This window comes from Empidonax traillii, unplaced genomic scaffold, assembly GCF_003031625.1.
Source record: "Empidonax traillii isolate 1590-97213 ecotype Southwest subspecies unplaced genomic scaffold, ASM303162v1 scaffold1816:size58385, whole genome shotgun sequence".
Classification (NCBI taxonomy): Eukaryota; Metazoa; Chordata; class Aves; order Passeriformes; family Tyrannidae; genus Empidonax; species Empidonax traillii.
Window position 1 is genome coordinate 1 of NW_020957009.1, and position 58385 is coordinate 58385.

The following is a 58385-nucleotide window of genomic DNA, read 5'->3' on the forward strand; positions in this document are numbered from 1 at the left end:
TACAGAAGTAACCTTTCATAGCTGTAACATTTTCAAAGATACTTGAACTGCAAGGGGTAGAAATAACCATCGACTGTGAATAAGCCTAAACATTTCCACATATGCAATGCTAGCAAACTGCAATATCTACGCTCTGAAACCCCTGTTAGCTCTGGGAAATAACCAAACACTCCCTTATGCTGATGTGCTTCTGCTAAGATGTGACTCACCTGCTCTGGAAATAATCAAGCAGTCAAAGTGTATTCCCTTTTTCAACAAGCAATTGACTGAACCATTTCTGTAATTTTGTTCAACACATCTGCTGCACAGAAAAATAAACCCTTTCCAACACTTGACCTACTTCTTCTGTTGAAAGAGGGCTTAACCTGTGTGCTTGCAGTACCTGCTTTATCACATCACAATATACCATTTAAGCTACAATAACAATTATTCCACTGAGTTTGCTTCAACAGTTTAAGATCAACCTTCAACACTGCTTTCTCTGTCTGCTGGACTCCCTGGACACAGGGCCAATAAACTGGGACCCCAGCTTGGCCTGGACAAACCACACAGAGACACAAATGCCCAGAACAAAATGAGCTCAAGCTATCCAAAGGCTCAGGGGGTCATCTCAGCTGCAATTCCTTCATCATTCTGGGCACAGATTTTGAGTTTATCTTTGTACATTTGCAGGGTCACTGCAATAACTTCTGTGTGGAGTTAGCAAAGAAAACAAGGAAACACGGACTAAAGATGCTACAAATATGTTTCAAAACAAAGAACTTGAACTCAAACAGGTGCTTTGAAGGTAAAAATCAGCTGAGGCCAGAGAGCAGAGATGTGCTTCATGAACAAAGAGTATCCACAGTACCTTCCTAATTTTTCCCTATTTTTGTCTGACATTTCAAAGTAATCACTGACAGGGAGCTGAAGAACCTTTCTCAACTCAATTTTTAGAAGTACCTCAATTCTCTTCTCAGTCTCGTGCAATGCTTGTCCTGAACTCAAAAAGGGGTTCCATTTTCCACTTCCAATTCGGACACAGGACTGAAATACTTCCTACAACTTTCTCAGCAGCTTCGAACCATCTGCACAGTGCTGAAAACCTTCTTTGCTAATGCTCTGTTGAACCTGGGTCAGCATCTCCCCAAAGCCTCAAGTGTGTGCTTGTTTCCGTTATTTTTGTTCCATACATGCACACTGAAGTAGTTTTAAGTCCAGACATAAAGCATTATCAGCTTTGTGCTTGGTTTGTTAAGGCTTGGCTTTTTCAGTGCAAGGGGCACACTCAGACCAAGGCCTTACCTGCAGTTGCACTGCTCACTGGTTCTCTGCAGTTATTTCACTGAGCTCAGACAAAATGAGGGAAGAGGTACCTCCAGTAACAGTGAAGCAGTAACATTCAAGAAGGATCATCTGCAGGAAGGGTATTTGGGATGAAGATAGTCACTATCAGTATGTGGGTCCTCTTACAGAGCAAGGACAGGCATTGAAGAAAGGAGAATTCTATTCCATTCTAGCCATGGAAAGTGGCACTGCCACGTCCTGCAGACATCTGTGTTGAAAACTGGGGGGGGAAGGATGCAAAATCTGACACACAGCATCTGCCTACAGCTCATCTACAAGGGATCTATGACTGTCCAATGTTCCCTGTTCCTGCAGACACCCGTGACAGTTCTGTTATTCCCAGAGCAAGTCAGCACTTCAGTGAGGTAACATTTTAACAACCAGTCCTTGGGGACAGTCTGAAATGCTAATACAAACAGATCTTCTCTCTTTCTGAACCTCCATCCCTTGAAATCTCTTTATAACCACTGCACGAGAAACAGAAATGCTTTATCTATGTCCTAAGTTTCTCTGGTCTTTCTCAAGTTACTGATGAGGGAAAAGATTTCTTCTCTAGCTAGAAAAGAGTCTTACTTACTCTGACTAGTGGTTCTTCCATGTGAGAAATGGAACACATTTCTCCCCTCCTTGGCTTATGCTGGTTTGACTCAGAAAATGTGTGCTGTGGATTGAGCTGACAGGGATATGAAGGCAGCAGCTTAAAGGACATCAAAAGCGTTTGCATGATGAGCTCTGTATAAATAGTCTTACTGATACGAGTCTCCAAGCATCCTTTATCTCCTTGTACACAGAGATTAGGGAAAGGCTCAAATGCTTAATTGTGTGTCAAGTGCACAGTCAGCGCATTAAGGGTTCAGTACAGTCTTTAAAATGGAGACTTCAGCATATTCTTGCCTTGCCAGAGACAATTCAGCTGCTATTTTAAACACAAGGCCTGACTGTCTGTTACTCTTCACTCTACATTGCTCCTCACATCAAGGCAAAACACATAATGGTGATTTTTCCACACTCCCCTTAAAAATACTGGTTCCACCAATTAGTTCATCCCACAGCTTTAGTGACAGACTGATGGGAAAGTTCTCTCTTTTACAAGTACCGTAAAAATAACAGCAAAATTGAACTTCTCAAATTCAGATTATGTACAAAAAGGGAGTCCTTGTAAGTCCTTAAATGCATATAAGCTACCAGCTTGCCAGGCATTTGTATAATGTGCTGGAATTCAACAGTAAGCACATCAGCTCAGTGTGTGCTGTGCTAAACCAGCGACAGCAGGAAAGAACAGACACACATCATGCAGCAAAACAGAACTGGTAATTCCCCCCAACCCCATGACTCCCACCCTCATTTCTGTGAAACGTGGCATTCCACAGCTACTGCATTTAGTTTGGAAAACTAAACTAACAAGAATAGAAGACTTAATTCCTCTTCCTCCTAAAAACTGTGGCTTAATGTCACCTCTAGGATTTCGAAACAACGAGAGATCCAAAGGAGAAAACGAAGTTTTGAGAGGCAGAGTCTGGAATGATTCAGGTCACAACGTATCGAAGATGGTACAGTGATAAAAGTACAGCAACTGGGTCTCACTGGGGCTGTGTGAGTAACTGAGAGTCTGAGAAGAATCCAGCAGGAAAACTGAAATCCATGCACCTGACACATGCAGAGAGAAAGTCCTCCTGCCATTTGCACAGCAGGGAACAACACCCCAGGTGCAGCATGCCAGGCATCACACAGCTCAGGAACTGAAAGATTTCTGCAATCAATTATAATGGACACTAACCTGTTTTAAGAATTCTGGAGACACTAATTCCTGCAGTTACCAGAGCAGGATTAAAACACAATTCTCATAGATCCCATTCAATTATTGGAACTTCTGCTTATGCTAAAAATCTGAACGTATCAGTGTTAGGGAAAAACACCATACTTTTTCAATTATTATTGAAATTATTTCCAAACTTTTCTGCCAGGGTAAAGGAGGACAGGAAGGTGTAAGCACGTTATTTTTGATGCCAACTCAACACATCACTTCTCGTGCTGGAAAGGGAAAAACGTGGCAAGATTTGTTCAATGATCTAAGCAGAAAATTACCATCTCTGCATCAAGTCCTGAAGAAATGGCTGAGAGACAGCCTGCTGCAGTTGCAAAGGTCTCATTTGAGACCCAGGGAAGGAAATAACAGGTATCTGTACCTCGTGAAGAGCAGTGTCAGAGGCACACCTTGCAACAGGCTGAGCAGCTCAGCTCTGGCCTGCATTAAGGGCTTGCACTGATACACACAATGTTTTTGAAAGAGGGGGATGGATTTCTCTACCACCTGCAGCTACACTTGCTCTGGATAAGCAAAGGTCTGCCTGATGGTATCAAGGAATTTGTTTGGAGGAGTGTTGGAACTGACCAAATCAGTTCAGGGTTGGCTGATGAATCAGCCCCTGCAGGAGGGGGGCTGACAGCGCTGTACCTGCCAGCCTGCTGCTGGCACAGGCAAAGCTGCAGACTTGCTGATTCTGGACATTTGTTTTCCAGCTAAAGGTGCTGCTGAGGAGGTACTGGAGTCCCCCATGCCTGGCCGTGTCACCAGGACATCGGGGTTTACCTCCACACCCCTGATTGAAACACGATCTGGTGGAGGATGACACAGCCTGGGCCAGGTCCCAGCAGGGGCTCCTATCAATCTACGTGCCGCTGGGAAATGGGAAACTGCAGTACAGAAACACTGACAAGACATATGCTGAAGGAGGTTTGGAAAACACCTCTCAGAGATGCCCTGGAGGGGTGATGGGAAGAGGTGAAAATGCTTTTCTTCAGTGATAAAAAGTAGCAAGCTTGGTCATTTGTGCCTTTGTCCTGGCTTATTAAAGATTTATTTATTTTTCAATGACAGCACAAGGCACGCAGATCTTTTTTTAAAATTGAGGCCTAAGTAGTACTCTACTAGTATAATTCCTCCATAGTTTTCTTGGATTCTGTTTCTTTTTGGGGTTCCAACTCCTTTTCAGACTTACACATATTAGCAAGCTATAAATTTCATTTCACTTTCAGGCAAAATGAGTGTGAAATTATCTAGTATTAAGAATTGCTGCTAATCAAAAATTTACAAAAAAATAAAATAAGATGCCCTAAGCAGCAAGAAAAATCCCTCTTTCATTTAGTCAAATCAATTTGGTAACATTCATTTTCTCTCAGCACAAATAAGCTGTAACAACCTCTAAAGTTTTTTCCTGCAATTCAGGCAATACGAAAAGTAACAATTAACTGGAAATACTCAGACTCAGCAAGGAGAACTGAAAGCTGATGAATCAAGGAAAGTTTATGAGAATTATACACACAAAAAAGCACATTAGCAACGAACAGACATTCCAAGTCTGATGTTAAAATAGCACATCCTGATTTTTGAGAACTTCTGAACATTCTGACATTAACTGACATTCAGCACCTCGAAGAAGTAGAGCATTAGTTCTAATCGTCACTGGCATCATTATTACAGTCTATGACAAGCAGGACATGGAATTAAATATCAGTGTACAAACCAGGAAATTCAGGAAGCCAGAAAAAAAAAAAATGGAAACTGCCATTGAATGTAAAATAAGCCTGGGGGGAGGGGAATAAAACCCTTCACCACACTGAGAATTCACGTCTGCAGGCAACAGCTGAAGAAAATAACAGAGCCTGCATTTTTAAAAAACTTATGTCCAAATTCACATATGAAAACAGCACCTGTAAACAAAATGAAGAACAAGCTCTTCTGAAGCAAACAGCTCACCATGGACAGCCAGACAGGAAAAAGAGGGGAAAACACAAAAGAATTCGCAGTCTCCTTGAGCCTTAGTTGACAAATGTGATGACAACATCACTCTAAAGAATTAGACCATGTTTTGTAGAGCTTACTGCAAGCTTCAGCATATAAATATCTGTTCATTTAATCTGCTGCAGAGAGAAACGTTGACATATTTTTAAACATCTCAAACACGTGACTTCAGAAATACCTGTATTTTTCTCTGCTTTTTTTAACAAACAGCTGGGAAAGTAGATTGTTTAAAAAAAAAAAATTCCTTTAAGCTATTCAAAGAGACAGTATCTTGTACACATCTATTTTTTTTTTTTTTTGGTCCTTATTTTAAAGACATTGATCAAATTCCTCTGCTTTGCTGCTGCTCAGAAGCTCAATGTATAGAAGAGCTGATTGGGAGTTGTTGCCAACTGTTTTTAGGAACAATGTTTTAGCACTTTGGGCAATACAAACTGCCAATTTATTAGAGTTTTTTTCAAAGACATAAGGCAGAAAACTGCTCTGTCTGACCAGCAGGTCTGCTCGTGAGCCAGAAAGGCCAAGAACAAAGAAAAAACCCTGTTACTGTTGGTTCAGAATAAAAAGTTGTGGATATGGAGCAGGAATGATTTCATCCAAGATCCCTGACTTCGGCTAGGTTTGATATGAAATACAAATGGCTGGGTGGAGGAGTGGGAAGGACAAAATTATTATCTGATGGGGGGAGCTGGTCCCACAGCAGATCAGTGTTCGGTAAGACAGATGCTCAACAGACAGGCAAGGCTATAAACCACCCAAAAGGAAGAAAGACAAAAAACACCCAGCAGAAACCCCAAAAAAGAGTTTGCTTGAAACCCAAAAAAGAGTTTGCTTGAAACCCAAAAAAGAGTTTGCTTGAAACCCTGTTCTTCCATCACCTGCAAAAGAGCAGCCAAGTGAGCTGATCAGAATGGTGGCTTAAGGGATGACCAACCCCAGGGCAAGACACAGGAAACAGGGATACTCTCATGGCCCTGTTTTGCAGAATCTGACGTGAAAAAAGGAGGGGTTTGTTTTTGATGTCAGTCACTGCACTGAATCAGTCAGTCTGCCTGGTGCAGTAAGCATAAGCATGATAACAAAAGCATCTCTACCATCATCCCCGTGTTCAGCCCCATTCCAGCCACTGGGAAGAAAATTAACTCCACCCCAGCCAAAACCAGCAGATGTGCAAATTCACTCATTTGAGTCAGCTCTTCTCTTATTTACATATGCTTTGGAAAAAACTCTTGCTTTTCCCTTTGCTGAACCAGCCAATTAACCAGCAGCATTTTAGACTCCATGGCAGACAGAATGAGCTCATCTCTTGGAGCTGCAGTCAGGAGACACTGAAAAGCAAACCATCTATGGGGAGTTCATAATATTTGAAAATGTGAAAAGGTACAAGCTGAACTTTATCCAGATGATAATAATTTGGTTTTTCAAGCACTAGCTTCAAAGTAAAAGAGATGATGTCAGGAAAAGAAGGTCACTATCATCAGCTAGTCAAATATTTGAACATGGATCAGAACCAAGCTCGTGCCATCAGTATTTTTGTTTTAATTAGGATAAAAATGGATCTGCTTATGTACAACATAATATATGCAACTCAGAAACTAAACAGCAGCTACTATTTTTTTTATGTACATCAATGTTTTCTATGATGATAATCTCTAAACACTAGAGGCTTTAACTAAAAAGAAGAAAAAATAAACCACTTTCATAAACAGATTTCATCCAAAAGGGATTTGGTTGCAAAGAACTTCTCAGGCAACTTCAAACAATCCTGAATCTGACCTGTGAATTTTTACACAGCTTATGTGACCAAATATCTACTCCAGACATACAAATCCACATCTGCTCGATGAAATTAGACTGTCAGTCTCCTGAAGAAAAGCCATAGCCAAAAGGCCCAAAATTACATAAACAACCTCCAGCAGGAGGTTGAAAATCTGGGTCTTCACTTTCTCTGTAATTCAAATGATAGAATGTAAGCTCTCAAAGACATTCAGAAAATTCATATTACAATTGCCATTGCTGCTTACAGATAAGCACTGAACTTTCCCATCATACTTCACCTCTTGAAAGTCAGCCACTGAACAGAATGTCAGCCCAGCCAGAGTCCCCACCAAAAGCTGACCAGTATTCCTGCACAGTGTTCCTTAAAAACAGCACTGTGGTTGTGAAAGCGAGGAGTAAAGTTAATTACAAGAGCCCATCAGAAGCTGAACTAACAAGCATAAGCATGATAAGCAACATACAGTCCCTGTGATCTTCCAAATTTACAAACAGCTCCAACATTTCTCAGAAATAGAAGGCAGATCTCAGTGCTGAAGGTGCAGATGTCTTCAGTTTTGTCTGGACCCATCTGTCTACCTTTAGTTAATAACAACACACAAATACCAGCTTTGAAGCACATCTATGAATCCACAGAATCAAGAAATCAATTCCACATGTAGCAAACTTAGCTGGAAAATCCTCTCAGCCTCGCAGGAAATTCTTCTGCAAGCAGAAGAAAGAGGGAAGCCTCATTTTGTTTGGATTTCTGTCCTTTAATACCCTACACTTCTGCAGCCAGCAGCACATCCCAAGGTTAGTCCAGACCCTGCACTGTGCAGGCATCTGCTGCCAAACAGTTCAGAAAACAAGTACTGTTCTAGTTTCAGGGGTTTTTTTCCTCCACCAGACAAAATTTCACAGATTTTATAAGAATCGTATAACCTTGGATAATTCTAACTATTTTCTAATTATACAGTGGTTTCAGTGGAAGTGGGAAGGAGGATACATGGACAGATGGGAATAAGTCTCACTAGAGAGACTTGGGGAAACAGGCTAGAAATGCCTTCCCTTGTCTGTGCCACGTGGGGTCAGTCCCAGACTGCATGCCTTGTAGAATGGTATTACCCAGCTAGGTCTGACTCCAAATCTGCATTTCCAGCTCAGCACAACCCTGACCTGTGGATCCCCATGCTAGAGCTGAAGGTTTCCCACCCAATCAGCCTTTCTTCTTACCAAGAGGTGAAAAACAGAGTGCAAGAATGTCAGAATCCTGGGTGTGTAGCCAAGCCCACCTGCAAGGGGAGAGCTGGAGGTGTCCCTGCACAGTTAACAGGAGGGGACAGGCTCTGCTCAGGTGCTTGAGTTGTGCTTTGGAGTCTCTGGGATTCTAGATTTCTAATTCCAGGAAGATGGTTAAAGGCTTATCATATAAACCCTTTGCTATATATATTGCTTAAAAGTAGCAATCAATTTTGTCAACATTTTGGATTAATTCAGACATTACAAGAAATGTTTCCATAGTATTTAAATATCTGTACCAACAATTAAATACTAAATATACATATATTAGTGTTTCCTTATTCTGTAGGACAGGGACATACCATTTTATTTTTTGTCCTGGGAAGCAGGAATATTATCATCACTTTTCTTTCTTTGAAGAATCTGTTATTTATGCAAGAGAAAGAAATAGGAGATTTTCTGGTTCAAGAACATGGCCTGGAAATTACCAGCCACAGTGCATCTCAGTTTTCACTACAATACTGTGTACCAAACCATTTTAATCACTTATAATCCTTTTTTTTTTTAACTGCTGGGCTTTTAAAAGCCGAACTTCTGGGAAGAATAAAGTTATTTTGCATAAAGCTCTACTTAGCTCCAGCTTTCAAATAAAAGTCATCTGCATAAATACTGGAATGTGTTACACCCTTTTTTCTTTCTAATTAAAAAAAAGAGATATTTTTCTGTTATTTTTAAAGGCACCCTGGGAATTCCCACACTGCTTGTACTTCTTATACTGCAAAGGATTTGGTACATCAGACAAAATAACTGGAGAGCCACTGACTTTGTTTTTTGTGCCACTCTCAGGAGCAGTTCCCAGCTCAGCACCCAGAGCACCCCACGGTAGCTAAGTCAGCTGGCATTCAAGAACAAGGAGCATCCCTTAGCATTTTTAAGGTCCTGTAATGTCCTGTTACAAAAGCTGTTCTTGATGACCAAGGGCAGAGACAAGTGTGGCTTCAGCAATGGCATCACACAGAAGGGACAAGTGGCTGCCTCCTGGGTGGCATCTCCCCTTAGTGATGCTTTAATCAGCACAAGAATCAGAACTGTATTTGACAAACTGCCTTGTTTCATCACAGTATCAAGCAATTCAGCAGCTGCTTTCAGAATCAGTGAAAAAAATACTGAAGTGATTTCTTGTGCCCATTAGAATCTCTGCTGAGAACAGTCATCAAAAAGAGTGTAAATCTTTCTTAATTTCTGCATGAAGGGAAAGATCATTCCCTCACAAAATAAAATACCTCACCATAAAAATTTATCCAATTACTTACACTACTTTTTCACATCCTGCCTGTTTAATAAGACAAATAAGACATTTGTTAGTTTATTACACCACCAGTGCACAATTCATTTTTATGACACAGCTACAATAAATAACACAAATGAAACAGCCAAATCTCACAGCCTCCAGTGAAACAATATTTGGAACTTAATTACATGCAGTACACACTTTGCAAAGGATGTAGACTCAGTTCCAAATTTAGCAAAATGTGATCAGGAAATAAGTGTCTGGAACTTAACCACAGTGTTTGTTTGACCCTTTTCAGTCTGGAAACCTACTATTTGCCAAACATCATTTCAGCTTTATAAGAGTGTTAAAGCTCCTCCTCTAGTCCTCTGTAAAGAATTAACTGTTCCATGAAGAGATGTTTTTAGAATCTTACTGGTCTAATTTACACTGTAACTTAAAGTTACTCTAAGGGTAAAGTCTCCAAAGATTTTTAATAACTGTGTTTAACAAACGACATCAGTTTTTCTGGCATTCTTTTTGTCTTTTCAAGAGGGGTAACTCAAAACTGCCTGAATTCACTCACAAGTGTGTGACTGGATGAACTTAGGCTGGGCTAGAGTTCAGTTCTGAAATGCTGAAACTGCTCCAGAGCCCAGGCAGCATCCAGAGCAGATGGACATACTTACCTGGAACTGTTCTGATTGTAAAGGTGTAACACATTCTGATCACCTTACCTAAAACAGGAATACCTCAAGAGAGATACAGATCATGTTTTCATCACGTGGCCACTGCCCATAGCTCAGACTGTGCTCATCTGCACATCATGTTACTGACAGTAAAAACCATGGGGCACAAATTCTCATGGGTTTCATGCTAAATAATAAAAAAGGAGTGTTAGAGTACTACAAAAGTATCCTGCATGAAATATTCCAGCTGTATCCTTCTACTGCTCTATATTGGTGATTTTCATGTTATAAAATATTAAGGCCTTCTTAGGTTAAGGTGTATTTCTTTAGAATGACAGACTTGCTCTAAACTGAACCAGTGAATATTTTTTTCTTAAATTACATCCTAATGATTAGACTGTCCAGTGAGAACCTTTTTATTAAAGGATACATTTAATTCTTTTCACCCATCTCTTGAACTACCTACCTTGGAAAAACAGTTTTGCAGAGACATGGATTCAGTTACAGCAAAAAACATGATTTATACAGTTTGTGCAAAAGAGAATCAATCTCATTTCTCGCTGTGGAAAGTGAGATTTTACAGAAGTATTTTAATCTGTTTCTGGTAATTAGCAAAAGTATTTCGACTGCATGAGGACTAAGTAAGCTAGTCTAGTGCACGCTGACAAAATAAGTGATGATCCCTGGGAAGGCAGAGACCAGAGCTAAAGGGCATGAACTGGAGTGTTTGTTTTCTATGTTTGAAAAAGCAAAGCTCTGTGTTTGCACTCACTGGCAGTATGTACCTCATGCAATAACAATATTGTTGCTATTATGTAATAAAATTGTCTCATAATAGACAGTTATTAAAATAATCAACCCAACTAGCAATTAAATCTCAAAATGACAGAGCATTGCCTGTAATTAAAACACACTTTACTTCCACCCACGTTAGGCAGAGCAGCCCGAGTATCCTAATACAGCAGTTAGTCTTTATTAATTGCACCTTAATGAGGAGTCCTAGGACAAATTCAGTATTGAAATTCAGAGTACCATCAAATGGTACATCATCTTAAATTAGCCTAAAACGAACAGTAACTGCCAAATGATGAATTCTAGAGTCAGCTGCCCACAGTGACAGGTAATGTGTCCCAGTTATTTGCAAACCACATGTCCCTGCTCTGTCATAACCCAATGTACTTGTGTAAAATACTACCACAGCTACAGCCAAGAGGACATTCAAATAAAACAGAGTAACCTTTCTGTCTTATCACTCTGACTACAGGTTATAGTGACTGCATCAGAAAATCAAAGGTGAGCTTTGATTGCTATGGGTAACCCCCTCCTCACCACAAAGTTTGGGACACTGCCTGCATCCCAAGGGGGGCAGTTCCCTAGGAACTAGAAGGTAGTCTTTGTTGTGCTCTGGGTGCAAACAGCAGATGCCTGATGTCTGATGCAGATGTGTAGAGCAAACCAGAATCTGGAAGATTCCTGTGCCGAGGATGAGCCCAGAGCAGGCACCAGGAAGGAGGGGGAGAGACCCTTGGGCTCATTTCCACCCCAGAACCCCACCTTGTTAAAGCAGACGTGGAGCTCTGCAGGACCTGAACAGTTACCCAGAACAAGCTACAGCAGCAACACACCAGCACCTCTGGCCTGGAGCTTTGGCCATCCACGCCAGGGCTTGCTTTCCCAAGCTGGGCACCAGGGAGCACACCAAGAAGTAAGTTCTGTAAAGTTGGTAAAACGAATATCCAAGAATGATCTGGTTTTTTGCAACAAATAAATAAAAGCTTAGAAGTGATTTTTGTCATCAAAAAAATTTTTGATGCAAGGTGGAATAACAGATTATTTCATTTCCTCCTTTCTCTTCAGTTCTGCAGGTTCCCTGGTCTACTCTGATTTTCTGCTTTTCTAGACCTTGAGAAACAAAATCTAACTAAAGTAGCCAGGAGAATTAGACAGGACAATTAGACACTTCAGATGCACAAACAAGACACATTGGATAGGTCTGGTTTGGATGAGATACATAAGAGTTAACAGTGCATACAGTGCTAGCCAGTATTACCTGAAAGCAAGGTAGGAGAAGATAAACATACAATGTTAAGACTCTTAAATACCAAGTTTAGAAGTTTTTTCAGTTCAATTAGGCACAAAATGATGAGAGATTAGAGTCTAACTTGTCTTATGCAGGCACCGCTTATCTCTGTTTGACCACTCTCACCAACAGGAGATTGGAACTGGCTGGAGTCACTGCCCCAAATAAAATAATTACTTTTATAAGATTAAAGAAGCCATTACCATGGACTGACTTTGCCCCAGCAGAACAGAGCAATGCAATTGTTCAGTGCTGGGGACCTGGCAAGGCCAGACAAAGTTAGGCTCACACTCGAGCAGAGAGGCAGAGACTGCAGGGCCCAAACTCACAAGGACTTGGGAAGTGACAGTGGATCCAAAGGAAAAATCCTGTATGCAACACCTGACACAGCTTCTTCTCCTGATTGAAGTGGATACTTCTAAAATTCTCAGCAAGACTCCCAAAGCTTTTACTAACACTGTTCTTAATCCTCAACAGCTTAAATAAAAACTAGTGCCCACTGGAAGCTTTTGAACCCTTAAAGGGAGGTTCAGGAGTCTTCTTTTTCCTTCTGTGCTCATCTGTTCAGTACACACACGTCTCACAAGAACATGAATGAGCTTAGTTAAGAATGTGCCAACGAGGAATACAATTAGACTATTTTAAAAACACAGTCAAGGAGGACATATTAGAGTGTTTAGCAAGTCAAAATTAAAAATATAGTTCCCATGTTCTTAATTTTAGTGTAATATTCAAGACACATGCTGTGGTGTCCAATCAAAACTACAGAACACGGTTACTCATCGTTTTTTTGTGTACATGGCAGAGAGTAATTATTTTCAGCTCCATGTAGTTTGCTGCTTTAATTTGCTGAAGGTCCCCTCAAACACTTCAGTGGATCTCATGTGGCAGGGGAGGAAAAAGCAGGAGAGAAGAATGTCTCAATCCAGCACTGCTGCCAAGGAAGTGTTCTGTGTAACAAACTTCCAGGGAAGAGAGAAGAGACTTCTGTGTGAAAAGTTTGGTTTAAGCAATGTATGTAGCATCACTGAGAAATTCCAGAGCAGAAGCAGGGACAAAATCTGACTTACCATGATAGGTTCTACTTGCAGAAATCTCCCTTCTCTCCTGCATGCCCTAACTCATTTTGGTGAAGCAAATGAGGCAGGCATCCACCACTGGTAAACCCACCTTCTCCCTGGAGAGTGGACAGAGAAATCAGCAAGTAAATGGCAATTCCCAGCAGCTGATATCAGCTAAACACCAGTTATTAAACATGTTGTTCTGTTCACTGTCCTGCCCAAGGCTGTTACTCTGGGGATCTTCCATCTAAGTCACACTGTGGGTTAGACCATGTTATTATACAACAAACTTTATTATACATTTACAACATACATTTACATACAACTATTATACAAACATAAAAGCAAAGAACCAGGCCCAAAGCAGAACTGCTGCAGCAGTTTAACAAGGCACTGGTATGGGTGGGTTTAGGAACTTACCCAACCAGCACAGATAAAGGTTCATTTAATGAGTAACACTGCATCATTCATCAGCTCTGTGCTGCCACAGGCAGTAGGCATGCTGGTAGCCTGTTAATAATTTCAGTTGGTTTCTTTGGTTGGCTACACTTAATTGTTGTCAAGCAGAAAACAAATTAACATTTTCCTTTTCTTTGCCACGTCCTTGTGCTCAGCATTTCCCCACAGCTCAGGGACAGATGTTGATTTGGGGGGTGGAGGGATGTGTGTAGATACTTACAGGAATGAGGTAGGTAGGCCCCCTTTTCTGTTCCTAATGTGTTTGCCTATTTAGGACGACAGGAGGCAACTGTCCAGCTGATTTACTTCTGATTTTGGAGCTCTGCAGTGTCATGTGCCTGTGAGGATGGAGAAAAGACCAGAACATGCTTTACTGTTTTGCTCCAGAAGTGACTCTGTGAAGTGCTGCTCTGCATCCCTTTGGCACACCCAAAGCACACCCTGACCCTGGAACACTAATCTGTACCTCTATCATGGGAAAAGAATTTCTTCCCTTCTTCCAGCTTTGACCATTCCCAAGACTGCTACAAGACTTCAGTATCTCACTGTGGAGATGACAACAGCTTTTCTATCAAGAACCTGAGCCAGAACCCAATCCAATTCAGATTAAGCAGAGTTCAGGATCCAGCAGAGAGACAGAAAGGAAACTTTCTGGAGGGAAACCACCTGATCATTGGCACACATGAGCCCAGACAGGAGCGTTCTAAAAGGGAACTCAACAAACCCACTTGGTCTGCCATGAGAGGGGCACTGCTTTGTCCCTGCAGAGCTGATGCTTCTGGTAAGTCCAGCCCTCTTCCTGTTTGGTTCTGAGAAACAAAGGCAATTTACCTCAAACCTCAGTTTAGAGGTGCCAGTTTTGACCAGTTCTGCCAGTGACAGAACTGAGTAAATTATTCCAGCTGATCCAATATGTTTAGCCTCTTTCTACTTATGAAAAATTCATCTGTAAGTTGAGATTTATTGATTTTTTTTTTTCAAAAAAAGTGGTGTGATTTTAAAAAACCCAACAAACCCCAAACCAACAAAGCACTTCAGCCTGATCTAAAAGAATCCTCAATATTAAGTAAATTAGCCATGAAGCACAGAACCGAGTGGTTTAATGAGCTTTATCTTAAATGTTTTGCTTCCTGACTGGATTTGCAATCACATCGTAGTTTATCTAGTTTTAACCTGCTTTACTTGCTAAGAGAGCAATAATGATCTGCACATGCTCTTCTTTTACAGCCTGTTTAGTGATACTGGGACCAAATATCATCATTTCTGACAGTGCTAGATTCTGCTCCTCTATTAGTCTATGTGTCATTAATCAAGGTCTTAAAAGATACTTCTGTAAAGTTTTTAGGGTTATCATTCCTATAATTTTTAAATACTAAGAATAATTGCTTTCTGGCAATTCCTTTAATTTTTATCCCTCCTAGGTGTAACATATTTCACTTTCTCCTCCATATACAACTTGCTTTTTCTTTTGTATTTATGTCAGCAAATGCACATATTTGTGAAATATATTTCTTTCACAAAGACAAACTGGCAGCCTCTCTTTTCTACTTCCCTTTCTCACTCTCTCAGCTGTATTTTTTCCAAGTATGCGCTGTCACACAAATTTATTTCAATGCAACATACCTTCACTGGTCATTTTTAAAGCCATCAGACACTACAGGTTCAGATGAGCTTTCACCTGGTGAACCCACGGCAGCCACCCAGAGTACTGTCTGAGTTCACCGTTCTGTGGAATGCCACTGGAAAGGGAAAACACCTACTGGAGCCTGAGCAGAAAGAACCAAGCAGCCTCTGTGCTCAAACACAGGGTATTTCCAAGGGGTGGTGGGCACAAACACAGCATATTTAAGATTTAGAAAAGGAACCTCCAACTCCACGCAGTTGGGAACTTACGTGCACAATTTCACAAATATCTACTGAATTTCACACGCAAAGTGTTACTCAGATTGGTGACCAAAGGTAACACACATTGGCTTCCCAACATTTTAAGAAACAAGCCAAAATGCCAAACCAAGAGGCTTTTAAGAGATTGCCCAGATACTTCTTTGACTCTTGCAGAGGTCTTTATTTCAGACTTCTACACCTGCTGGACACTCACAAAACTCAATCAGCACTTCCAGAACCAGCACACATGGAAGAACCACCCAGAGCATCAGTGGCCATCAGAGGGCCCCTCTGTCTCTCTGAATTTCCACTAAAACCAGCTGTTTTAATTGCAGAGGTAAAACACCAGCCAGGACAAAGCTCTCTCCAGACAGCAAAACAGTGAAGTAAAACAATGAGTGCAGAAGGGACTGCAGAGAAAAGTCTCTCCTGGTTTCTCTACCCCCTGCTAACACCATCCCTGGATCCCTGCATGCACCACACAATAAATCAGAGGGTAGGAGAAGCAGAGGAAGCAGACTGGTCTCATCCTGACTGGGGGAAGTTCATACAACAGCACAAGCCCCGGCCAAGGAGACGCCAAACGTGTCTGTGAGTGCAAAAGCCAGGAGGGTACCTGTGATGGTAAATCACAGACTGGAACACAGCTGTAAGTGCCAACACAAGCAGTGAATCTGACCTCAGTGTTCAAGTCTGCATTCAGCTGTTCGGTTACTCTGTCACAGTGATTCACATATCACGAAGGAAAAACAAACGACACGAGTCAAACTGAAACAATTACAAGAAAATTCTTCTGGAAAGAACACGAAACATTTGCAGTCAGTTCTTATAAAGGTAATTAATACTCTCCAAACTCCATCTGTGTCTTGTTTATGGCATAACCAAAATGTGACAATCTCTCACTAATGACTCATGAAGGTTTGATGTAGTAATCTCTTGGCATGATTAAACTCTAATAAGCACTGTATGTTAATGCATTTATTAATCAATATATCAATATATTGATCAAATTACTGTTTAAGATCAGATTTAAAATTAATCTTTGCAAATCAAAGCAGACCCTTCCAGTCATGCAGGTGATGGCCACAGCTGTTTTTTTATTCCCTGTAGCTCAGGTAGGGGGGCTTCAGCTGGGTGTGAATGGCTGGCATTCACAGACATTGCCAAATGCCTGCACGTTTCTTCACCATTTCACTGATAAAATCAGTGGGAAGAGCATCACTCCTACCTGTCCTATGAATTAACTGAAACATCTTCCTGCTCTTCAACAGCCAAGGAACATTTTACCAAGAGTAAGAAAGACTAAATTATTTCCCTGCCTAGTTACACATCATTAAATTAATCTGACTCCTCTGTGCTGGCAGGACTGCAGCCAGCTGCTCCCATCAAGTCTGTGTAAACAGGACTGAGAAATAAATACAAGATCCTAAAACTTGTTTTTATCTCCCCAGCACTGTGAACACCTACACTTCATTGAACAAACTCTTTTTTTTTTTTAAATGCTATCAAATAAGTAGCTCTTTTTTTTTCCCCCGAGCCATTGAAAGCTCAAAATTCTTAATTTATTGAGTTCTAAGGGGCTTTGTTAAAGTTAAAAATGGAATGGATCTAAATTGAACTCCAGAAGCTGATCTTGACTACATATCTACCTGTGCACTTGCATTAAAACATCTCAGAAATTAGGAACCACAGGAAGTCCAATACTGAGAAAATACTTTGAAAAATATTGGTTACATTTTACACTCACAGTGCCTCTCCTGATAAACTCATACCACTTCTGTTTAACTTCATGAAGAAAATGGTTTTTGTTTTGGCTTTTAAATAAAAAGTTACCTGATTTCACCTATCAGCTCAACAAATGCTCATTTTGTCGCTTTACTTTCATTAAAGGATTAAGTTTCAGGGAATACAAATTATGTCACATTTCCACACATGCAAAAGCCCCAAGACAAGTAATTCAAATCCTAATTATTTTTTCCAATATATAAGCCAGTTACAGGATTTTTCCCCTTTTATAGTCAGAAAATTGAAGAAAAATCCACATAAAAAGATCAAATAAAGTTTATCTGTAAGCTAAAACACACATCTTGTAAAGAATATTTAGTGTGGTGTGCCCCAGCTTTTTGTTCACATTTGAGTTCACTGTTTTCACACAGACTCTCAAGAACTGTGCTGTACCCTAAATCACAGACGTTAAATTACAATTTTAACATTTTTTCTCTCGCAGGTTGCCATCATTATTAAGATAAAATATTGGAGTAAAAATTTCTTTGCAGATAATACAAAGCCAGCAAGTGCATTGGTGTAGGTTTCAAAATAATTATCATTTGGCTTAACAGTTGAAAAAGTTCTTTTTTAAGTCATGTTTTCACTTATTTTGTCTTGAATTTGGCAGAGCTTAAACCCATACAAATCTATTTGCATGATTAGTTTCACTGTTTAGACTGGTCACATAAAGGCAAACACGTAGTCATCAACATGACAGTGTGTCTGAGATCTTTTGGAACACACAGAAAGAAATCCTAATTTCACTGAGGTCAGAGAAGGCTGTCCAGGAGCTTCACCTGTTAAATACCCTCTGAATATTGTGAGCTCTCTAACTAAGCAATACACCCAAATCTCGGGGGAAGATCATCAGTGCATCTCAACAGTAACTGACTTGAACCTGGGGATTCTCCTTTTTTTTTTTTTTCCTGTAGTTTGAAAATTTTGATATTAAAATGTGTTTCAGTTTAAAAAAATATATATAAATGTATGCCAAATATGCATGAGCATATACATATATACATATATACATATAAAAATTTGCCTTGCTCATTCATTGTCATTTCCCATCAGCCTCTCAGACTTTGCTTCAAGACAGACCTTGAATTACCACTAATCACCAGTTCTTTTCACTAATCAAAGTTTCTAATCACAACTCCTCTATCATACTCCATTACAGGCATACAAAGTTACTCCTTTTACTAATCTCACAGTATGTCCTTCATCCCTTCTGCCATTCCTGGGCAGAAGATGAATGACTTCTTAATTTCTGACGATTTCTAACTAACTTATCTTCCATAAATTTCCGATAAAAAGCTATTTTTAAATTTTATACACGTGCAGAACCCCCCAACAGTTACTGATCCAAGCTGCACGGAGAACTGTGTTGGAAAGTCGGGAGCAGAGCAAGTTCCAAGGCCTGCAGACACTTCAGGGGGGTTGCACGAGGAAAACCTGTGGCTGGAGGGCTGTACAAACATCAGCAATGCAGTGGAGTGCACCGCTGCAAACACAGGCATCCTCTTCCAAAACAACACCAGAGCACGCAATTCCAGTTACTCTTTCACATCTGCACCAACCACCTGGTTTGCTGACTTGACAGCAACAACACAGCCACAGTTCCACCCCCCAAAAACATCTTTACAACACCTCAGCAACTGCATAGGGGACAGTTTCACCTTTACAAACAACAAAAGCAATTTTACTTCTAAAAGAACCATACTTTATTAACTATAAAACACATCTCTAGATACAAAACCTCTGAAGCCCACTAAAGAAGAGTAGCACTAGGTCATATTCCAAAGTATCTGATCAGCTGTGACAGGACCTCTCTGGTCACTCCTGGATGACAAAACATAACCCAAAAGTAGAGCACGCAGCGTGTGCAGATGTCTAAAGGCTCACAGTGTTAAGTGCACTCTCCAATTCATTTTAGCTTCACCTCATGAGACCTCTAAATCCTGTTTCACCCAATAAAGCCATTTTCTAGTTGTCACTCTCCTGATAATGCAAAAAGGAAAAAAAAAAAAAAAAGGATTGACTTGAGGTTAGTGAGAGGTTTCCTGTAAAAACTGAGAACCTGCCACTGGTTTATGTGATGGTGGAACCAGTTTCTCCTCAGCACTGAGGACTGAGAGCAGAGGAAGGGGGACTGTAGTCAGGCAGGTCCCCAGCTGTGGCTGAGCCATGGCAGGGTCAGTGGCTGCGTGTCCTCCTGTGCTGCTTCCCTGCAGGGCTCAGGGGTGGCTGGGAGAAGAATGGACAGCAAAGACACCGGAACAGGCAAAGCCTGAGCTGTGCTGAGTGATTATCTGCATCGTGAAATGCCAGCAGAGCAAGCCTGACCTCTGGACAAGAGGAGAGTAAGGAAAAAGAAAAATGACTAAGGGAAATTCTCCCTCTGATTTAATGAGGTATGTGGGGGAGAAAATATTGTGAACCACAGGCAATAACTCTCCTATCACTCAAAATAAGCATCTACAGCTCAGATGTCAATGAACGTTTTCCAGGAAAACAATTACTCAAAATCTCTTGTTAGAGGAAGACCAGAAAGAATTAAACCATCTTTCTTGTTTTTCAGAGATGCTCCAAGTGGAAAACATGATGATTACATGATGAGCTGTCACTCGGCTACAACCCACTCAGTTCTATTACTGCTTGCTACAGCTACTTCAGCATCCACTCAGCTCAGTTACCTTTTATATTCATCACATGCAGCAACTCTCAGATGCCCCTCATGACACAGGGCAGTCCTTGCCCTCAGAGTCCAAACTGATGTGATCTCTTTTTGCTTTATTGCAATTTAGGGCTGAACTGAGAAAGAGAGCAGGAACCCTGTTTCCATATCCCTGGGATTCCTGCACCACACGCATTTTTCTCTGCCCTTCCTTTTGCTTTCTAGAAGACTGAGGTTACAGGGTACAGTGCACCATTTGCATACCAAAAGCAGCAGCACTTTACATAAAAATGAAAAGCAGGCACTTTTCTGGTTTCTGTGACTAAGAGCTCAAGATTTCCTTCCTCTGAATCTGTAACTCCAAAGTCAGGTGTTACTCAGTTCACCAAGACTGGTTCAGATAAACATCTTAAAGGTGAAGAAGCTCCCCCACCACCCAGTGTTACCTGGTACATATTTGCCAGAGACATTTTCTTCCCAGACACTCTTCTGGAGCAGTTAAAGACCTCACTGTCTTACCTGAAAGAACATAAGAAAAACATGCAGTCAAGTACAAAGATCGTAAAGAAACAATTCTTATGTATCTCAAGTTACATTCTCATTATCTGAGAATGCTGAACGGCACTACCTCACTTACTGGGGCACTTCAATGTCTTTTTTCAGCTGGCCACCACAGTCTCAGATGTGTCAGATTCTGTCATTAAAATAAGCAGGAGACTTTCTGCTCTACTTTACCCAATCTAACAAAAGGACATCTATACAGAACCCTGTGCAGGTTCCTGTAAATTCATGCTGAGGTAGGACCTTGCCCCAAGTTTGTACCAGGAGGGGCCTTTTCTGAAGCGCAGTGTCCCAGCCTGGTGACGAGGCACGCAGCAGCTCTCGCTGGTGGTCACAGACATCAGGTAGGTAAGTGCAAAAAGGCTTTAGAAGGGCTAAGAGAGGGATGCAAGCGTGTCCCTTCTCCCCCAGAGCACGACTGTGATACGTGACATCAACTTTAATGACTTCCCTGCCTAGAAACGTACCTGGCCACCCACACACCCAGACAGAGCACTGAGGTGGGAACAGCAAAATGAGTGACTCAGAAATACCAGCTGTTTACCACAGCGTCTCACTACTCCAACAGTGGGTAGTGTTTGAGCTGTCCTTGACCTGCCAAATCCCTCTTCGACTCCTTCCCACCATTAGAAATGTTGGTGTGTTTCCAAGCCCTACCATGAATGCACTACCAATTGCACGAGGAAGATCTATCTCCTTCAGATGGTTTAAAAGAAAAACAGGTAGCAGACAATTCTTCTGCTCAGGAGAATCATGGAATACTGGCAGTCCAGAGGGATCACACACTCCCTGGACCTGTGCCAGCCAATCAAGGTGGTTTATCATTCACAACTCCTCAACCCCTTGCTGTGCCCTCAGAGACAGCTGATCTGTTTCCCTCTATGTCTTCAATGACAGTCAGATCATTTAAAGAAATTCCACTGGATCAGAAACAAGAACCACTGTTTAAAATCAGGCAGTCTCAACAAACTTCCATCCATTTTCCATCTATTTTTACTTAATAAAGCACACAATGCAATGGGGCAAGCTCAGGAAACAAAATGTGTTTATGAGGACATTGCTATTGGCATAGGAATCTTCATATTAATCCACTTCCCTTTTAAAATAAATTTTCCCAGATTCTCAAACACATTTCTGTACCAATGCTCTGTGCAAGCACAAAGCCAACAGTCATTCCACAACCACGTTAGTACAGAGAAGGAACAGAGGAGTGGCTGCACAGAAGACACTACTGCCATCAGCACTCATCTGAAATGCTGGGTCTTTTCACTGCCCTTTGAGTGGCCAAAGGGAGAACCTTCTCCAACTGTAAGTTGGCCTTGGCTGCTGAAGTCTTACATCTTACAGTGAATAAATCGTTTTCTCTTTAATGGCTGCCAAAGTAGGCACTGAGTTTAAATATTTGGAGAAAACTGCACCCATCTTCCTACAAGCGCTTGTTTTCGTGGATTCTAGATCTGTGCTGATTCTTCCAAGACACTGGAAAGCCAATCCTACACACAAAGTGTTCAAGAGCCCGAGTTCCCACGGGCTGACTGGACTTGTTTGGTTGGAAACAAGTGTGAGAAAAGCAGCCACGTTTCAGTACGTGTGGTCCTACTCTCTGGCAGTCCACACCAAACACAAAGGAAGGAAAAGGATCTTTCTGTTGAACTTCATAAACTGGTAAGAGATGAAAGGCACACAGAACATAAGAAAGCACTGACACCTGACCAGTGTGATCTAAGGTAGCCTGGATAACCACTGACAGCTCCACAGGGATAATCCCATTCAAAGCAAGGCTGACTGGATATGCATGTGAGTGTTTTTCACTGCTCTTGTGTTGTGAAACACGGAGAAGAAACTTAAAATTCCCCGTGTCAACAGCATATACATTTTTTGGGGGAAAATAAATCACAATTCAGCTGTCAAAACTATCTCTTATGTCCAGCACAACCTTCAGTCCAATCCTGCCTTTCTGCCTGCCTGATGTATTCAGAGGTTGTTGCTGGAGTCGCTTCCTCTTGCCTGTCCTATTTAACGAGTGTAATTCAAGAGAATAAAATCAACTATTTCTGCAATAGCAGGAAGGCACATAGTGAACCGTGGAATACCAAATCTACCAATTCACTTGATTCAGTGGATACAAATTTTACCCATAATACTTCTCTGTAACTGACTGACACCAAAACAGAACAAATAATTCAGTAATCACACCTGCACCCGGAACAGGCTGTCTTGTTCAGGACTGAGGTCATCCAGAGAGGGGAGTTTGCAGTGCAGCTGCTGCACTTTACATAAACACAGAGCTTCCATGCAAATGGCAATGCTTGCTTCTCACCCCTCCTCCCTTTTTATTTTTTTTTTTTAAATATAATTTTCCTATATATTTTGGAAAACTGTAAATTTTGTGGGCAGCTGTGTTTTTTTCTAATTTGAGAATGAAGTACATCTTGAAATTATTTCCTATTGTAAACAACAGAGCTGTCTGATGATTTTAGCATGATATTAACAGAAGGTTGTTAACTATTTTTATAGCATAAGAAACAAAAATTTTTAACTGTCTAACCCTACTCTTTAAAAGCTGGTAAGACAGAGTTTTAAAGGAGAAATGCCCAGCAATCCACATTAAGTGTGCCAAAGTGATGTTTTATGCTGCCATGGGTACAGACTCTCAGTGGCAAAATAACCCAGCGTGTACTCCCTCCTCACGATGCTGCTACTCCAAAAATGACCCTCCTCCTCCTCCACAGCCTTCATTATGCTAAACAAATAGCTCATCATGAGGGAATAGCTACTGGCACTTCTCGTGTGCTAAATCTATATCCTCCTCAGAACACTCCCAGTGGGTCACTTTTATTGAGAGCATTACTCAGTGTACACCTTCTCAGGACTTGCCAAAACCACATTCTAAACATGTCTCAAGCCATGCTGGTAAAAAGTATGAATGCACAGGATAACCCAAGTTATGTTGGTAGCCACCATCTAACAGAGACAGGCAAAAAATCCTGCAACACCAAGACACGCTCAGCAAACCCCAAGATAACTCAGTTACAGTATCTGCATGTTCACGTTATATTGACCAACATCAAAACAGAGTCAAGCTTTTATTCTGCAAACACATCAGCATGGGGGCGTGTTTTCTTGCCCATGCTCCTGAAACAAGCCACGAAAGATAAATATCAGATGTTTTGGTATTGGCCAGTCTGGGAGCTCTAGCTGAGCCCAAGTCCCCCACTGAAGCACGCTGGGAATCCCACTTCAGCAAGCACTCTTACTGGGACCCATTCAAACGCTCGTGCAGGCTGGCAGAATGAGCAGGAAGTTCAACAACAACAAAAAAGGAAATTAATGCACATTTCAATGCATTAATATAATGCAGGACTCCCATTCTTCTTTATTCAAGTTCCTGTGCATATGTAAAAGAGGATGAAGAAGTAAAATTTTCCATTCCAGCTACAGATTGTGCTAGAAACAGCACCAAAAGAGGAAAATGTGTCTCTGCCAGTCCAGCTGAATGTCATCTAGTCAATGTTATAAAAGGTACTTACTGAAACGAGTGGCACAATCACCATTTCTTCAATTACAAAGAATCCTCTCTGAGGCTCAAAAATGCAACATGGTTGTTTTGCACTATTACTAAGTGTGCTTGCATGACATCAGCGTTTGCATCAAAGCTGCTGGTGCAAAGAGGAGAGCAAAGCCAATTTTATGAACTGATGTAATCAAGCCCAGAATCTCTCTGGGGTTTTTTGTTCCTGTGGCCACAATGACATCAGCCCACTGTGCCTATTCAGCAGTGCAGGGCACTGACAGCTCTTCCCTCTGCTCCCACACTTCTCCATTCTTTGGCTCCTCTTTTATCGTGTCAGGGTGTACAAGCAGAAGGACTCCACTTCCTCAAGTCCTATTTCAGTGGGACCCAACACAACACCTGCCTCAAATTTCTCCCTGCTTGCTCTCAGTGTTTCCAGCTATGGCAGACAACATCAAAACTTGACTTCCAGGGGGGAGGGGGGAAGAGAAACCTCAGGAATTTAACTAAACACAGCTAAACCCGGTAAAGTGGGTCAAGGATTTCCCCCCTGGAAGCCACACTGTTCCAGTAACAGCTGTACCTCGGGGGAGCAGACATTTCTCATCCACAGCCTGACCTGGAAGGATTAGGAAGCTGTTTGTGTGCCCAGCTGGCACTGCAGCCCCACGACACCCAGGCTGGAGTTCCACGGGGCACCCCCAGCATCCCCTTTGCTCCCACCAGCCTAGGCAAGCAACTCTGCTTTTCTCTATCAGGTTCTGTGCCTGGAAAGCCAGGGGAATTATACTAATCTGAAAAAGAACTTCCCTAGGAGAAGTCAACTCACTTTTGCTTGACATAATCCAGCCCTGGAATTCCCCACCTAATTCATTCCCTCATGGGAGACACAACATCTAGGCCAGAATACATTAGAGAAAACACATTTACACATGGAAAATATTGTAAAGCTTAGGGACAAACGTGCTCTGTCACTGAAACTACCAGTGCACACAGAGTAGGTTTTGTGAGTTTTCCTGCTGAGAGATTTCTTGGGTCTGCTCTGGTGTACAGGACACAAACACACCTCTGCACAGTAGTGGGTATCAAAACTGTTCCCAAAAACCAAAAAAAAAAAAAAGGCAAAAATATCTACCATCAAACCAACCAACCTCTTAACCAAACTATCCCCCCATCTCCACTTCTTTCTCCATGTCTTAAACTATGAGGAGAAATTAATAAAGAGAAAATAGCAGTATCTTAGATACATTTCTAGATTGATTTTTTTAACCTTTTTCAGTGGATTATATCTTTTGCAAGGTTTAAAGAAGGCAACATTATGGAGCACCCAGACTACAATTAAAGTAACCTTGCCATAGACTGTGAAAATTAAATGCCATGCTCGACAGCTCTGCACATCAGATTATCACAGATTTCTTCTTACCCACTTCATACATTCTTCAGCTGAGGTCAGATAAATAATTTCCATATTTGCCATTATAAAATGTAGACAGTAACAAAAATATGATTCTCTGGAGCTGAATTGCCTCCTTCAATCCCTAGAACTGATGATTTTTATTTGCCAACTGTCCTTCTCATTAGTAAAAAGTAGCACAATCCCCCCCCCCATCTGCTATGATTTTTGAGCAGCTTACCAAGTAATACACAAAGAAATGAACACAGGTATTACATGTTTATAGAATTTATAGGTTATATATAGGTATATTATATGTATACTGCATCTATGTCATCTATATGTCTGTATATTATGGATATATTTATACAGATATAAATATACATTCTTTTATCTCTGGATATTATAGATTTCTTGACTAACATGACATGTGGGAGAAGCTGTCAATTTTAAACAGAAAACCCTTAACCCTTCTGTAAGCCATGCACTCAGAGCCTAAAGGATTTATTTAATATTCTTCTTCCTTGCAGCTGACAGACATCTGACAACACAGAAACGTAACATTTCATTTAATTTCTCCATAGGCTTATTCCACTGAGCCCCAGATGTTTTAGCAAAAGAAAGAGAAAGATGCTCCACATTTTTGGGGTGGGGGATGGGAAATTCATTTACAACAAACGTCCCTTGCTTTATTAATTTATATCAAAAAAAAAAAGGAGGCATTAATTTTTAAAAGCAAATAAAAAAATAAGTAGTAAATCATTCCTGTTGATTACCTTGCTTGTATCTTTTTTCTTTTTTTTTCTTTTAAAGTGTGCAGAAACCAGATGGAAGTTTCTAGAGGACATTCCATGTCATCCTCCTAAACTTACCAGCATATCAATTCTTTTCCCTCTGACAGAAAGAAGTCAAATTGCTACAGAAGACACGAATCTCTTTCCAGGTTCATGTCACATGAATTAAGCAGTATATAACGAAATGCAACTGGAGAAGATTATAATAATCCCTAAAATGCATTCTAAGGTATCTGTGCTCCATTTCACTGCACAGGCCTGCCAGAAGCTTTGATTTCATGCCTTGGTTTCACCTGGGATATCCTGAGAAACTGCAGAGGTTTTCTTACAGACCAAGCAGACTGTACCAGAGGTGGAGATGACACAAGGAGCAGTTTCCAACACAAAGCCACACCTTTCCCAGCTCCTCCCAGGGCTCAGATGAACCTGCCACGTGTCCCTGGGCAGGGTGGGCAAAGCTAACACTGCCAGGTGTCCTGAACTTCATCCCACTCAGCTTTGTTCCTTTCCCAGTCAAGTTGTGGGCAGTTACCAGAGGGGAACATTTACAGAGGCACTTGTGAAGTGCCTGGACTGCACCAGTGAAGCCCTTCAAATAACCAAACCCAGCATTTCAGAAAGCTGGCAGGAGTGGAGATCAAAGTGATGCAAAACCAGTGAGAGGAGAGGAAAACACGTCATTTAAGGAAGCTCAACCTTTCAACAGAACATCTTGGCCAACAGGAGAAATCTACTGAAACTAAACTGAGTGTGATGGTGGGTTATTTACCTTAAAGGTATTTAAGCTCTTCTTGCACTTCAGTGTGCTCAAGATTGCATTTAGTCTGAAATGCATAGTGTAAGTAAGAGAGCTGGAGAGAGATGAGTTATGGGCTGTTTTGGAAGAAGAGGAAGTGTGATATAAAACCACTATTGCCTGAGAACGTAGATATTATCACAGTCCAAAGGAAAAAAAAATAACATCTTTACCCTGACTACAAGTGACTGAATTCTGCCCAAGGACAAAGTATTTCCAACGTTTACCTGGCAGAATTTCATCAACACATTAGTTAGAAGACTAACCCTTTATGTTGTCAGTTAATGAAGAATCACATATACAGCAACTTAAATATCATTTTAGCATCCTTCCAGAAAAGGCAAAGGTGTTCCACAGTGATACTGGCAGAGCATCCAGCACATGAATCAAACAAAAATGCATCCAGAGTGCACAGACCAACATTCCACAGAGAGACTGTCCTCCTGCAGAAGCAAAAACCTGTTCAAGTCCAGAATAGAACAATCTCTGCCTAAAACCTCCAAGGGAGCAACTGTGGTACTGACTGGAAGGACACTGGGCAGCACAGGAAAAAACCAGACCAATTTATCAGTCAGAAAATATACCGGGGGTTCCAACTGGAAGTGAATTAATCTCCAGGCTGGAGACAAAGCGGGGGAACTGCCCCTAAACAGAGTTTCAAGCACTACAGAGGTACAGTGTTATTATACCAGACTGCAAAAAAGGGAAAACTTCACAAAACGACACAGGAACAGTGCCTGGCAAAATGAGCCCTGAGCTTCAACTGGGTACATCTGTGACGTAAATTAATTGGAATATTTCCCGCTGAGACAGAACCGAAACAGGAAAACCCACCCCAAGAGGAGCACGAGAGGCCTGATACAGAAGAGGAGGAAACAAAACCTCTTGGTTGTCTTTGCTCTCCCTTTTCAGATACTCATCTGTCAAAGATGTCAAACAGACGATGTGCCAGGGCAACACCAGAGCAGAGAAGGGATCCCCCATCCTAACCTCCTGCTCTGTAACTGCCTGGCGTGTGGGGCACCCTAAGGACTGGATCACAGTTCAAGCTTCAAATGGAGCACAAAAGCTTTTAATACACTATGAAAAACAATAAACTAATTAACACCTGAGCAGACCTCAGGGCCCACAGTAGGTCACTGTCACTCATATAGCATTTACAGGAGTCAGAAATAGCTTCAGCAAAGAGCCAGCAGAGATGTACTCTGTGTAGGACAGCCAGATGTTCCTGATGGCTGGTGCTGCTCAGGGCACACCAAGTATTTAAAACAAAACAAAACAAAACAAACAAGAACAGGAATCCCAAATTGTGCACACAATTTGCACGGTGCTGCCCAAGAATCCCTGGAAGCTTTTCCAGATAAATCAGGTTTCTAGATGAACATGTACTTTTTTCCATCTCTGAAATCACATCTCTGTGATTACTCATGTAACAGGGTAAAAGGAGAAGACTGACTTGGTCCATCTGCTGCTTGCTGCAGTACAGTCCCTTCCCCACCCCCATTATTTCTGGTGAGGTTCTCTAGGAGCTGCTGCACTGGAAATGAAACATGGGAAGAAACCTTCCATTTTGTCTTACACTGCCATTTACCGTTTTCCTGAGAGAACACAAAGCCAGTTCTGTGTCTCCTGCAAGCTGGATTTATCAGCCACGTGCACACCTGATCTGAACAGAAGCTGTCCACACAGCCAGGATGTTTGTGCATCTCCAGCTCCACAGGGACTGGGACTCCAACTGAATGTCCCATGGCTTGATTACAGTCACTGCAGGAATTCCCAGGCAATCATCCAAAGGCCTCACAAAGCACCCAGACAAGAACAAGCCTCACAAAACTGCCAGACACACAAAGCCATGGGATCCCAGACGACAAATCACTGAAGCAAGACAGAAAGTCCTTCTTAGGGTAGAGCCTGAACTTCCTTAGATTGGTCATTCTGATTCTGGGCTTCAGGAGGGAGGAACTGTCACTGCAGGGACTTCAAATTCTTCAGAACACTGGGTATGTTATAATGCTGCCTTTACTGGGCTTTAATTTACCTAAGAGTTAGAAGCTTTTGTGCATGTTTGTTTACCAATGATCATAAAATAAAATCAGTTTCCCTCCATAGCTCCATCCTCAAATGTAAATAATGCAGTGCAGCCCATATTCTCCAGATCCTTTGGAAATTCTCACTCCAGACAAGTGTTTTTTATTGCTGAAGCAGATACTGACCAATATTCCAGGACAGAGTGGACTCCCTGTTCAGATTATCTCCATCTCCCTTATAAAAACATTTCTTAACCACAGGAAGGCAATTTTTGATGGAGAAGGAGAAGAAACCGTGCCATCTTCCCTAAGGAATTTGTTGTATAGATTAGCTTATGGGTGCACATCTGTGTACCACAGACCTTATGAATACTGGCAGTGCCACAGGAAAAGAAAATGTGGCTTCTGTAATTGCATGTTCCATCCGAGACATCAGAAAGAAAGCATCATTTCAATTCTATGATCTGCTTATAGGGACAAAACAAAACAAATATTATAAATAATATCAGGTAAACAAAGACATTGAACCACTGACTCCCTCTGCTGAACCCTGAACAGAGGGGTGTTACCTCAGGAACAAACACTGAAGAGATGTCTGGGGAGAAATTTAAACGGCAATCAGTCCTTCTCTAGAATATATGAACATCTCCAGACGACCAGAAACAAACCTTTAAAGTCTAACCTGAAACAAGATTCTTGCTGAATGTGTGAATAGTTACAGACTTCCACCAGAGCAGCTGCCTAAGCAAGGCCTTCCCAATCCACCCCAGTACAGGCACCTGCCTGGTTTTAGCCACATTCAGCATCTCAGTTTGCTTTCCTAAAACAAGGCAAGCTTTTCAGATTACTCCCAAACATGAGATAGCAGAGAACTGCCTGGCAGGTCCCTGACTGAGGACAGAGAGCAGAGAGGGGTAACACAGCCGCTGGTACTGGAGAAGGCCAGGATTTCCTCCATTAGCAGTGCTGTCCCCCTGGACTATTCCAAAGGCACTGACAACTGAGCCAAATAAAACAGCCTGCAGACAAACTCTACCTGAGCAGTGCTTCTCTTGACCCTGCAGGCACCTGGGAGACCCAGCTGAGGGCTGGGAGCACTCACAGCCAAAAATACTGCAGTGCTACCTGACTTGGACAGGTCATGGACAGCAAGTCACTGACAACTGCAGATGAGGTAATGCCAGCAGCTGGCTGCTGGTAAGAACACAGGATTTCCTTTGGAAGAGTCCTGCAGGAGAAAGGCTTCCAGCAGTGATTGCCACTGAACCCTTCAACTAGTTTGGACAACCAGATAATTAGCATAATGTAGCTGCTTTACATATAGCTAGATATAAAGTAATACATTCACTACATTTTTATATTATTTTTCTCAAATTTTCTGTCTAGGTTCCTTAAATTCGTTTTAGAACAATTCAGTAACTGCAAAATATTTAAGGGCTGATACATTCTCAACCGAAGAAAAGGTCAAAAGCAAGTCCAGGATCACCTGATGCTGTTCCAGGGACCAGAAAACCACCACCATCTCCAGCTTGCTGCTTGGAGTTAACTGGAATTTTCCCCTGTTCCGTGTGCCAGCGGACAGATGGTAGCAAGGTACAAACCACACAGTGGACACAGATCAGCTGCAGCGAGAGGGAACTTGGATACTGTTCCACTGTACCCAGATCCACGTCAAGAGTTCAGGAACAAACCCCCAGCTCTTGGAAAACCCAAGTATATTTATAAGGATGTATAAATGGATGTATTAGTATATTCCCATCTACTTTTATAAGTCAATTTTTTTAATGCCCAGAAGGGGCAAGGATTTTACTTCAATAGCAGCTGTAATCGCCCACACTGAGCAAGGAAAGCGAAACATGCAGGTGGTGAAACACATTTCTCCAATGCTGTGCACACATGAAGAAGAGAAAGGGCCAACAATTCCCAGAGAGGAGCACAACAAAAGCCTGTGCTGGTCCTGCAAGAGTCTGACAGCGGCCACAGGCTTTTAGTCAGATGCACTGCCTTGAAGGACAGAGCCTCATGATTTACAGCATGTACAAATTCATCACAAAAGAGACTTCCCCTGACAAGAACATCCACCCATTTCCTGATTCCTCCAGTTAGGCACACAATGATGGATGCACCGAGAAAGCTCTGGTCTTAATTTTTTCACCATAGGAATACTCAATGTCCAGAAAACAGCAAAGGTGGGCCTTTTCAGCTGTCAAGATCTCTTACTGCAAAAATCCTAAGTAGGGAACCGCATTCAATCCATTCTGAAAAGTTGGTCAAATCACTGCTTTCTTACTCTGAACTAACAGGGAACTCCTGTTTTGAAATTTCACTGAATGTAAACCACAACAATTAAAGTTATAGCTTTTATTATTACCAAAAAGAAACTGAAATATTTACTGTTTCTTCAACACCCTGGACTTCTAAAAAACGGTAACAGAAAGGTGTTTACTGGTGTTTGGGTTTTTTCCCCTCCTCTTCTATCACTGCATTTTTTCTTAAAACTGAGTTGTTTCTGTAATTTGAGATGCAAAAATGTAATTGTTTCAGGAAAATTATTAATAAAAGGTTCCTGATAGTTTTGTTATGAATGAAGGGGAAAAATCAGACAAGATGTTTTCCAAACCAGAGTTTCAACCAATTAAATTTGTCCTGAGTACATCATCACTTAAAAACCCTCCTATTTTATCCTCATAAACCCAGGAAAGTGGTGGAGTCACCACCCCTGGAAGGGTTCAGTAAATGAGTCGAAGCGGCACTTCACAGTATGGTTTAGTGAGCACGGTGGTGGTTGCTCAAAGGTTGGACTGCTAATACTGGCAGGCATTTCCAACATTAATGACAATGACTGTATTCACTGAAGCTACATAATTGATTATAGGAAGACAATCAGCACTGATTTAAAGACTTCAGCTGATGGAAACCCCATCAAATTCCAGATGGTTAATGAGACTTGCAACTGAAAAGTTGGTGAACTTGCTTCCAGTCTGCTTTATCCACCTCCAGTTTCCAAGTCACAGATCTTATTATACCATCCCTATGCTTAGAAAAATATTCCTACTATCATAAGTCATTTTCTCCGTTCTGGTCATTTTAGACAACAATTAGATCTCCTTTTATCCTTTTTCTTTTATAAATAGTTAATTTTTAGTTTTGCAAAGCTTCTCTTGTAAGCATGGATAGCAGAAACTCCTTGTGTCAGCTCTTACCTCACACAGATGCACCCACTGCTCCTCCAGCACCAAAAACCCGCTTTCAGAAAGAAATCCTCCGAGATTTAACTTTAGCTTTTAGCCCCCTCTTTGACAGCAGCACAGCCAGCAGGCACGGGTTGGGTGTGCCAGTCCAGCCCGTGTGGCACTCAGGACAAGGGCCCTGGCAGTCACACCTGCCGTCACCGCCACCCCTGTGCATCCCCCGTGTTCCTGGCACTCTGCACTGGCAGCTGGCACCATGCCATGCACTTCCATGCTCCCCTTGCCTCTTTTACCTGGCCACTGTCAGGCACAGCAGGAGATTATTTGGAAAGACATTTTCTTTGTCTGGCAGTAGTTGGTGCACCTCATAAAAAGAGAATTGTTTTTTCACTCACAGAGGGCAGGCTAAAGCCTGTTAGGAAACACTGCAGTTCTAAATTATAAATACAGAGCCATCCAAAGTGCAGGATGGTGTCCCTCACACTTGCACGAGGTGGGGTGTGAGCCTTCCCAGGTCTCTGACCTCACATGGACCTTCCCAAAACAAACCTCACAGGTTTGTGAAGGGCCTTCCTAGTTAAACCAGTACCAGGCAAAACTTTCAAAGAGTGTCTGCAAAGCAGAAATACATCTGCTGAACTGCAAGAGCAACTGATAAACAGAAAGTTTATCTTCAAAAGCACTGGTATAAATAGGAAAAAAATCTTCGGGGGCCACTCTTTTTGGAGATGTCAGAAATGTTCAAGTTATAACTTTAAAATTGAGACCTAATAAGTGACTTTATTACACTGCAGTCTTTTGTAATAAGTACACACTGAGCTATAGAACTACAGATACATTTTCTTTTATCACTTCCTAATTTCTTAGTATTTGGATTTCCAACCAAAGTCTTTTACTAAAGCAAAAATTCATACTTCAAGAGCTACATTGTTTGCCTATCGTACAAATAAACAAACTGCACTTGTCAGCAGAATGGAACAGGTTTTACTGTGCTGTGTGGATAACAGGGAAGGCCTTTTTCAGTCAAACTGCTGGAACTGTAAGATGAATTTTTATTACCAAGTATGTTCTGAAAAGACATAAATTACTTTCCCTTGGAATAAACCCCCAGTTTGTCTTCTTTAGAATGATGTATACAGGAACTCCTGATAACAGCAGGTAATCCAGCACTGGGGCACAGTTAGTGGGGTTTAATTCCAAAAAGGATTAATACGTTCCTTGGCAGAGCATCCAGTAAAGAACGAAAAAGACCCCAGTATGGTTTTCCCTCTCTAAGGTCAACATGGCAACAGTAAAACTCTGCTGTATTCTGTTTTAGTTGTATCCTAGAAGTGTGAACCTTCCCATCTCACAAAATCAGCCTCGATATTTTGTCCCCCATTTACTGCAAAGAGCAAGAGAAATGCTGATTCCTTTCACAACACCTATTTTTGCAGGTAAGCATCCTTTCAATAAACTGAGCACTTAAGTTCAACAGGATATTATTTAGACACTGGAAAACTCAAAATATTTAGTGTCTTGCAGTGTTTCTGGTAGAATCAGCTGTGTCCCTAACGGTGGACAGGGCTGTCTGGGAAAGCTGCGAAGTCAACTCTTACTAAGCCTGGAGGGAAACTTGTATTTTAGTATTCCAAATTAATTTAATGATCACAGCTCATTAAAGGGATTATTTAAATTCTTTTCCTTTAAATGGCAATAGAACCACGTGACAAATATTCCACAAATAGGAATATACTGATGACTGCAAGGAAAAGCAGCTCTGTTAAGATTTGCCTAAAATAAAGTCCCTCTGCCCTGTGTGTAGACAGGGGATGGTGGGAAATGAATTAACCAGGAGTTAATTCCTTTCCTACTCCTTTCCTAGCTGCTCAAATACCCAATTTGCTCCTTTGTTGAAAACCTTGGAAATACACAGAATTCATCTTTTAAGCTCTCAGCAGAAGCCTCTTCTTCCTCAATCTGAGGAAGCAAACATGTCAAATCCTGTTTGGACTTTGATATTCCAAAAAACAACACAGCATGCTCCAGCTATGTTCATTGCCACGTTCCAATTCTTCCTGCTTTCACATTTACAGTGGTATTAGCTGCCAAAATATGTTTCAAGCTTGCAGATAGGAAAACACCTTCTAAAATTAACAGTAAAACAGCCAGAGGAACAAATTTGCTGCCTTGGTGAACCAGCAATTCATGCAGAATCAGAGAATATTGTCACAGGTGTAAATGTTACTTTAAGACAAGTTGGTAAAACCAAGTTACCAACATGCAGTCCCAAAAGCCTCTTGGCCTTTGTTCAACTCAGCACATTATTGAGAGGACAGAGTCCTGAGATACAGCCTACAAGAGAGCAGGGAAGGGGGGAGGATGCAGAATTACAAGGAAGGCAACAGAAATAACACTGTTATTCACAGGGAATCCTCCATCCAATTCCTGGAGAGGAAAACAAATCCAAAAACTTCCTGAAACGCAACGGCTACTAAATCAAAGCCACTGTAGTAATCTAAGTATTTTAAATGTAGTAACTTGCTACATTCCCTTTCCTACCAGAAGATCACATTTTAGAGTTCCCCAGAGCTCAGAATTTCCACTTCTGCATTCCATCTCCCTCTGACCACAGCCAAACTCAGCTCTGGGAGAGAGGCAATCACGGGTACAGATGGAAAGCTGGCCATGACTGTCACTGGCAGCTCCCCCAGCAAAGCAGTCCCTGTGGCAGAGCAGCAGCACCCCGGGCAGGGCAGCAGCACCTCTGCCCCCCTCCCTGCAGGAGCAGCAGGTGCTGGGGCAGTGCCCTCGACACTTCTTTGCTTCAGCACCTGAGAAGACAGCTCAGGTCGTCAATCAGAAGCACGTTCTCAGACACCCACAGCAAAACCACCCCCACCACTGCAGGCAAAATGTATGTGTACCAAGAAAGAAATAAAATAATCATTTCTGACAGATGAGCAGCTTTTTAGAAAAATAAGTCTGTTATCATTTAATTATTCGATCTGTACACCGTCTTTAACTCCCCAGTTGCAGATTGCTGTAACACACCAGACTGAAAGTTCAGTAAGTTCTGTCTCAAACCCCCAGCCTAAGCTGTCACATGACATTATAATTCCTCTTTGAATAATAAAATCCATTTTAAACTTAACTGGATGACATACTAAGAAGGAATTTATTTTCAAAGGTTTTGAAACCTATAGAAAAGGGTATGGTAAAGTATTCAATAATACAAATTTACACTTCTTTACCCAAATTATTTGTTTCCCACTCTTAGACTACCTGTTACAGCTATGTTGGCAGGGCACCCTTTCAGGAAGATACAGTGCGAGGGTTTCCTTTCTTTAGTAGCTTTGATTTAGATATTTTTCCCTGGTACATCTGCTGAACTCAATTCTCACTTAGCCTTAACTATCAGATTTCATTCTTCAATCCACAGAATCTCCTTTATCAAAGTTGATTGCCTTTCAGAAAGGCATCCCATCAAACTCACAGCTCTTTCTGAAGTAAAAACACACCAACCAATCAGAAAACCTTATGCTCTCAGCACTTGAAATTCTTTCGGATTTATAACCTGGTCTATTAAAAAAGATAATCTATTCCAGCCTAGTTTTAATGTGTCCACCCAAACCATGAAATATCTAAGAAATGCATATCATTAACTTTTTTATCTTGTCCTAAACAATTTCCTACATAATCTGTTTATTCTGTTATCTGGAGCACAACCCAAATTGGGTATTACCTCTGCCATCTAACAGCTGCAGCCCATTCATGGGATTTCTGAACAGACAGAAGTATAAATTCCTCAGAGAAAGCTATATCCCATCATCTAAGTCAAGCTCCTTTGGACTTTCTAAAACGTAGAAAAGTAAAATAGTGTTGACAAAACAAAAAAATATTCATCAGAACTATGATAAAAAACAAACGGTGTGAGAGACAGCATGCTGGAACTTCCAACAACTACTGCTTCTCATACTCTGGAAGAAGTGAAATGCCAGTGATTTAAGGCAAAAAGCAAGTTTTATCCCTCCTAAGCTGCAAGCATGTCTTTCACTGGGATCCTCCTCTCAGAGCTGGGCACATGCCCAGAGCCTGTGGCCATCAGGACACGCCTGCAGGGATGTGCTGTTGTGCTTTCCCACCCTTCCCTGCCCTGACACACAACTGCTGCTTCATCCTGGGACCCTCCCAGCACAGGGACACACACACCTTTAGCTCTGCTTTGTGCCTTAACGACTCTGCAGTTATTGTACAGCTGTTGATATGTATCATTAAAGAAACAACAGACATTGCTGAGCTTGTTTTGTGGCTTTGGAGAGGTGGGGGATGACAGATTTTGCTGACAGTTGCTCTTGGATAGCATTGAAACGTGACACAAAAATGGTTCATGAAATGTATATTAATTTCTCCACGGCACTGGAAAATAACACTTCTCTTCCCAAATTACACATGAAAATAAAAGAACACTTCATGATAGCTGCTTTCTGCAAAGCTCACAGAAATGGCTTCTAGCCCTCACTGTCTGGCCCAAAGCTTAATTCCACTGAGCTGCTGAGAATAAAGGCGAGTGATTAAAGGAATTCAGTGTCACTTCAAATCCTATCTCTGTGGCACACTGGGAACAATATCAGAGATTAGCATCCCTAATGTATTTTGGAACTCCAGCGCTGTCTGCAGCCCAGCCCAGCCCAGCAATCTGGTTGACAGACTTCACATTTGTCTGTGGTTGGAGGCCACTGGTTTCATATAAAGCTGCACTGATCTGATTTTAATGCCTTCCAGCACAGAATGTGCTGGCTCTGATTGCCAGTGCTGAACAGCAGGAACAGGTTAAATATGCAACTGTGCTGAGCTATCAGGTAAAACTGAGTATATTAAAGACTACTTCCCCTTCCAGAACATAAGCATCTGTCTGTCAGTCTCTCCTCTGTACAGATGTAACAACTTTCTTTTATTTGTAGATGTTTTCTTGATTATGAAATCTAAAAGAGTCAGCATATACTGTAACTTTTACTTTCCAATCCAGGCAATTACGGGAACACATAAGTTAACACCAAAAATACCCATAATAATATAAATAAGTATAAACAATAAAAATAAATATAATAAATATAATAAATATAATAATAAAATAAATAAATAAATTTAATAAAATAATAATAATAAAAAATCTTCTATCAGACACTGTTCTGACTTTTACCTCAAATTGCTCCCAATGACATCCAGACTGATATCCCTCATAAGCTGCCCCATCTAGAGATTTCACAGTTCAATTTTACAGCTTGGCTGATTTTTCAAGACCTCAGTGGCTTTCACGCAGTGTCCCCTCAGACACAGCTGCAGCCCCTTAACCAACTTCCTTCCAAGACTGGGCAATGGTCATCACACAGTAAATCTTATCCCAAGACTTAGACTGCATTAACAAGTTGGAAAAAAAAAGATCATTTCACTTGGGAGAGCAACTTTCTAAATTACAATAATCAAAACTAATAAATTGCTTTGGTTTGTCTGAACCGAAAGAGAGAACTCCAGTGGATTTCCAGTTCACTCCAAATGTCCTGCTCATTTTCTCTCACCCGTTCCCCCCACGAGCTTTGTCTATTAATCCACTCTCATAGGACACACAGCACAGCTAAATGAAGAGATCCACAGTCAGCTGCACCTACACAGCCAGTTGTAAATGTCTAATTACAAGTGAAAAACGTACTGCATTCCGTATCTGCTTCATTTTTTTTTAATAAAGGAAGTGCAACATACATTCTTTCTGAAGCAAAATGAGTGAAAAACGAATAAAGCAATTTGAGAAGGTCTCCAGACAGAAAGAAGTGCTATTAATCCCAGTAGGAGGGAGGGGTTCAGAGAGATGACAGTAATGGAAGTAGGGACAGGGTGAAGCTCTTGGGTTCCAGTCCAAATCTTTCAAACCCAGCGCTCTAAATGCGAGTCCAAACTCTAAATTTAGGTGTCTAAAATTAAAATGGCCTAAGGGTTCAACAGTCTGTATCTTCCAGTTTATTGAAGAAACTATACAGTTATCCACTTGTGGGAAACAAACCCAACTCAAAGTGTTTACATACAGAGCTCATGTCCTTGTTTTAAGGGCACAGGTTTAACACAGAATCACTTGCTGCATTCTCTGCAGCCACTTTCCCTGAAGTTAAAAATGTTGCCTCAGACACAGGGGTCTTCTGGCTCATGGTATTCTCAAAAATCAAAAAAACCTTCTTCCAGAAATATCAGGGCATGTGTATTGAGGCTAATCAAGATTCTTCACTTGCCATGGGCAGTAATACAACTGATTACCACATTATCAAGCAGCTGTTCCCTTCAGTTTTTATAAATTTGGCAATTATCCTCTATACAGTCCCTTACTCCCCAGTTAAATGATCTCTCAAGGGAAGATGAAGGTACAATTCAGAATCAGAGTGTTAATCTCCAATATTGAGTAAACCCCAGCTGAGAGTGACCAGAAGCTGGAGAATCACGCTGCTGGAAGATGCAAAGGCAGGTTGATAGGACGTGGACATTTACAAAACATCCCGTTCCAAGGAGCTGAAAAGCAGCTGATTTTAAAGAGAACCACAAAATACATACATTTTCTTGCCTTTCTGAGCAGGAAGAAACAGGCTCAGAGACAGACTAGAAAGATGACACCCATGACTAGATACAAAATCTACTTGGGGACTTCATTTCCTTTCTTTTAGTGCTACACACACCAAAACACGACCCACTGGCTCACTGGGTGGTTTGCCTGCTTTCAGATGGGGAGTTATTCCCATCTAAACTGACTCCAACTCCAGTGAGGAGAGATGAGCTGTCAGTGCTCCATGTCTGCACTTCACCACCTGATCCATCAGTCAGGATGGTGAATACCACAACATCATTCTGCAAATATTCTTCATAGGGAAGGAAAGGTTTTAATAAGAAGGGATCTGATATGATAAGCCAATAACCACATGGTCACTCAGCAGGAGCCTGACTTCCCTTCCAGTGCCAGGTTTGCAACAAGCCACGTCACAGCTTTGTATGGAGCAATTGCTGTCCTGCAGGAACAGGGACTGTGACAGTCACCTCTTGCAGCTCCGAGGGTTTTTTCATCCCAGCTCATACAGGACCAAAATAATGAGGTGGGTTTTTGTCAGTTACCCTGCAAATCCTGGCTGCTCATCAGCTTGGTATTAAACAGCATGTGTGAGAAAAAACTGAAACAAAAAAGCGCCTCAAAAAAACCCCCCACCCCGGTACAACATTGGAACAAACCCAAATGCAAAGAAAACCCATACTGAAGACCATAAAATGTGTTTTATCTTTGCATAAAGGGTGATATCTTAATTCTCTAATTGTTCTTGACCCCTTTTTCTCTAATTTAGTAAATTAAAAATTTAAAAATAAAAAAAAAAAATATTAGGACATCTCTTTTGGTTCTGCCACAGAAGTAGAGCAAACTGCCCGAGATTTACTTCATGAATTTCCTTCCAAACTGAACAGCAGAAGTGCTTTTGACCAGAACTGTGCCAAGCACACGTTTTGCTGCTACTCCTTTGGTTCCAGTCAGCAGCACAGTTCTCGAGGCTGGCTGAAACACTCTCAATCAAGTCTGATACTCAGCAGCAGGAAGGCTGTTACACCAACAGAAGAAACAATCACACTCCATATTGTTTCCTCTTGGGAACACTGGATGTGCAGATAACCCACTGATTCAAACAGAGCAGCAGAACCAGAAACTACAGAAACAGTGCAAGGAAAGAGCAAGAGATGGGTATCTGCTCCTTGAAGGGCCTGTGCCAGGAGAAAATTAAGAAGTTTGCTTATCTCTGAAGCTGTTCTTCAGATTCTAAATGCTCCCTCCTCAACATATCCTGAAACACAGATACAACAACAAGAGGAAACACTGTTGCCTCTACAGTGCAATCTAAGAAAGTCCATTAACATTTCTTTCAAATATACAAGTGTTTTAATAACTGAAAAAAGTTTTGGAATGCTAACAGTGAGATGCACAAGTGATGCCTTTGGACCCTGAACCCCCCCAGATGCCATCTGTTTGTGAGGGCAGTTCCCTCCAGCCACCTACAGAGAACACCCCTGACCCTGGACACTGAGGGCAAATTTGGCCCTTCCCCAGTCCAGCACTGGGACACCCTCACATGAACCACGCAGGAAGCACCAAAGCCAAGGTCATCAACAAAAAGTCAGATGAAAAGTTGGAAAAAATAAAAATAGAAATTCACAGTAAGAACAAAGACATTTTCTTGCCACTATTATGTCACCTTCACGTTGTAAAGATTCAGCTGTATGTTCTGCTCACACAGTCAGCAGGGGAGTCTTTTGAATCCTTAAAGGACTGCAAAGCAACCTGAAATTCATCAGGTCAGGTTGTGCAGCACGTGACAGTTCTCACACTATGTAAGGCCTCCACACAGAGCAAACCTTGAGATCATCATCTGAGATGTAAACTGACAGTCATGTGCTGTCCCTGCTGTTTTAGCACCAATCCACCTTTGGATTCCTTTTCTACCAAGTAAACTTAGAAATCCTGTATCAGAGTGTTGCTGCAAAGGCAATCATGATTTCCATTTCCTATATCATGAAAGGAAGCAGGCAGAAGTACAAAAGCTTGGACAGAAAAAGAGCATCTTAGTCTCCTGGGAGTTCATTTTATGCTGTAACTGGCGAAAAGCCTCTTTAAAAAGGTTATAAATACCATATTAATTTCATTAGGAAAGCTCCCATGGCATATTAATTTAATTTCTGGCACTGTTATTGCATCTTTTCAGATACACAAAATCTTAGGAGGTAATTTCATTAACAGTAAGGATCTGAGAAAGGCAACTAAAATATTTTCAACAGTTTGGTAATTCAGCTGGAAAGCATGCAAGTTTATTAGTATACTACTATTCTCTTCCAGATAACACCACACTGACGCACAAGAGCCAGCAGGTTCTGCCACTGAAGTTCTGTTATCCTCAAGGCCTCTGTACTCGCAGAACAGCCCTCAAAAGATGAATGACCTACTCCTTTATTTACGGCAGATCCTCATCTCCAGTGATCACATCCGAGCTCTGCAGCTAAGCATGAACTTTACCAACTGTCTGGGCTTATGCTGTGAACAGAGGAAACCTCTCCCCCAAACACTTGCTCTGCTGGACACTGGGCTGTTCCAGACACATCACACACTGCAAGTGCCACTGTACAATGGCACTGGCAGCCTCTCCACCCTGGCCTTGACTCTCCAACCTGACTCACACACACAGGCCTCTGAAGTTACCTCCAGTCCCAGCAGCACTCAACAGCAGCTTTCTGTCAGAGGATAAATAAATAAACTTTATAAAATGCAGACAGAAAGCAAATTCTGTTGAAATAAGTATGTAGATCCATTTCACACCCTATGATCACAAATGTGTTTGTATGTTTTAAGTCATGACAACTCCAAAACCTGCTTGCTCTTACTGTTAACTGAGGCACCAGCCCAGCTATCCTATGAAAGCAAATCCTCCTCTGTCACATTTTAAACCCAGGCTGCTCATTCTACTGCACTCTCAGTCACAAGAAAGGAAATACAAAGCAGCTGCTTCGAACCACAGAGGCACATCCCGTGTGACCAAAGCTGCTCCTCTTTATGGATTCGTGATGTTCATCTAATGAATTAGGAATCTAAATCCAGAGTGTCTTTCTGGAAAGGATGCTATAGGGCAACAAGACCTACAGATTTTCAGGAAGAAATTCCTCCACCAAGTTCTACAGCTTGAGTGGGATCAGGAGATCAGAGCATGAAACCTCATCAACATCCCACCTGCCCCAGAAATCTAATGAGTCCCATCCCAGGCACCTCTCCACCAAAACACTAAATCCCCACTGCAGACCACAGCAGATGCAAACTCCGAAGAATTTACCCATTAATACACAGAAACTACACTCTGGAGTAAGACAAGGTAACTTTGAAGCCCAGCTCCCCTGAACACTGGGCAGATTTTGGTAGCAGCAGTACATTTGCCTGCTCTTTGGGCAGTTTCATTTGAATTGTTCTTAAGAGGTACTGAAAATAGATATTTTAGAAACTCTGTTTCATGACTACTCATTATTATCATAGTACAAACCTTATCATTGGCAAGCATGGAATTAATAAGACAACCTGCATTTAGAGCAGCCCTGCAACACCCCAGGATCACAGAAGGGCTGAGGCTGGGAGGGAACACTGGAGGTGCTGCATCTGCCACAGCTGATCAAAGACTTCAACAACTGCAGCTTCAGTTTGAAATGGTTCAGTTTTAAGGGTCAGGAAACTGCTCCTTTCTGTAAAGCACAGAGAACACACCAGGGCTTGGGACTAATATGCAGCTCTACTTTTTCAGATATAGAATCCATGTTTTTTGAACTGGGGTTTTACAGCTTGGCTACTAATGAAGTTACAATTTTATGTGGAATTTTAATCATTAGGACAGGAACTAACTTTTCAAAAATACTCTGTATGACCTAGAAGCCTAAGTCCCATTAAAAAAAGTCATCTGATCTCTTCAGGACCTGCAGTCAGCTTTTCAAGTGAGGCAAGGAGCATTGGAGACTTTTAAAACAATTTTCTCTGCATTGGCCACTGACACAAAATAATTCATTTTAGTGTCTAAAAAAAAAAAAAAATCTCAACTATTAACATGAAACACTCAAATGTTCTGTTGCAAATCACTGAGCCAAGATCTAAGCAAGGCACTGGATCCCAGAGCTGCAGCCTGCTTTATGCTATGCTTGGTCAACTCTACCAAATCCTGAGCCATTTCCAGACCTAGAGAGATGTACTCCAGAAGATCACATTGCTTGGTTTGTGAATGACTAGTAAGTGATGCATCTAAACAAAATATGCTTATTCTTAACCATAACATGTTTCCTGTAACACTGTGAAATCCTCTGCTAACTTTTTCTGTAAATACAACAAGCCCCTCCTGTCTCATTTAACATGCATTATATGCAGTGACCCAATTTAACAGTGCAAGGCTTGAAGAAGAGCTGTTAGATCTACAAATATGTAACACCACTACACTCCAGCCAAGCAGTGGGAACGTGAAGAAGCAACACAGAAGGAGCACTGCATGTATAATTAGCAGCTCTCTCTATCCTGATATTTTATTAAGTAGGCAATAAGCTCTTTCCTACCTGGTTGCTTAGGAACTTCTAAAAATTAAAACCCAAATAAACCACAAACCACAGAAGAAAAAAAAAAAAGCCCTCAACTTTCCTGGCAAACTGCTGCAGGATTAGCTGCTTCCCTAACTCCAAACCATTTTACAAGGCTTAAAGGTACCTGCAGGTTTCCCGTAAATATTTTCACAATTTCACAAAGGTGTCTGTAAATAATCTTCAGCTACACTTCCAGCAACCTCACACCTTTCAGGGACACCGATAGCCCCTTGTAAGGACACACACAGTTTTATATAAACAGCTACTGCGTTTCCTCTGCTCTGTAACTTCAGCTGGGGGATCACACTGAGGTCACGTTCTGCATGAACACCTGTACAGACACTCGAGTTCACCTTCCCAGCACTTGCAGAACTGCTGTCTGCAGTGCTCATTATCTCCAGTGGTAATTACCACCAGGGTAAATTGATCATGGTATGCTGAGAAAAACACGATAACCACAAGCTACCGTAATTAGAGTTTCATTTATTAGAGAATTTTGCATCTAGTTCTCAGGGTTTTACTGTTCAGCATTGAATAGTTATAAATTATCTCCTCTTAAGACCACGAAATCCATACTGGTGAGGTTACAGGTTTCATGGAAATCTTTTTTTTTTTTTTTCTTCCTCTCCCTAAACATAACATATTTTCCATGGCCATATCCAAGAAAGATATAGCCTGAAGATAAAATATCACCAGAAATCACACCTATATGGCAAGCTATTTCATACAGTTACATTTTGCCCCACTTTAAAAATGAATATACTGACATGGCATCATTTCAAGCAGCTCAAAATAGATTTTTTTTTCATAGATATTAGTCATAAGACGCGTTTTAAAACATCCGGGACTTAATCTGAAACTCTCTGACAGCAAAAGACTGTTCTGTGGGTATGAGCAGAGCAACAGTGAACTGAATGCAGGAACAGTGAACTAAGCCCACTTGTTGGCCATCCACTCTTTTAGCATTTCAGCTCAAAATGTATTTTACTGCCACAGACATTCCCTCTGAGCCAACCTTCTGCCACAGATGCTCAGAATTCCACAACTCAAAGGCTATTTTCTCATTCTGAGATTTAATTTCCAATTCAGTGTTGGAAGCCACTGTTTGACCCATCCTCCTATGCCAGTTACAGGGATTCTGCATTTGAAGGGTAAAGGAACTGAGACAAGGATTTGGGATGGATTATGTGACAGAGGAGAGTTGTTTCCCATCTCAGAGATGATGTAGCCCAGAGAGAGACAGCACAGTGATTTTGTTACAAACAACACAGCTCTAGTCTTTATGGTGCTACTCTTTCTCCTGCACATGCTTTTGTCTATCAATGTCAGAAGTTTTCAACAATGCAGATTTATAAAAATGTAAACTGTGTTGCCCAGGAGAGATTCCAGACCTCTACAGACCTTCTTCAAGAGAACCTTCATGTAAGATGTTTTTTCACAGCCTCTGGTCGCCTCCTATTCTTGCCAAGAAAATGCATCCTTTTATTAATCCTGATTAAATTCTGCTTTGAGAATTTACAGTCTGACTATACACTAATGAATATCTTTCTTTGTATTTCCTGCCCCAAACTGTTTACAGTCCTTATCTACTCAGCATCCTCAGACTGGAATGTTAGAGCAGAGAGACACAGGTATGCTTACAGACAGAAAAATGAGAGAAAAAGAAAATCAGTAGAGCACTTCTGGGTGCCTCTCAGGAGAGGAAGATTATTTATATTGTGAAAACAACTTTTCCTATTTTATTTGAAACTCTATCTTGAAGAAATTCGCAATGAACAGAACCATAACACAAACATCTAAGAAAACTTCGATTACAGACAGAGGTGTGGGTTCTGTATATCTGAGGTTTCTTTGCATTCATATGAAGGATCCTGAAGGAATAGCCTGTCTGTGGTAAGAAACACTGAGCTTCTGCACTGTTCCCCAGCCACAGACACCCCCAACCACACAGCTCAGGAATTCAGTCCTTCACATGGATCTTTCAAATCCAACATTAGATTATCTGACTTCTTCCCCTGCCTCCTGTGACATCAAAATATACACGACAGGAAGCCGTGAGAGTAACTCACAGAACCTCAGATCTCTGGGGCAAACTGTCACCCAGACCTGGAATTCCCCCCCAAAAGGACTTGGCATTGATGTGCCTTCCCACAGTTTTATTTCAAGCCCTGTTTTTATGATTACTGAAAAACTAAACATACATATATATCTGTAAAGCATCTCAGCTGTTGCGGTATTTCATTTAAATTCTGAATTTTCAGATTAACCTCGTAATCCCTGAATTTAATCCTCAGCTTCCAAATGCTCAGACATCACCAATACTCAGGGTTAATGAAAAACCACACCACTCTTCAATTTCTTAACAGCACACAGCCTCAATAGAGTAAAGAGCAAACACTGTATCGACCTGGCTTTATTTAACACTACCCTCCTGACCTTCTCTGGGAGGCTGCTCCATTATCTGCTGCTTCTGATCATTGGAGCTGAAGGGAAGTTTGTCTCCAGCTCTTCCTCACCTGCCGATCTGAGGTTACCACACTCCCTGTATCTGTCCCACCTGGGAACTTTATCCAAGCCTTGTGTATTCTGGCATTCTTTCTGCTTTCAGAAATGTGCCTTCCCTTCAAATCACTTGTGCTCTTCCAGAGACAAGGATGTAAAGAGTCATTTAGAGAGACGTGGAGGTGATTTCATTGCTTCACACTTAATTATAGTTTGCTAAATCAATACTTTCTTTACACTGAAACAATCTCTTCCCATTACCACAGAGTTATTTAATACATCTGTATGTCCTCTTCTCTGGAGTCAACAATGTAACAGCTCAAGACTCAGAGCTCCTGGGATATTTGCTATTCTCAGGTAAGAGACAGGCAGGTTTCTGTGAAGGGCTGGCAGATCTAAGTGTCCCTGACACATCCATCTGCAGTGCTTTGTATCTGCTCTGGGTTCTGTTCCCAGGTAAGGATGTTACTCTGATTAGAGAAAGTGTGCTGTCATATCTGTATCTAAGTGACAGTCTGTGTTTACTGCTTCTGTCTGCTGCTTAGTCCAGGGTCAATCCAACTGAGAAACTCGGGTTTACCACCATTAAACATCTGTCTTTTATACAGAACTCAGCACTAATAGGGAAATTATTTAACACGGGTTAAAAGCTCCTTTGCTCCACCTCAGAAACTTTAAAGGCAATGTCAGTGTTTGCACAGAAATTCAATGAGCACATACCTAGACAGATATATCCAGATATATCTGGGTCCACTCCCGCCCTGTCCTTGCTTAGCAGTTTCCAGTGGGGTGTAAATACCCTACAGAGTCACTAACCAGTAATAGAGAAATGACTCATTCCAGCCAGGAGACAGAGCAACCCAAGTGAGGGACTGTCTTGCACTTTTGTTTCTTAGGGAGCAGATCTCAGGAGGTGGGAAGAGCTAAGCCAGTGCAGGTATTGCTGCTCCATGATCTTTTTTTGGCATTCTTGGACTCATGATTTGTGCAGTTCAAGACAGGCAAACCCCTCTGCAAAGTCAGGCTCCCCAGTTCAGGTTCTGTCATTACTTGCTGTGTCTGTGCAGACTCTGGCTGTGTGTGGGACACAGCCATGGCCTTTCTTTGCTGGAGTGCTTTTGAAGGAAATTACACTTACTGCACTATTTAGAAAGTAATCAGAGTGGAAGAGAGTAAAGTGACTTAACAACAAACACCAATGCTGTAAGAAAGGTCTCTGCTCCAGTGCCCTCGAGACCAGAAGCTGTCCGTGCATTTAATGTTTTGGCAGCACCAATACAACCACCTCAGCCTGGCCTGCTGGGTAATATGGAGCAAAGGAATTTGTTCCAGATCTTTTTCAACAGGAATATAACATCAGCAGAGTTTCATTCCTGCTGAGGTGCTGAAACATAAAAGATAGAAAAATAGAGAAGAATTTTTTCATTCAGATTTGCTAATAGGCAATGATTATTTCCCCAGTTTCTATGGCACTATCACCATGGCAGCGTGCCATTTTAATCAAAGGCACTGGAACACATTCTGATACCAGCCCAGTATTCCATCTCCTGGCCACACACAGCAGAACCCACTGTGTAAACTTCCCTACGACACAGGCCAGAATGCCAGCAGACATCAGCATCAGAAATGGGATATTTCAAGTACCTGATTAAAGAACAAGTTTCCAGTGTTCCTTACTCTAATTCTGAAAACAACAGTGCAAATATAACCATTGTGACCAAAATGAGAATCAAAATTCGTTCACAGCTTGCTCGGTTTCTAAATGGGTTTTGCCCCTTCTTTGATTAACCACTCAATGCAAATGATTACTCAGCAGATCCTGAGAGAATGTGCAAGTCAGAAAAAAAAAAATCACTGCGAAGAACTGAGTATCTGCAAAACCCTTGACAGGTAAAAATAGCCACTTTATCCTTTGGACAAAAAAACCCCATACTTTGTTCTCCATACAGGCCACACTGAAGCATCACATACAAGACTGAGGTCATGATCAGAGAGCACCGTAACTCAGGGTTCTGAACAATGACATTTTCAACATACAAGAGGAAGTATTCCAATTTTACTACATGTACCATGAAGTGTTTGCAGATATGCTCATTCTGACAAAAAAAAAAAAAACCCTGTGAGTATTGAAAAATATTTCCAGCAACAGCAATCCTTCATGTCTTCTATAAAACACATTTTCCAACCAAATTCATAGCCAGTGTATTTCAAATGGCTGAGATACTCTAAAATAATATATGAATTTATAAACCCTTTTAATGAAAGCTAATAAGCAAGCTGAACAATTTCTCTATTTCAAGCCTAAAGCTTTTCCAAAGGTCTATCCAAGAGATTAAATAAATACAGATAATGTCAATAATATTCTGCAGTAAAACACGACTGACTAAAAATCACTGGTAAAACAGTATCCTAAAGTAGACAGCACTGATCTTAAGTGGAAGAACAACAAGAAACTTAAGTAAACTGAGAATGAGACTTGAAATAGATCAAGACCAGCTTTCTCTTTTTAAACTACTCAAAATCTGAAATGCTCAGAAATGATCACAGAAGCAGTTATGTTGGGAAACAGCATGAAAACAGAACTGTAACTCAAGTCTTTCCCATCTTCAGTACCTCCATACTTGTTAGATCTACAATTTTCCCCCCCTTGGGTCAGTAGCTGGGGAAGGACAACTAAACAGAGTCTAGAAAATATCTGACAGTGAAACAGTTGTACTGTTATGTTTAGGTGTATACACTAACCTGCATTCAAAAGAAAACCCATCAGACACTCCCAAGGATTTGAGGACAGTTCTACCATCTTACCCAGGGACACCTGACCTGTCAGCTTTGTGCCATGCTTTGTCACAGGAAATCAATGACACAGGAAGATGCAATATAACACCTGTACAACATCTTCATCACACCTCAACTGGTGAACTTCTCCTCTTGCATGAGACTACACTGCTGAATTTTCAGACCTTCCAAGCAGTCAGGTTTATATCTGCCAGCCTTCTCATCAGGGCAACCTGCTTCATTTGCTCAGAGGATCCACATATCCTTCAGCTCCGTGCTTTTGTCTAAACATCTCTGAATGCATTTGCACGCCTGTGCCGTGCATATCAATGACAAATGAACCAGCAGAATAAAAAACCTTCAAAACCAACAACAACAAAGCCTTTTCTGCTTTCAGTCCTCAATTTAATAACAGTTGCACTTGATATTTTGAGCTTCCCGTCTGCTTAATTAAAAGTTTGTTTAATTTTTGCTTAATATGAATCCCCAGATATCCTATGAAACTCAAGTCAAAAGGAGATTCAGATTTCATTATGTTTTTTGAATGCAGAATATATTAAACAGAGGGAGACTTCATTAAACACTGCAAGATATGAGGTTTAGATTGTTTGGAAACAAACATTCTGCCAGTTCCCTTAGTCCTTTCCTTCTCTCCACTCCCATCCATAACTACTGTGGGAATGCCTTGCCACTGTTCTCCTGTCTAGACCATGGTTACTATGTCTAAAGGCAAGAATAAGCTAAATAACAATAAGTGACAGCCAGGTGATATACACATTTTTAAAGTTCATATGTGTCTATGCAGTATATAACAAATTAAAAAAAAAAAAAAAACACACAAACATTTCTTCCCTGAAATAACATAGATATGACACCAGTAAACTCATACAAAACTCTAACTGACCCAAAACCACCACAGGGATTACGTTCAAAACACAAAGTTTTAATTTAAATTAGATGTTCTATATACAGTACTTTGGCTGATTAAACCATAGGGTCTCTAATTTTTTAACCAGTACCACAAAGGGCAGCTATGGCAACAATGAGCACAATGGCTGCATTGGTAGCATCAGAGTTCACAGCCTGCATGTACTCAGCTCTATAAAACTCCTTACCTGGAGTCCCCTTCACCCAGTGGCCTTTTTGCTGAGTCTGCCAACGTGACAATGAGGGAGATGTCCTGGGGACAAGGAACGCTGCAGAGGGAGGTTTACCAGGGAAGGGCCAAGTGCCTCTCTACCTGCTCATCCCACGCTTACTCTGAGTCTGCAACACCCAGCCACCACCACCACCACCACTATATGAATTTGTACTGATGAACCAAGACTAAAATCTTCTCCAATTCATTTGCTTTTTCAAAAATAGATACACTATGATTAAGCAGACAATCGGTTTTTGCCCTATACGTACACCAAAAGGAGTCTGTCAGACCTGACCCCTACCCAGCCTCGCTCTCCTAGCTGCTGTTGTATTGCACATGAATTAAGCTGGCCCAAAGACGACTGAGTTTCTTGTAGAAATGCAGCCACAAAAACGTAGTATCACAAGAGAGGAGGATCACAGAAGCGTCATTCCTCCCCTGTCACACGGTGATTACGGCTGTGTGGGCACCCGCACCACCCTCAGTGCTACAGCCCAGGCAAACGCTCACAGGCTCGGAATAGAAAGTTTCCCAGAGGATGGCAGGCACTGACATTCATCTCTCTTCCAGATTCAAGTGGGAAAAGCCCAGCCTGCCCCTGTGTGAGCAGCACAGTCACACTGGGAAAAATCTGGCCTCCATCCATAGAAAGGAGACCATTTAGTCAATTCACACCAACAGCAGAAAACGGAGCCAGCCCCAGCCCCAACAGCTAACACACTCCTGTTTTAATAACAGATTGTAAATAACAACACTCTTCCTACCAACAGCAGTTTCAATTCCTGAAGCTTAATATACTTTACTTTAAAACTGTGCCATAGCAACCTTTATTAAAGTCAATGTCATCTGTAAGGACTGAGTTAAATTAAAATGTGGGCCAAATTTTTCAGACATTAGTTTCCTTTGGATACAGAGCTCAGAACACTGATGGTGTGTCACCCTAGACGTGATATGAGTTGTACATGTTTGCGTCCAGCAACATATTTTAAACCAGCCCATTCCAAAACACTTGCCCTGATCATCAGTTTCAAGTATTTGTCTGACACTCTGAAGGTCAAATGAGAAGTGAGCAAGGTTTCTTTCTGCTCACGTTAAATTTTGTATCTATATGCTAGAAATCGCAGCACCATTCAGGGCCAGGGAGAGAAGCCTGGAGGTTATTACAGTGTGCCAGCGTTAGGTCACAGCTGGTCAGTTTAGAGGTGCAACCAAGGGACAGCAGAAGAGGCCATTCCCTCCTGCTGCCGGAGCTGTGTGTGCCCAGTAACCACCCCTGTGTGTGTGTGTGTGTGTGTGACACTGCCCAGCGATGGGGAACTAACTGTGACACAACTACACCAAAAGTAGCCAACAATTTACCCTTTTATTTTCAGCACTGGCTCACAGGGGGCTCTGCATCTTCATGTCAGATAGGTACTGAACAAGCTTAGAACAGACGTATTCCTACAACCTCCAGGGTAAGCGTAGGGGTAGGGAGCTTTTTAAATTTAGATTATGTAAGGTCGTGTGCCTCACTGCATTATGTTTTATATGCACATTGTATCTCACTGCAAACCGTGAACTTCAAATGATCGTTAAACACGCAAATCCAGACCGATACTCTTTTGCAGCTCTTTCAGAAAGAGAACAAATATTACACGCACATCTCACAGTTACTGGAACGAGGTCAATCCCCCGAATGTCCGGACACGGTCCAAGAAACACAGAAGGACATCCCACCTGCCCAAATCGGCCTCTTGCCCGAGCAGCCCCGAAGCACCCGGCCAGGCACAGGCTCCTTGAGCAGGAGAACGCCGCAAACGCAGGAGCGAAGCTCCGGCGAGAGTCTGCAATGCAGAAACCCTTCCCGGAGCCCATCAATGAGCTGGGGGAGACGGGGCGGGGGCAGAGCCGGCGGAGCTCCCGCATCCCCGGCCCGCAAACCCGAGCACGGGGTGGGAGGCGTTTGGGAACGCCCGGCTCTGCCCTGCCCGGCTCTGCCCTGCCCGGCTCGGCCCGCGGCTTTGCCCTCCGGTTGTCCGAGCTCCAGAGCCGGGCGCTCCCGCAGCCGGGCAGCCCCGGGCAAGGGCACGGCCGGGCCCACCTGTGCCACCTACCCGGGGGACACGGCCCGGCCCCCGGCGCGGCCCCGCGGGCGAGGAGGAGGGAGAAGAGCCCTTACCTGCTCCCGCCGCTCCTCCCGCAAGCCCTCGCTACCCAAGCTCCATCTTCCTGCGGCCGGGAGGGGGAAGGGGGAGCCAGCCCGGCGCTGCCGCCCCCCGTCCGCGCTGTGGCCCGGCCCGCGCCCGCCCTGCAGAGGCACCGGCACACGGAAAGCGACACCCACCTCCCGCCGCCTCCTTCCCATGAAGTCACCGGCCGCAGGGCCGGCCCTCCCTCGCTGCCCGCAGCGCCCGGAGCCGCGCTCCGCGCTCCGCCCCGCTCCGCCCCGCCGACCCCCGGCTTCTCCCCGGGCCGCGCCCGCCGGCAGCCAGCGGAGAGCTCGGCCGGGAGGGGCTCCCGGACAGCCCTGCAGCGCTCTCCCGGCACAGGATGGGCGAGCGGCAGATGGGAAGCGCTTCCCCTCCGTATCCATCCATCATCGTTCTGGAAAGGACCGTGCCCCGTGTTACCCATTGCAAAAGGGGGCTGTTATTCCTAAGTTACTGCTTTTCACGTGCCTCCTAAGTTGGACATTTCATTTTACCTGTTCGAGACAGGTCAGTAAAGTCTGTTTTGGGCTACAGTAACTTCTCAAATAACCTGGTTCCAGCTACTTCAGTACATGCCCAGGTGTTTTCTATTTTGCCCAGGTGTTTTCCATCTCGCCCAGGTGTTCTCTATCTTGTCCCGTTAAAACTGCCTCCCCCCCCATCAAAGCAGTCTTTGAATTCCAGTCTTCCAATAATACTGGAGTTGAAAAGGAAATGGATTAAGGAATACACCTCTAGAACTGAGCATTCCCCTTTTCCAATTACTATGACAAAAATAGAAACATCCCAGACCAAGAACTGAGCAAAATATGTGAATAGAAGGGAAAAAAAACCCCACAGGTGCAGGAGTACCTGTTCAAGAAAGGCCTTCCTTATCTGGAAACACCAAGAATTCTCCCCTGAATTCAGCTTACTATAGATGACACCCAATCAGTGCCAAATACAGCAACACCAAATCCTTAAGGAAACACTGAATGTTAACAAAACACATTTTGCACCAACACATCTGGAGAGGTACCTACGTGTGAAGGCAGGTGTGCAGACAAGCACTGTCACATCATAAGCAAGGGAGGGTTGATGGTTAGGGAAGAGAAGCGGGTCACTTACTAACATTCTAGTTCTCTGATAGAACCCCAACATCAGTTTAGAATATTGTTGAAACCCCAAAAAGAATCTCATCTCACCTTTGCAAAATATTTCCTTTTACAGCTAACGTGGAGGGCAGAAAACGTTTGAAAGTGTTCCCAACTGCTCCACATAAACCCTTTTGCTGTAAATGCACTGAGCTATTAGCTTCTGGCAAACCATGACAGGAAAAACACAAAGCATTTTTTTCTAATACTGTTTTAGGCCTGAATAAAATGAACTCTAGCTGTTTGCCTCTCCCATCTGCTGTTCTTACAGAAGTTCTTTATGCTCATGACTGAGGATTACTTAGACAAGCAGTGTTCTCTGTCCAGCTCTCAGGTTACTCCCAAAAGCCAAAGAGTCACGAGCAGAACAGTTCCTTGGTCTCTCCTGCAGAGTCCAGCATTCTTTGAGTGTGCCAAAGGAAAATAAACTGTGAAATGTATGGATACCACACTCAAAAAAACTGCCCATAATTACAAAAAGAGACATTTTATCTTTTCCTTGATGCAACTGTGCGTACAGACTGTCCCACAGGTGATTCTCAGACCGTGAGAGCTCTGCAGGAGGTAGAACAGTTCGGCAGCTTGGCTGAAAGCTCCAGTCCATTTGCCTTGCAAAGCAAAGTCATTTGGGGATATGTGACCTCAGGTGGCTGCTCTAGAGCCCTCAGGACTGAAGATGCTCTCCAAGGAGTCAGAGAAGCTGTGCAGTCCCAGAGATCACAGTCTGATGTGAAGGCTTCAGCTGGTGATACAAGCAGGGATAATTTAGATGGTCTCTGCAAAGGAAGTGGCCATTCTCTCTCTTTCAGGCAAAGCCAGCAAAAGTCTGAAAGGCTTAGCAAAGGAAAGGGTGGCCAGATCCATGGGATCAGCAGGGACAGGCTGTCCTTTGAGGTCTGAAGTTCCCTCATTCTTCATCTTTTCTTTTTTTTTTTTGGCTACCAGCTAAACTTTCTTTCATGCCACCATTACGGGAAAACAAACATGTTTCTAACAGTCCAAGTCCCAGAGAAGTGGGAAAATGCAGAGATGCTGGATCTAGGTGAAGCATTTGCATACCCTGGGGACATGAGTTCTGCCTCCACACAAGTGGCAGTATCCCCAAAAACAGCAGTCCAAACACATTCAAGAACCAAAACTCTTCAGCCCAAAGAGGTGCAACAAATACTGCAGTCTCTCATCTTAATGATACTTTGATGGCAGCTCTGTAGCACCTGGAGGAGTTTTCAATGGAAAACGTGTTCTTATTATTCTATTTTAACATACAATATCCACAGATAGCTGTATTTGTAAACAAAAGCTTAAACAAATAAACCCCCCCACACAGAGGCCAGTTGAAAAGGCGAGAAGGACCCACTCAAGTTATGAACACCTCAGAATACTGAACTTGAACTAGAAAGGAGGAGAGAGAACTATTTTTTAACTGGTTTTGAGTAATTGCAGCTAACAGTACTTAAACTTAGGGTTCCTGTGAGTTGTTGCTTCCCCTCCTTATGTTTATACAGGTCAAATCATCAGGATTTTTGCTGCTGGATCCTGCCCTGTTTAAAGCACATGCACTGCAGGCCAAGACAAACAGGGGCACCTGTGAGACTGGGACCCAGAAGAGGGTAGCTGTTTCCTAATTAACTTGATTCTTAAAGATCCTATTATTATTAAATGTCACTGAAACTCGCAGCGTTTCTTGCCAGCCAAATGCTCATATTACTTGTTAACTCTGGAAATATCTACTCCACTGAACACATTTCTCTGTCAGGTCAGCTAGGAAGTTTATTTCTCCCGTCATTACATCAGATTACTATTTTACAGTTACAGGCAGACTGTTATCAGCCTTCAGAGACTTCAAAAATAATACAATATGGTTCCTGACACTCCCGAGCAGACTGACAAATGCCACCCACACAAATAGCAACACGTTTTTTTTGGGTAGCATGCAAAAAGACTTGTTGTACAGATGTTTGGGAGTTAATTCTGCCGTAAAATCCTGCACAGAACAGAATCACTGTGGCATGACACTCCTGCACTGAAACTCGGAGCAAACCTGCAGTGCCTTCGTGGCTTAGTGGAGAGAAGGAGAATCACTTCCCATCTCCCTCGGGATATCTGCCTTGGGACACTCCCCAGGATGTGACTGCAGCTGCATTAACAGTGCTGATGGTATGGAGGAGGCATGGCACTCCAGAACACTGCAGGGGTGCACCCTGCTGAGGAAAGCCTACACCTCTCAGTGCCACCAATACCTGCACATGCCTCTAGATCTCTGTTTGCAGAGCTGGGATGAAGAACAACATGTCCCACTTCTAAACAACCCTCCTGGCACGTAGAGAGGGTCTAGAAGACAAAGGGAACATGAAATTCTGATTCAAAATTTTTTTATTTCATATTTTTAAATCAAGTTGAACGGCTGAAAAGTCAGCACTATGTGCATCAGGAACACAGTAAGCACTCCTGCTTTGTAAATAATCAGGGTTCAGTTTTGATTCGGGACAGTGACCATCCTTTTGGCTGATATTTCAGGAGTAAACAGGTTTTTCAAAATGCCGTGGCAAAACTTCCAGTGAACAGAGAGAAGTCTTTCAGTACAAAATTTAGAATTTGTGCAAGAAGGTAACTGCCTGTGTGCACAGACAGAGAGCACTTGGAACAGTCAGTTCTGGATGGGGACAATAATCTGCTAATGAGGGTCATCTCAGCTTTCTTTAATAGAGAACTACCCTTGAATTACCATATTGCTGTGAGGGTTGGGACTTGTTCAGGTACCAAATAAACAGACAGCAGTGACAGAATGCCTGCCTGCATTCCTGGCTCCTGCTGAATTCCAAGCCCCTGATACATTTTTTGCATCCATGCAAAGGTACAACAATACCGTTCCAAAAATCAGAGAATCAACCGGCAGACTTGTGGCAAGTGATTTGAAAAGAAACAAACTATGACTTTGGATAAGTAAAAGCTTGGACAAAGGCATAAGAATGAAAAGTGACAGATATATTCTGCTCGGTTTGCAGGAGCCTCGGAAAGGGCAAACAAAACAAACATGGTCTTTCAGAGGTGCTGGTGAAGTCAAATATTTTACTACTGAAAGGTAAATTTTCTTCTGGATTATTGTGTTCAGCCTGAAATGCCATCTAAGAGCAAAAGCTGAGGAGACTTAGAAAGATTGTAAAGGGAGGAAAGACTTCTAGGTGAGGGGACACTACAAGATACACAGTTAATATGACAACAGTTGTGGCCTTCTATTGTAATCCTCAGTGTGGAAGTCAAAAGGAACATGTTATTAAAAGGAACCCCAGGGACTGAGATTACAATACTTCCCTCGCCCTTTCAATGCATTAACTCCTCCTGGAACTCAAACTGTCACCTGAGAGCAAGAGATCAGAACCACCAGACAGGTCTGGAATCCTCAGTATTGCCTAATGGCAGCAGGTACCCAATTCTCACCAAAATGAAAATTACTGCAGAATATTTTCACCTATTGGCTCATAAGAGAAGTTATTTTACTCTCCCATAAAAGAAATCTGAACTGTTAGAAGTATGAACTAACATCTTCTAACAGTATGAACTGTTAGAAGACTAATGGCTATTCCTGCCAAGAAAGTTTCCTTCTCCCATTGTGCCAGCACTCCAAAGTTAAGTGTCTAATAAAAGGTGCTGCCTTCTCTATGATCCAGCTTCCACGTGCCAGGGCTGCCCAGGGTCACCCCTCCTGGCAAGTACAACGGGAAATGGAAGAGCAGCTCCCTGAGAACATCACCTGCAGGGGTGTCTCATCACCACATTTTGGAGTAAAGCCTTAAAACAAGGTCACAAGATGGAGAAGTGGGAAGGACAGAAAGCCAGAGGACACACATGTGCACCATCCCTTCCTGGAGCATCCGGCACAGATCCATCAGCATCCACCTGCACACTGGGGAGGCAGAATGTGACCATTCCCAGCACTGCAGTCACAGGGACAGCAGAGCCACCCAAGCCCACCGTGTGTGACTCAGGTAGGTCAGTGGAGCACGGAAGAGGAAGGTGTTTCTGAAAGGCCTTTTGAAGGAACAGCTGAGGAGCAGCACAGCAAACCTGTCCTGTGCAGGTTTGTGACAACCTCCGTGACTGACGACTCCTGACTTGTGTGCCATCAGCAGCAATGAAATATCTCAGTCCCATGAACAGCAGTGACTTTTACAGTAACTATAAAAACAAGAGGATAGAAAAAAAACCCCATATTTTAAATACAATTTTCCTAACAGGGTTGTTTTGGCTGCAAAGGGGCAATAATGGTACTTCTTTCCCCTGGATTCACGATATTGCTGTAAAATAAAGATTTAAGTGTATTTCAAAATGTGCATAACAGAAGGAAGGTGCTCTAATAATAACAACACTGTTTTCTTCAATTAAGACCTTTTTCAATACAGTGAAAATCAAGAGTACATAAATAATTGGTAAGAGACCAAAAAGAGGTTCTATGTAATGATACAGGATTTTTGACTCAATATGAAGAACTCCTATCCAAATGAACCGGGAGAGATAAAATCCCAGAGTTTAAACATGCAATAATTTTCAGGGGGATTCTATTCTCCTGGTGCTTCCTGAAAGAAGCTCCAAGCCACTGGCACCAGTGGAAAATTTGCCATATCCACAGAGAAACAAACAGCCTCATTGCTGAGCATCCCAATCAGAAATTCATCTCCTCCCGCAATAGTGACCTGCTCTTCATCCCATCAGTTAGAGAAGAGTGCTGGGAACCCAAGAAGTGCCAAATCGGGTGTACACAGAGCCAGTTTTGCCCCTGAGAGCCCAAGGGCCACAACCATGGCAGAGCACTACACACTTGCAGTGGAAAAGCCTCACACAACACAAGATTACGTCCTCAAATTAACGGGATTCTTGTCCCTATAAAATTCAGACATCTTCATTTATTACAGAAAAGCATTCTTGCATCACTCGAGAGTGTTCTCTGTATGAGAGACCTCTGGACTTCCACTGCTGTAATAGATGGCACTTCCATGGGCAGTAATTGGACATGCATTCTTCGTGATGGTTTCAGTCTGTTGACATTTGTTAAGACTGACTTCACGTCAAATAAAAGTTTCTTTGGGCGAATGTATTTTTGCCATCAACTAGAGTTCTTCCACAGAACTGCAGCCAAAACTTGCAAGCCTAAAAATTTTATAATTAAGCCAAAATATGTATACACACACATGCAGAACAGACAGTGACAGCA

General features: G+C 42.2%; 1 long non-coding RNA gene across 2 annotated transcripts; it reads right to left on the reverse strand.

Annotated features, from left to right (window-relative positions):
- Positions 1 to 13226: 13226 nt before the first annotated feature.
- Positions 13227 to 52230, reverse strand: LOC114071055. Of its 2 annotated transcripts, none has more exons than XR_003573998.1 (4): positions 52178 to 52230; positions 20456 to 20528; positions 13905 to 14022; positions 13227 to 13341 (listed from the first exon to the last, which is right to left on the reverse strand). It is a non-coding gene; the product is annotated as an uncharacterized LOC114071055 (long non-coding RNA). The 2 variants fall into 2 exon arrangements; XR_003573999.1 differs by lacking the exon at positions 52178 to 52230 and adding an exon at positions 51571 to 51675.
- Between the last annotated feature and the right edge of the window lie 6155 nt (positions 52231 to 58385).